Source organism: Suricata suricatta, chromosome 2 (genome assembly GCF_006229205.1).
Source record: "Suricata suricatta isolate VVHF042 chromosome 2, meerkat_22Aug2017_6uvM2_HiC, whole genome shotgun sequence".
Classification (NCBI taxonomy): Eukaryota; Metazoa; Chordata; class Mammalia; order Carnivora; family Herpestidae; genus Suricata; species Suricata suricatta.
In genome coordinates this window covers 150,209,424-150,274,898 of record NC_043701.1, presented here as the reverse complement: position 1 = coordinate 150,274,898, position 65,475 = coordinate 150,209,424, and the positions used below count along the sequence as shown (strand labels likewise).

General features: G+C 48.5%; 2 long non-coding RNA genes across 3 annotated transcripts; both read left to right on the top strand.

Annotated features, from left to right (window-relative positions):
• Positions 1-17,350: 17,350 nt before the first annotated feature.
• On the top strand, positions 17,351-51,265 carry LOC115285674. 2 transcript variants are annotated; one of them, XR_003905643.1, is made up of 5 exons: positions 17,353-17,553; positions 17,967-18,061; positions 44,273-44,339; positions 49,093-49,363; positions 50,983-51,265. It is a non-coding gene; the product is annotated as an uncharacterized LOC115285674 (long non-coding RNA). The 2 variants fall into 2 exon arrangements; XR_003905644.1 differs by lacking the exon at positions 44,273-44,339 and having other exon boundaries at positions 17,351-17,553.
• Positions 19,284-19,940, top strand: LOC115285675. The gene is made up of 2 exons (XR_003905645.1): positions 19,284-19,409; positions 19,510-19,940. It is a non-coding gene; the product is annotated as an uncharacterized LOC115285675 (long non-coding RNA).
• Positions 51,266-65,475: the final 14,210 nt, after the last annotated feature.

The following is a 65,475-nucleotide window of genomic DNA, read 5'->3' as shown; positions in this document are numbered from 1 at the left end:
GAATACTGAAAATGAACCATGAACTGAAGGGGGAGGGAGAGTGAGGGAGGGGGTGATAGTCATGGTGGGGGGCACTTGAGGGGAGAAGCACTGGGTGTTATATGGAAACCAATTTGACAATAAAGTATTAAAAATTTTTTATTATAAAAAAAGAATAAAGGGATAGATAAGATTTAAAAAAATAGAATAAGGGGGATCCACATAATTATCTCAATAGATGTAGAATAAGCATTGAATAAAATACAATATATTTTCATGTGACAAACAATAGACTAGGAATAGAAGGGAACTTCTTCAGTCTTCTGAAGGACATTCATGAAAAGCCCATATCATACTTAATGAATGGTAAAAGACTAGTGTTTTCCCACTAAGATAAGGCACAAAAGAAGGATGTTTGCTTTCATTACTTCTATTCAATATTGTACTGGAGGTTTGAGTCAGAATAATTAGATGAGAGGGAAAAAAGCCATATAGATTGGAAAGCCTGAAGTAAATGATTTCTATTTGTAGGTAATATAATCTATAAAAAAAATCTTAAAGAATTCTTAAGAAAGCTATTTAAACTGATACATGAGTTCAGCAACTTTTCAGGATAGAAAATCAGTAGACAAAAATCCATTGTATTCTATATACTTGCAATGAACAATTTGAAAATGAAGTTAAGAAAAATTCCATTTGCAACAGCATTGGAAAGACTAAAATAGGGAAATTTTTAATAAAATATGTGTAAGACTTGTTCACTGAAAACTACAAATCATTGCTTCAAGACATTACAAAGGATCCAAATAAATGGAAAGGCATCCCATATTCATGGATTGGTGGACTCAATATTGCTAAGATGGCCACAGCCCACAAATCAATCTACAGATTTGATGCAATTCCTAACATTGTTTTGCTTTTGTTTTTTTTGCAGAATTAATCTTAAGTTTTATATAGAAATTCAAGGAAACCAGAATAGAAAAAAATGAAAACACAAAACTTGAGAAAAAAAGAGTAAAATTGGAAGACACACACACTTCCTGATTTTAGAACTTACTATAAAACTACAATAATCAAGAGAGTGTGGTACTGGCTAATGACAGATATATAGATCAATGGAATATAACTGAGAGGCCAGAAATAAACACAGACATTTAGAGCCAATTGATTTTCGACAAGGATACCAAGACCATTCAATGAAGAAAGAGTAATCTTTTCAACAAATATTAAAAACAGGAATAATGTATATCTACATACAAAAGAATGAATTTAGATCTCTATCTTACACCATGTACAAATTTAACTCAATTGGATTATAGACCTAAATGTAACGATAAAACTCTTAGGAAAAAAACCACAGAAGGAAATGTTCATGCCCTTGAACTGGGCAATGTTTTTTCAGAAATGACATCTAAAGCACAAGTGACAAAAAAAAACATAAATAGAATTTCCTCAAAATTATAATCTTTTGGGCTTCAAAAGACACTATCAAGAAAGTGAAAGACAAGGATGGAATAAATGTTTGTAAGTCATATATCTGATAAGGGACTGGGATCTGGACTATATAAGAACTCTGACAATAATAGAAAGACAAACCTAATTATTAAATGGGCAAAGATCTGAATAGACATTTCTCTAAAGAATCAATACAAATGAATAATAAACACATGAAAAGAAAGTTGACATCATTAATTATCAGGGAAATAATCAAATCAAAACCACACTGAGATACATCTTCACACCTGCTAGGATAGATAGAATCAAAAAGTCAAATAACAGCAGATGTTAACAGAAATGTGGAGAAATCTCAGCCCTTATACAGTGGTTCAGCTGCTTTGGGAAACAGTCTGGCAGTTTCTCAAAAAGTTAATAAACCCTACTATAGCACCTAGCAATTCCACTCCTTAGTATCTACCCAAAAGAACTGAAATATATTTCCACACAAAAAGGTACACAGATGTCAACTGGTAGTATTATTCATAATAACCAAAAAGTGGAAACTACCCCACTGATAAACAAATAAACAAATCTGGTGTATCTCTACAATGGAATATTATTTGGCCATAAAAAAGAATGAAGTACTTGGGCACCTGGATGGCTCAGTCAGTTAAGCATCCAACTTCAGCTCAGGTCATGATCTCATGGCTTGTGAGTTCAGGCCCCACATTGGGTTCTGTGCTGACAGCTTGGAGCCTGGAGCCTGCTTCAGATCCTGTGTCTCCCTCCCTACCCCTCCTCTGCTCGCGCGCGCTCTCTCTCTCTCTCAAAAATAAGTAAATGTTAAAAAAAAATTTTTTTAAAGACTGAAGTATTGACATATGCTACAAAATATATATGGCTCTTGAAAACATGCGAAGTAAAAAAAGCCAGTCACAGAAGACTGCGTCTGTATGTTTCCTTTTATATGAATGTCCAGATAGACGATCTATAGAGACTGAAAGTAGATTAGTGCTTGGCAGGGGCAGGGGAGTGAGGAGGGAATGAGGTACACCACTAATTTAGTTTGGTACTTATTTTTGGGGTGACGAAAATATTCTGAAATTAGATAGTGTTGGTGGTTGTACAACTCTGTGAATAAACTAAAAACCACTAAGTCTGTAGACCCTTAAGAGGGTGAATTCTATGGTATGTGAATTATAGCTCAATAAAGGACATTTTATTTTTTTAAAGGACATTATTTTAAAATGCCATGTGTTTCAACAATTAGTTTAAAATTTCTCTGTGCTTTAAAAAAATTTTTTCTTCTTGGAATCTGGCTAGAGCCCAGTGGAAGTTGCTAGCCTCTGACTCATTGTTTCTCTTTTTTCCCCTTGCTTGTTTAGGCCAGGTCACTGGTGACTTTCCCCCAAAACTCTTCAAAAAACCTAGGAGTCTGGAGATGCTCAGCTGGGCCTCCCATTCGGCAGCCTTGGTAAGCCTCTGCCATGTCCTTGACTAATGCCTGTCCCTGAGAACCATCACACCCACGGTCCACTGAGCTAGCCTGAGCAGCACGGGGCAAAGGAGTGAGGGGCCTGGCCCTGCCCTGGCTCTGCCTTTGAGCCCCAAGTGCCTCCTTGTCCTGAGAGCTGGGGACCACAGCACCTACTTCCCAGCTCTGACACACGCATCCGTGGGCTTGTCACACCACAGACATCCTGGACTCCCGGCACTCGTTTTTTAAGGCATTTGAGTAACCACATTTCTCAGAAATCATTCTCAAAAATCCCCATTTCTCCCTAATGAATACTCCTGACATCTGGTGGTCATGAAATGGGCCAAGGCACTGAAAAACCCATTTGTCAACACTGTCCTGACAACGTCTCTGGGGCTGCAGGTAAGTGGATGCCCAGGCCTGGGGTCTGGGGTCTGGGGTCTGGCCCAGCTCTGCTGAGGACTCCAGAGGGGACCTTCTCTGTATATATCAGAAGGTATCTGAGTTCCAGTTTGCACAAAAGCAGATGTCTAGAGAAGGATTTGCTTCAAGATGTCCATCTGGGAGATGTTTTCGGGAGGCACAGCTAGTGAGGCAACAGAGGAGGATAGCTTGGGATTCCAGAGAACACCCAGGAACAGCAAGAAGTCCGGCTCCAGAGCCCAAGTGCATGACATAACTGTCCCCTGTCCCTTGGTCAGTTAAACTCACATGAAGATCCGAGATGAAACAGTGAAAATCTCTGACAGAGAGTTAGCACACTGGAAACAGCAATTGCTATGATAATAGTTGTAAGAACCCAAGTGAGGATTAAATAATGCACTGAGAGAACCCAGTCCTGCATCGTCTCCCAGGAAGGCTGATTTCTTTTCATTCACACCTTCCTAACCATGTGCCCAGCCCAGTCCTGCCCAGCCCGTTTGCTGATCTCCCAGAGGAGGGGTGTGTGTGTGTGTGTGTGTGTGTGTGTGTGTGTGTGTGTGTGTGTGTGTGACTGGTGCCTTCCCCCACACTCCAGCCTGCCCAGGACCCCTGTGGAGGACTTGAAGTGAGTGCACAGGGAGGCAGCCGTGTTCCACTTGGCCCCAGAGCTAATGGAGCCGTTTCCATCACCACCGGCCTAGGCTTTAATCATCCACGCTTTCAAGTGGAAGGCGGCACTCCCCTGATACCAGACAGGCCATCATCCTCCAACTGGGGGTGCAGAGCACGGCTGATGAGGAGACACGCTGGACCTTCCTTGCAGGCAGACCCCCTGAGGGGCCAAGATCACCTCTAGCCTGGGGGTGGGGCATGCCGGTGAACAACAGCCAGAGGCAGTGAAATCAATCGCTCCCCATGACCACAGCTCCCACAGACCCAGGTGGGGAGGGGGTGTCCCCCACCTCTAGATGGCTCTGGGATGTAAGGCTGGCAAGGCACAAAGCCAACACTGAACTGGGATTGCCTACTCCATGGTTCCCCAAATACACCTCAGAGCCTTGTTCAAGTGAAATGGTACATGGAAACCCAATGCATAAAATTGTCTAGTTGACGTCAGCCAAGTGGCTGCTGCCTTGCTACCCTGCACCCCTACTCGCAGGCTGTCCGTAAGAGGACACTGAATAGCACGCTTGAGTGGCCCCCTGTCACCCTGCCCTACCTCCCTACAGTGACCACCGCCTGGTGGACGGCCACCATCCCCCCAGACCACACCAGCACTTCTCACAGCCTCCTCTCCAACCGTTCCCTTCTCCCCCACATCCTCCCACCTGCCCTTTCCACCTGCCATGCCCCCCACCCAGCCCAGTGCAGAATGAGGCAGGGAAACATGCAGTTTAAGGTTGTGAAGCTTCTTCCTTTCTTTGCCTTCCTTTTTCCTCTGTGTTTTAATTTCATATTTAATTGTTGTTCTAAGTAAAGAAAAATTAAAACGTTTGTTAGTATGAATTTTACCCTTCATCTTTCTATTGTCCAATGCCAGTTTCCAATGCAAATATAAGAGCATTTCATTCATGTGCAGAATCAGCAAAATTTCTGTAACTTGCATGTGCATTTTAATGGTGTGAACATGTCACACAACGGACCCAACTGCTTCGCTCTCCCTCCTTGACACCAGGGCACATTTACCAACACTCTCCACCCCAGCTTACTGGTAAGACAAGGAGGAAAGTCACTCTCTTTTCCTCTCCTGTGTCATCATGGCCTAGCAATTCTGGTTCTAACAGAAAGGAGGGCCTCTGTGACTGAGCACCCCCCCCCCCCACATACACACATACCTTATCCTGCATCCATGTGACAAGCTCTTTGTCCTCACTAGTCCCACACAGTCCACCAGCACCCTGTGCTTGGGATACTTCCTGAAGGCATATGCTATCTCCCCAATTACCCATGCTCCCTCGGCCCAGGACGTCACTTAGAGACCACAAGTCCAAAGATAAAATTATTAAGACTTTCAGGATTGCTGCAGCCGAGCATTGAATCCAGCACAGGCCCTCCTGAGCCCGAGACCCCGTACCGCTGTGAGGCCACGCCTGCTCCCTGCTTGCTTTCTCCCGTGGCTGACTGATTCCAATTCCACATCACTGGGACCTTATGGGGCAGAGGCCCTCCCAGTGACCCAGGGCCTCCTCTCTCAGGGGCTCCTACTGTCACCCAGGCTGCTGTTTGTTTATGTGTCTGGCTCTCTCACTGGAACACAAGCTCCCAGGGGCAAGGCCGTGTTGGTCCTGCTGGCCACTGGCCCCAGTCAGTCCAGAGTCCGACACCGTCACTGAATAACTATTTGCTAAGTGAACATATCAGCTATTTGTTGAGCACCTACGAGGGGCCAGGTGTCTCCAGGACACCAGGGTCCAGAGATACAGATAGGCACAAAAGCTTTTGCCCTTGGGGCCTTCCAGCCTCATTCCCACTTGGATAACTTCTAACTTCAGCCTCTGTGAGGTGAGTGGGGTGTACAGGGTTGACCCATGTCGCTGGCATACAGGCTGAGGCCAAGCAGGTAAGACTTGTCTGCAGCAGCCTGGGAGCCAGGAGCCGAGCCTGGAAATGTGACAGCTGCTCTGGATCCAGGCCCACGGCAACCTGGGAATGAGAAGGGCTGGGCAGGCCCTTGGCCCTAGGACACTCTCCCAGCCCTCCGCCGCCCTGGGGCTCCTGTGGTGGGGAGGGGCAGCCTGTCCCCAGGAGGAGGCCTCCCTGACTTGGAGCTGACCTGCTTGTCCCACATAATCGATTTTCAATTGACCTCCACCTTCCACTTTACACTTCAGAGCCTCTGCAGCCTGAAACCTCTCTGAACAAACCTTCACACCCTGGGAAGACCAGCTGGGCACCCGAGTCGGGTCAGGGCGGGTCAGGTCACAGGGTACCCTCGCCTCCCCAGGGGTGTCCTCAGGCCTTCAGCCACCAACACTCAGGCTATAACTTCTTTCCTTTTGCAACTTTTTATTTTGAAAATCTCAAATCTACAGAGAAGTTGCGAGAGTAGCATGAATTTGCACATACCCTTAAATTCAACATTTGTTAACAAGGTAAAGGACATCCTTTTGCAGGAACACCACACAATTATCAAAGCCAGGAAATTTAACAGTGATGCAATTCTGCTTTCTAATATTCAGTCCATATTCAAACTTAACCTGTTGTCCCAACACTGCCCTTTATGGCATATAGTTTTTCTTAATAGAGGATCCAGCTCCAGATCCTGCATTTCATTTACTTCTCAAGTCTTCTCATTAAGGACCTTTTCAGAGGAAGGAGAGAACCACAGCGCTGCCATCCTGCCAGGCGCCTTTCTCTGTTCTCATCCCCATGCCCCTTCCATACACACACATACACACACACACACACACACACACACACACACACACACACTGGTCCAGGGTGGGGTCTTGCCGTCTGCACACCAGGCCCTGTGTCTGCCACCTTCTCACACACGTTACCCCATCAGGCAGCTAAGTCCCCACTCATGTCTGCATTACAGTCCTTGTGGTAGATGTGCTGTGCTTTGTTTATAGATTCTTCCAGAGAAGGAAGGATATCTCTGCTTTCTATGATTCCTTGAAATCACAAGGCCTACTGAGTCTGAGTCAAGGGATTCTCTGAGCGGCTTCCCTCTGGGTCACAGCCCAGTCATCCTTGCCATGGGTGTTCTCGGCCAGGCCAGCCTTGTTCAGGGCCAGCCACTTGTGGTACAGGAGTCGACCCTCCTTCCAGAGACACTGCCAGAACTGAAGGAATGAGTCCAGGGCATGTAGCAGTAGCCCTGACTTAGAAGGAGGTTCCAGCCGTGGGTAAGGCATTTGAACCCAGTAATTCTGTGATTCTCAGCTCCACGAGACCCTGGGCAGTTTCCCAGCCTCTGGAAGCCTCAACTGTCCCCATCTAGAAAATGGAAAGAATAATATCTATTATATGAAGATTAAATGGGATCCATGCTCAAAAAAGCCTTTCCTGTCATTCTGGAAATGTATTAGTTAGGTGCTCAGTAAAACTTGGCTACTGCCATTGTTGTTTTCCCTTCCTTCCCTTCTAAGGGCACAGAACCCAGAATGGGCATGCTGTCGGCAGGGCACTCAGGTGCTTTGTGCATCTGCACTGTTTTCTCCTTTATGTCAAATGAGGCCAGGAGCCAACTCCTGTACCAGCAGAAGGGTTTCTTGTGAGGTTCCCAGGACCTGCACTATACCCTCCTCTGCAGAATTCCCCTACTATCCATGTGCACCCACACATGAAAGAACCAGAAGAGGGCTAGAGCCCCGGCCCCAAGTCCTCAGTAGCCCCAGGGCACTGAGTCTAGCCTGGTAAACAGCAGCATGAAGCCCAGGCCCCTGCTTTTGGCATCCAGGAAAGACTTCTTCTAGATGCCACCTTCCTTGGCAGTGGACAGGACAGGGGAGGTGCCTGTTAGGGGCATGGTCCAACCCAGTGACACTGCCCAGTTCAAGTCTCAAGCCCTATGGGCTGCACACAGCCTCTGCAGAGATAATAAGGGGCAACAGTCCATTCACAGTGATGTGCTCAAGGTGACCTGTTGGGTCAACTGGTGAGGCCTCGCCTCGATGCCTCCAGAGAAATCAGATGTGCACACTTGGATTTTCATACCAAGACCAAGCCCAGATCCCATCGCTCTGGCCCCTGGGGCAGCCCTTCTGTGCTGCCTTCCCTGTGTGACAAGCCTGTGCTCCACCCAGGGTCAGGCACATCACTGACACTTGGAGACACTGGGGCCACCTTGCTTTGCTCTTCCCAGGCCTTTCTTGGTCACAACCGAGACAGTTCCCAGGTTACTTCCAAGCCTACAGAAGACTAGAATGTGGCTCTTCATTGGGATTATGCAAACAATCGGCTGCCCCGGTTTTCCCTGCCTGTATACTTTTTCTTTGTAGAGCAACCTTGTTTTCCCAAAGAAGATGATGACTGTGTCTAACATATTTGCACTGATCAGATTTACTTCTCACGACTTGTTTTGAGACACCAGGCATAGATGAAATGTCGTCTGAGATCAGAGAGCCTGTTTCTTACAGTGGCAACCAGACAAGCAGACATCTTGGAGAATGTGGCCTTTGAGCGGGACCCTCTGGCTCAGGGACAGGCATACTGGGACGGGTGGCAGGCATACTGGGACGGGTGGCCTGTATACCTGTATGGGAATAAGCACAGGTGATCCAAGCAATGGTTGCTGGCAAGGGAGTGGGACACTGCAGGAGCCAAGGCTGGACAGATGGATGGAGTCAGCCCCAGCAGGGCCTCAGCCACTACAGGGCCTCCCGGCCCAGCCCCGTGCTGGGGTCATAAGGCGTGAACATGATACTGTGGCAAAAGCTCTCTGCACACCGTCTCTCAGCAGTGATTGTATTACTGTCCTTTCAGGCTCTCCCAGCAGACGCAGTGGTTCGGAGCCTCCCTCCCTGGGGTCCACTGTGAGCAGACACCATGACCAGCTTCTTGGTGTGGGGGTGGGGAATGCAGGCCCCAGAATGAACGACCCCTGCTCAATTACTCCTGCACTGTGACATGCAAACATGGACTGGCTCTAGCAGGAAAAATCAGACCTGACCACGGAGAGCACGGCATGGTGCTAGGTCCCCAGAACTTATTTCTATCCATACAGAGTATGCTTGTTAGAAGCTCCTACCTGCTGTTGTCGCAGCACACCTCTACCCCTGCCCCCTGACACGTGAGTAGGCCAACTGGGGGCCAAGGTCAAGTGGAGCCTCTGGGTGCCCATGCCATGGGCTATGAAGAGAGCGCAGAGCTGGAGGGCAAAGGGACCAGCAGGTGACATCCTAGAACACGCACAGGGCTTGAATTTCTCATCCAGGGGCGCCCCTCACAGCCCTGGCCTGGACCCTGCCCCTCCTGACCCTAGAGCAACTCTTCCCCCACACACCCCCACCAGCCTTTTCCCCCCCAAAGGAGCAAAGAGGAAGAAGGAAGGCTCTCAACCCTGGGAGGGGGGGCCCCCTGGGGACCCAACTGACAGCTTTCACTCATTCTGACAACCACTCAGATATGAGGTCATCTTATTGTCTGTGTGGCAGAAACAAAACCATAAGAATGTCAAAATAATAGTACTCCTAGATCCCCACCCCCCCTTCTGTCTGTTCGGGGCTCTTTGCTCCTGGGCTGAAAGGAACACGGATTTCCCTTGTGAGGCGTCCTGGCCTCCTGGGGTTTGCTCCCACAGAAGGTGGTTGGTTGTGAGGGGCAAACCAGATGATGACAGAAAGCAGCCAGTGCCTGCCGGGTGAATTCTAAGCACAGCTCTGGTGCAAACCTACCTCCTCATCCAGCCGAAAACAGGAGGCTGTGTGGAGGGTTGCACGCAGCTCCGAGCTGGCCTGGGTTCTACAGTCAGTCGCGGGTGGGAGTAGACAGGGGTGACCTCCGGCTGGGGCTGGAACCACCAGATCTTTGAGCAGCTTCCTGGTTGAGGGCCAGGCTGGAGACCCAGGGGCTGCCCAGAGGCCAGAGCTGGACCTGAAGTGAGGGCTGGCATGGCCTGAGCAAGCAGTGACCAGGACTGTGACCCAAGGTACCTGTGGGAGCCGCCCTCAAGGCCGGTGGGGAACCTTTGTGGGCTCAGGGTCAGTCATGGACTGAGCAGGCTGGAGATTGTGAACTTCTGAGACTGGGCCCTGCCAGGGGCTTGCCCTGCTCTAGGGGTAGCAGCACATGCCACCTTCTCCACCATGTCTTTATTTTTTAATGTTTATTTATTTTTGACAGAGAGAGAGAGAGAGCCCGTGCGACCTTGCTCGCGGGCATGAGCGGGGGAGGGGCAAACAGAGGGGGACAGAGGATCTAAAGCGGGACCCTGATATGGGGCTCGAACTCACAAACGGTGAGATCATGACCCGAGCCGAAGTTGGATGCTTGACTTGAGCCACCCAGGCGCCCCTCTACATTCCTTTTTTTTTTTTTTTTTTAAGAGTTTGGGATTCTTCCCCAGTTATTTCCATTGGTTGTCTTTTGTTGGGTTTTTTTTTTTTTCCTGCTTAAAATTTACTATAGGAAAGTACAAAAAATAACAGACACCAACATAGAAATTTATAAATGTTGAGACCTGGTCATATTTAGTTCCGAAGTTTTTGATTCATGTAAAAGCAATAAAACATTGCACATGGTTCTCCCTTCTGACTCAAGAGACTCTGTCCCCATCCACAAATGCTAGCATGGCCTTGGAGGCCTCTAAAGTCTACTTTTTCATATTTGTGAGACTTTTAGACTCACACATGCACACATGCATGTGCACAAACATGCAGAAACATGTACATGGGCACACATGTGGAAACTGCTATTTTTGAGCATACCCAGACTGATGCAGGTCCGCTTCATTTACTTGAACTTCTCCATAAGGATTCTAGCGCACACAAATCTCACACTTTGTTTATCCACTTCCCTAATGATTTACGTTATTTCCAATTTTGTGCCATAACAAGCGATACCATAATGAACATTCTTTTTCAGCCTCCCAGTGGTACCCAAGGGCATGTACCCAGAGTGGGGATTTCAGCATCTTTCCAAAATGCGGTTTCAAATTCACACGTTTTTGCTCTCCGCTCCTTCAGGTGGTTGGATTCATTTACACCCGTCCCCGTGGGCGTGAAATTTCCCACTGCTCATCGTTTTATCTACCCTTGGGATTATCAGACACAATTTTTTCGTAAACTGATGGATATAAAATGATATTTCACTTTTACTAATTTGTGTTTTCTCGATAATGAGTTGAATATCTGATTCTATATTTTCATTGGCCATTCACATTCCCTCTTCCATGAATTGTTCATTTTATTATTTCGCCCACTTTTCCTATAGGTTTTTTTGTATTTTTTTCTTATTGATTTTTATGTTGCTAATCCTCCAGATGGTGTGTGTACACCAAACATCTTCTCCCTGTTGGTTGCTTTTCTTCTTAAATTGGTTTTGAACACCACAGTGACTGCATAGCTCCTGACTGTGCAGCAACACGAATTCTTCAAAGTATGTGCATCCACGCCCCCACCTCCCGCCCCAGATCAGAAGGTTGCTAGGCCCTGAAGCCCCTTCATGCCCATCCAATCACCATCCACCATCTGATCCATTAATGAGTGGATTCTGTTAATACCTTTCCTAACACTGTACACCCTCACTCACCAGAGGGACGTCCTCCTGGTTATGGAGTAATTATCCTCTTAATGTACTGTGGCTTCTCTTTACTAAGAGTTTCCTTGAGCTTTTTGTATCTGTCTTCAAAAAGGAGAGTGGTCAGTGGTCTGGGGTTCTCCATTTTTTGCTGCCCATCAAGTTAAAGTGTTCATGATGGACTGACTCTTTTTCGAATATGAGTTTATTACTAATCTTGGAAGCTGTGTTAGGGATAACAGAAAGCAGCAAAGGAATGAGGTTTGAGTGAGGGTTTCTCAGTGGTCCCTGAGGCTACAGCTGGGCATCAGAACCACGATGGGCCTCACTGGTCACCTGGGCTCTCTTCAGGCAGGGCATAGACTCTCCTCCACTCACAACACCCTAACACCCTCTGCCTGGTGCTGCCTGAGGGGAATGTCCAGGACCATTGGCTTTATCAATAGGTATGGTGTCACACTCCCCTATATGAGTCAGGATTTTCTAGAGCAACAAAGCTGAAAGGATATATATTATATACATAGGAAAATATTTATTATAAGGAATTGGCTTATGTAAATTTAGAGGCTGAGAAATCCCATGACCCACCTTCTGCCAGCTGGAGATCCCAAAGGGCTAGTGGTATAATTCTGTCTCTTCCAAAGGCCTGAGAACCAGGAGCCCCAAGAGCAAGACAAGACGTGAAATTTCAGCTCAGTCAGGCAGACAAGAAGAAGGGCTAATTCCTTTTTCCTCTGCATTTTGTTCCACTGAGGCCCTGACAGATTGCCCCCGCCCCCACATACTCATACTGGGGAGAGCAATCTCCTAAGTCCACCAATTTCAGACCCTAATCTCATCTGGGAACATCCTAACAGACACACTCAGAGATGATGTGTAGTCTAGGCACCCCCTAGCCTAGTTAGCTTGACACGTAAAATTAACCATCACACCCACCAAAAAGTCACAGGGATCCCAAGTGTTGGGAACATGCTGGGTTCTAGTAAGCTACATGGGCTTTTACTCTTGTGTGTGGGCTTCATCTTGGGGCTTCTCAGAACTTATGAGTCTCCAAGAACAGAACAGGCAATGACACACCTAGACATCTTGAACCCAGGCTGGAGGATGCTCTGGACTGGCCTGGACACCTTCTCCAAACCCATCCCTCCCCTGTCTCCAAGCTCCCTCGTCCCCATTGGAGGCCACTCACTGCCCTACCCCGGTCTCTCGGAGGACACAGTCCTGGCCCATCTAACATGGGGCACAGAATGATGAATCCATCACATCCCATCAACAGTAGACTTCAGTCAGCTGAACCCCACAGCAAGTTGGGCTGGGTGCTCAGGACCCTGGGACTGTCCAAGAGCAGAGAGCACCACATGCATCCTGCCCATGGGCTCCTGAGCTCATCTGTCCACATGATCCCTTAAGCAGAGAACAGGATCTTAGCCCAGCAGATGGAGTCTGTGATTCTGACCTCATCACCAGGTCTGTGTGGCCCCCCAGTCCAGTCTAGACACCTGACCACTGGGCCTTCTTTCATTCAGCCTGCCAACATGGAAGCCTGGGAATGGGAAAGGTGACCTGCAGCCCCTCCCTGGAGAACAGCTGGGAGACCCAGAGAGGCATGGTCCCCTCCCTGTAGGCAGTCATGGAAAGTCTCACAGAGGAGGGACAGTTGAGGAGGGCACAGAAGGGACAGCAGAGGGCACAGCAAAGACAAGGCACAAAGCCTGGACTGATGCAATCTTGAGAGAATGGAGTGACCCATGATGGCAGGGGGAGGGGCCTGGGGGTGGGCTGGCCAGGAGATGGAAGCTTTGTGTGGCCTGATGGGGCACTGACCCCATCTCTGAGGGGTGGCCTATGTATCCATGGCCTGCCTGTGTTGGCTCAGCCTCTCTGTGCAGGAGCTCTGGAGCTCTGAGCTAAAATGGGAGCATCTGTCCCTGCCCAGAGTGCAGCGGTGTTGGGTGAAGTGGGTGTCAGAGACTCGTGCCCTGTCTGCAGTCCAGGCCTGTGCTGAAGGAATCCCACCAAGCAGGTGGCATATCCAGGTAACACTCAGGTTGGCAGCTGGGTTGTCGCATGCTCTGGGGAATGTGGCCAGGTCATAGGAAACGTGGGGTTCAGGTTACAGCCTTTTCCAGCTCCCTCCCCCTGAGACAACATGTGTACCTAGAAAGCTAGAACAATCCATGCCATGCCTCGGGGAAGACACCAGGGAATGTAGGAAAAACACCACCCAATTCAGAACAGAAGAGAGCTCTGATGCAGCCAACACTTCATTTCATAGAAGGGAAAACCAAGGAAATGAGGGCAAGGCTTGTCCACAGTTGCACAGACAGGGGCTGGGGCCCGCCTGCCAGGTGAGGACTGTGGAGCCCCGGGCTGGGTTTCTGGTCAGCCACACACGGGGAATAAACTGTGCCAACATCTTATTACACGGAAGGCATTCAGCTCAGCCCAGAGCCAGCAGAATCAGAGCAAGGACATGGAGGGCAAAATAATCATGTGAACTGGCTTGTTTTTATCGTTTTTATTACTTTGATCCTTTCCCACAACACTGCAGTTTGGACCTCAGGTGGCCCCAGGAGCAGGCAGGGCAGACGATGTCACCATGAGACATTTGAGGCCTTGGGGGGTGCCGGGGGCTGCCCTGACCCAGGGGTCCACACTCTGGGTGGCTTGAGAGCCTTGCTGGCTGGCTGCTCTGGTTTTTCCTTCTCACATGCCAGGCCGGCTGCTGGGGGTACAGTGGGAACACCTGGAGACTGCATGGGCCCTGAGCGCCCTTGGGTGGCAGTGGGGAAGGTGGGGCCTACCCAGAGGGTACCAAGGGGCTGGCATGTGATAGTAGCTACACCGCGGACAACCCTAGAGACCACCCCCACACACACCCCAGGCTGGATGCAAGGCTCGGTGCACACTCTCCCTGCAGATGGGCAACTTTCAGAGTTTCCTTCTCCTCTCCAGCTCCCAGAGAACCCACAGGATTCCTGAGGGCTGGTGCGATCCATCTTCCCAGGATGGAAAATTTCTGGAGACTCCAGGAAAAAGGCAGATCCCTCGGATCTGCTCACAACCAACAGTCAAGGCCAGAACAGGCTCAGATTTCAGCCGTGATAGTACCTGTTTCTCTAACTCCTGGCACCAGGGTGGGCTTCTCAGGCCCACGTCATATCACGGGAAACTCACAGCTGCTCCCTGAAATAGTTGGGAAAGACAGGTTCACCTCCTAGTTAACCAGCTGGCCTGAGATCCCCCCACTAAGTGGCTGGACTCCAAGGGTCCCCACTTAAGCCCCCCTCCACCCCAGCCCCCTCCACTCAGCACCAGCTACTCGCTGTTCAGCAGCAACATTTTCTAGCACTTTCTTTGGGCAGATTCAGCCCTCAGCACTCGACTAGCATTTAAGTCCTCACAGTGAGCTTGAGAATGAGGCAGTTGTTCTCCCCATTTTACAGGTGAATATACTAAGAGCCTATAGAGGTCGAGCCATTGTTAGAGATGTGCACCAGAAGTGGGACCTCTGAGTTTCCACAGTGCTTAGGCTGTCCATGACACTGTCTCTTTAAAACACAGAGCGAACTGTGCCGCTTCTCTGCACCAGACCCCTCAGTCCCCGAGGAACAGCTGCACACCGCACGCGCACACGCGCATACTCGCACGCAGGCACATGTGCATGCGCACACGGGCACACGCGCACCTGCAGGGGAGCCCCGCCCAGAGCCCGCCCACAGCCGTGGGCTCCCCAGGCTCCGGGAGCTAATTACATCACAGGAAATCTCAGTGTGAGTCTCACATCATCGGAGATGTCCCCCACGGATGGTTCGAGACAGAACACATGTGGCAGAGTTCCTGGCCAGGCCCAGCTGCAGCAGCTGTCCGCCACAGCTGGAGGGCAGCCAGGCCTCAGGCCACGTGCAGCTCGTCCAGGGCAGGCCCGCGGCCCCAGGGTTTGCAAAGCAGTCGGAACACAGGCCTAAAAGCTTCTCCATTACCGGGCTCCGGCTTGCGGCTCAAGGCTTCACTCTTTGAGGCAGTTTCCTGCCTACTCCACGGGGTCACTGTGACTCTTAGTGAACTAAGCATGTGCCCAGCACGGAGGGACAGGGAATGGTGTCTGTCCCGGACAGCAGGAAACATGATCTCCACCTCAATGAGCTGACAGCCTGCTGAGGGGAAGGACACAGTCGGCCAAGCAAGGACCACTCAGTGCATGTGCCAGACAGGTGAGTCTCTGCCTCTCTTAGGGGAGAGGCAGCAGCGACCAAGTCAATAAAGAAGATGCTAGCCCACTGTGACAAGCAGGCCAGGTGGAGGGGACAGGTAGGGCAAAGATGGTGGAGTGCTTAGGGAGTGCCCCCTCTGGAGAGAGACTCTGAGCTGAGCAGAAAAGTGCAGGGGCCCCAGGTGGCAAAGGGCTAAAAGGATGAGCCAGTAGTGCAGTCCCAAGGAAGGAAGCAGCTGAAGGAGGAGCAGGGGATCCTGGAGGGCATGAAGCACCCTGCGGACCATCAGAAGGAAACGGGGATTCGACTACCAATAGGAAGCCTCTGGGAGTGGTTCACGGAAGAGTGGCAGGATCTGTCATTTTGGAAAGCTCGCTGTGGTCAATGTGTGTGTGAATAGGGGAGGTGTGCTCTGGAGCCCGCAGGGGAGCAGGGAGACCAGTGAGAGGCTTCTGCTCCAGTCCAGCACTGAGATGGTGGGCACCAGGACAAGGGTGGGGGTGAGAGTGGAGAGGAGGGAGGGGTCCAAAGGAGTGGGCTGGGGGCTTGCCTCCAGGTGACAGGAGCCAACAGGAGCTACTGGGCTGGCCTGGGAGAGGAGCGCCGAGGCAGAAGTGGGCAGTGCAATCCTGGCAAAACTAGGGAGGAAGCGGCATAGGGCAGGGAGTCAAGAATGGAGAAGGAAAGGAGAGGAGGTTCAGGATAGGATCAGAGTCAGAGAATCTCAGAAAGGTCACTGGAAAAGAATTCTGTGGTTTTCAATCTCCTGCAGTGAAATGAGAGGCCAGAACTGGCCCCCAACTTCCCATCCACTATAACCCATCTCTCCAGAACCCAAAGCACCTCCTAAGTAACTACAGGGTCCACGGAACACACTTTGAGAATGCCAGAGGAGGCCAGCTGTATTGGTTTAGAATTCACCTGTTAGCAGTATCCAGAGAGGGGAAGGGAGTGGCCCAGAACACACAGTGAGTTTGAGGTGGAGCAAGGGCAATCCTAGGACAAAAGAGACCAGCCCAGGGCTCCTTGTTTACCTGCCGGAGTTGACTTCCACTGCTGGGGCCTCCTTCACCTGATACCTCCAGCTCAAGTCTCTCCTTCGCTCTCGGTAGTCCCTGGTTTTATCACCAGCTCCAGCAGCTTCTCCTCCCTCCTCCTGGGTGTACGAGGTCAGAGCTATGGAAGATGGGAGGTGGGGAGCATATTGATGGTGCAGGAGAGGCCTATGCCTTAAGAGACTCCAACCAAGTGGCCTCTCATTCCTGGATGAGGCCCCCTGACCTGTTCACCTCCAGCACTGAAAGCCCCTCAGCATCTCAGCCACGAGGCCCCAGGGGCAACTGCCCCAAGTTCAAGGCAGGCAGGGATAATGCCAGGCTTCGTCACCGCCACAGAACCCCAGGAGGCGCCACGCTGGCTGGCTCCCCGCAGCTGGCTGCCGTGTCTGGGAGGCCCACAGCGAGCTGTGCTCCCAATGGGAATCCCTACGGGAGCAGTTTTGAGCCCAGTGCAGGCCGGCCTGGAGATCATGCCACCTGAGGAATTCTCAAAAGTTGACGAGCTCTGCCTTCCTCCCCCTGGTCCTGCACCTGCCCCCACTATGACATCACTAACATCTACTCCTGGTCTCCTGAGCGACCCACATCTACTTGTCTGACCAGCCTCGGCCCCTGAGCGTTTGAGGCCCCAGTCCCTGCCACCTACTGTCATCTGCTCGTGTGCATGGAGGGGAGAGGCCCAGCCGCCCCTCACTCTGGGCTTCACTCGAGCTGGGGCAGAGCAGAAGTGGGGCAACTCCTATTGGCCCCCCAACCTCTTCCCCTTGACCCAGGCATGGAGGTGCCTCTCAGGATGGGGGCCACACTGTGGGAGCTGGCATTGCCACAACAGCCAGCTCTCAGGGACCTGACCCTTCTCCCTCCAGCCCACCCTACACCTAGGGGTGTGTTGGCTTGCTGATCTGGGTGTCCGTGAGGGCGCTGGCACTGTCCCAAGGGATACCTCAGCCCCACTCTGGCCACCCCTAACTGTAAACGCACCCTGGAGGGGAAGTCGAGGCCCAGAAACAAAAGCTCTATCCAATCAGGGCTTATCTCCTAGACTCTAGGATCCTTGCCAGGACCTCATGAGTCCTATTCCCTGGCCAGGAGCCTGATGGGGCCTCAGTCTCTCACCCACAGGGCCTCTGGAGGCCCAGGTTATGCAGAGTCTTCTGACCCCCACTTAGATGTGTCTTTTCTCTTCTGCTCCAGGTCCTGGTTCCACTCCTGGGTGTACCAGAGCCTCCACACCTCTCTCGTCAGAAGTCCAGGACCTGCCATGTAGCATTGGAAGGCTCAACGCCATGGTACGTGCCTTCCCACTGTCCTTCCTAGCCTTTGACCTTCCTACTATAGCCACATCCCAGACCTTACCCAGGGGCCTGAGAGACACAGGCAAGAGACTTTTAACTCCCTGCGCTGAGAGAGGCTCATATTGCCTCCTCCTCCTCCCACTGGCCTCTTTCTCTGTCTCAGAGACTTCAATGGTTCTTCTGCTTCTGTATGAAAAGAGAACCCAAGAAGGGACAGGCAGGGTGGGCACTGGGACTATGAGATCCTCATTCTGCTGCTCCGCTAAGAAATGCTCCACCCACTAATCCAGGCAGGTGCCTATGCCCCTCCCTCTCCCTCCTTCTGTGTCCCCTTCTCTACCTTTCCTGTGAGGCTGCTCCAAGTGTCAGGCCTGGCCCCCAGGCAGGCTCACAGCAGCTGGGAGCTCCCATTCTGTATGACAAAAACTTTGAGTGCCCACAGAGGGGATTCCTGGCAGGAGGGATCAGCCCCACCTCTGGCAGGTGGAGTCTGGGCTGGGGGCCCACAGCATCCACGCCCCACCCCACCTGCCCAGCCAGGCCTGGTGGTGGCCCACTGGACAGCCCAAGGTCCAGCTCCATCCCAGGAAGAAGGTGGCTGTGCTCTCCTGATCCACAAAGGCACACAGCCCTTTCGAGGTGATTGAGGATGACGATGACTAATTGTGTCAGCAGTTGGTCTCAACTGGAGCCTTGTCCCAGTTAAAATGGAAATGCTTCCTGTGATTTGCGGGCAGGAGCTGGAGTGGAGGGTGTGGGGATGTTTACACAGATTTGCAGGGATACTGCCCGAAATGGATCCACAGAGTAAAAGCAATTTATCTCAGCGAGTCAGGGCCTGCGGGGTGATTTAATTAAGGCCAAATCAGCCACAGTCTTTGCCTCTCCCATGCCTGGCATCACTGGGTGGCAGTGCTGAGCGGGCCCTCCTTCCCTCTTCTCCAGGACCAGCGAGGTGGGAACACAGTCCTGGACTGAGTGGATGCTCGCTCAGCTTGTCAGGACTGTGTCCAGGACCTTGACCTGGACCACATCCCAGGCACAGTGGGGAAGAGCAGGACGCCTATAGTGTGGCCCTGGGGAGGGTCAAATTCATACAGTCACCTCCCTAGGGCTTCCCACAAGGGCGCTCATCACGCCTCACAGCACAGCCAGGTCAGCAGCTGCACAGAGGGTTTGTGAGGTCACACAGCCAGTAAATGGCAGAGTCGGGACCCACACCCCAGTGTGACCTGTGACACCATGATCCAGGGCTGAGAAGGAGGCAATACTCAGAGTGTAGTCTACCTTCTCAGGAATGCGTGGGTGAGCACCGAGGGAGAGAATATTCTCTGGGCCTCAGGTAGGCCTGGCTGTGGATGCTTTTAGGAGTAGTCCTAAACAATAATGATGATTATTAGTAACAGCATCCATCAGTTGCCACCACACCCCTGCCTTGGCAGATGCAAACACAAAGGAGAGGGAAGGCCACACCAAAGCCCAGGAGAGACTAATGCAGGGCACAGCCATGGAGCCGGTCAGGAGACCTACGCGGGTCAGCAGGCATCTGCTGCATGAACTGTAGTCCCGCCCATGACAAGGGGAGTGGCCTCATGTGGCCCCCTCCATCCATCCTGCCTCTCAGAGCCCAGCGCATGACCAGGCAGAGCCTGGAGGACCCCCGCATCTGCCAGGAGGGCTGCCTGCCATCCTTCCTTCTCTGCAAAAAAGGAGAAGGGAGAGGCTGGCACCCCTGCGGCCTTGCCTGCCCTTGGTGTGCAGACCCAGCCACTCTGGGGCGCCGGGGGGCCGGAGGCAGAGGGCATAAGCTCTGTGCAAACATCCTGCCTTCTCCCCAGGATATTGTCTTTAATAAAAGACCATGGAAATGTCAGCTAGTCTAAACAAATAGCCAAGTTTTATGGAGGATGAGCAGCCTGCATACATGCGCCTCCAGGGCCTGCTTTCCAAGGTGGCTTTGGAAAATTGTGTGCAGGCAAGGAAATGTGGCATCTTTCCTGTCGGGGTGAGCATTTGGGATGGTGATAACTGAGCCCAGAAAGGCAGGGCTTGTAAAGTCCCTGGGGAGGAAGGGGCAGGTAGACCCTGGGCCTGGTGTGGGGCCTGATGTGGCCTTTAGGGGCTAGGTTTCCATCAGATGGGGGCTCCCTCTTTGAGGACCCCCAAGCAGGGCTGACCAAGACCCTGGGGGCAATGGGGTTGGGGGTAGCTCTGACCACAGACACCTCATGGGCCTCTCATCCCTCCCCTTCCTCCCTCCTCAGCCCTCCTTCCCGCCTCTCCCCTCCCATGCAGAGGTCTACTTCCTGGAGCCTCATCTTCCTTCTTACTCATTATGCAGATCTGTGTGTTAGGGGAGGCACACTAAAGTGGGGGAGGGGGAGAAGGAGACCCAGAATAAAGAGGGAACTTCTAACCAGCGCCGGACAAGCTGGGGCCTGGGCCCGGCTGGGAGGTGCAGGAGCAGCTGCTGGCTCAGCCCCCAACAGTAATCAGGAGGCTGAGTCCACTCAGGGTTGGAGGTGCCCCCAAGGACCTGCTGCAAACAGCAGGCTGTGAGCACCCACACGCTCTGAAGAGCAGCCAAAGTCACGTGCAGAGCAGGCGTGCAGGCTGATGTCACAGACTAGAAAGGTTTCCAGGGCGCTGGGCCCTGTGTGGGCCTCCATGGATTGGGGCCACTTGAAAGGAAAGCCACCAAGTCAGCCCTGGCTCAGGACAGTGAGGCTCTGTGAGCCTCAGAAGGCTAGTGGGTCACTTTTAGGGCAGCCGTGAAGGTGAGTTGCATGGCCTCGGGGCCTCATTGCAGGCATCCCCTTCTCCCCCTCACTGATGAGGTTGATCAGGCCCACCACAGGCAAGGCTACCAGGCTGTGCAGGTGGACAGGGAGCCAGCACCAAAGCCAGTGGAGAGCTCTCCGGCCAAGGCAGGGCCCTGGGGGGTGGCCGTACAGGGAGAGGGGCACGGGCTTTACAGTCCTGTGGGCTAAGCTTGAATCTCAGCTGTGCCCCTGCAGCACCAGCAGGGAGACCTTGGGCAGTAAGTCAGGGAGCCACCCAGCTTCCCCATTTTTCATCTGTGAAGCTGGGGAATGACTTCCACCTCACGCGCTGTGAGGAGCAGAGTGGGATGATGAGCTGGGTGCCAGGTGCAGAGCAGAGCACTTTGTCAGCAAGAGGTCCATCCCCATCCTCAGGATCCCGCTGAAGCAGGTGCCGAGGCAGGCCCTTCTCCCTGTGCAGGACTCCAGCCTCGGGCCTCTGGGAGAGGGATCCAATGTCGCAGGTGGTAGTTTCCTCAAAAGGCCACAAAAACAATTCTGGTCCCTCATGTTCTCTTGGAACCTGCCACTCCTCCACCAGGAGAGGATCTATTTCCTCTCCCGTTGAACTCAGGGGGAGGTGGGGATTTGGTGGACAGTGGGGCCTTTGTGGCTTCCTGGATAAACAGAATTTTGCAGAAATGATACCAAGTGAAATCAGAGACGAAGTCAGACAAGGCAATTTGTTCTCTCTTTCCCTCTCTCCTTCTCTCTCTCTCTCTCTCTCTCTCTCTCTCTCTCTCTCTCTCTCTCTCTTGAGTCTCACCCTTGGTGGCCACCATGTTGTGAGAAAATCCAGGACTCCCAAGGGGCCACATGGAGGTGGTCTGCCTGGCAGCCCCTGCAGGTCCCAGCGACAGCCTCCATGGCCAATCTGGGAGCCACGAGTTTTCAGATGACTCTAGCTGCCCCAGCTGACTTGAGTAGGACAAACTGTCCCCACCAAGCTCTGGCCAGTTTGCAGTTTTGTGAATGAAATCAACATTGCATTGAAGCTGCTAATCCGTGGGGTGATTGGGTATGTACCAAGAATAACTCAGCATTCTGAGGCTGGGCCTTTTCTCCTGAACTCGTGGAATCAGGGCCTGAGCATGAGAGGCTGAGTGCCAACATCAACCACTCCGCCTCTCGTCAGATGAACCTGGAAGCCCCTGACCGGTGAGACCTGTCTCAGAGGACAAGGCCCCAGCAACCAATCTGTCCCTCCTGGCCCAAGGCTTCGGGACAAGGCTCAACTTGTAGTCTAGTTGCCTTGTGCAAGAGAACCTTGTACAAGTCAGGACTGTTATTTTTCACATGAGAAAACTGAGGCTCCAGGATCGACCGCGTCCCTTGTCTAATGTGTCCCCACTTGACCTTGGATGAGGCACACCGGGGAATGATTTAAAAGCCTCTGCTCTAGATCACCCCTGTGCCAGCCATGGCCCCACAACTGCTGGGGCAAAGCAGCAGCTCTCAGACTCAGGAGCCCCCATCAATCAATATTTTTAATTACTTACATGATTGACTAATAAAATTCTCCACTGACTAATTGATTTTTTGATTAAGCAAGAGCCTCTGTTTTTATTAAAAGGCTACTTAGATGGGTTTTTTCTCACTAAAATGGGAGGTTGTATGTCTTTTGGTCATTTTGGAAGAAGAAAAATGGGAGGAGGCAAGACCAAGGGAGACCTGGAGGCCAAGAGTACAGGCCCAAACCGAGAGGCCCTGTGATAAATTACTTGACAACTGTGCTAGCCATCTGCCTGGCCAAACACCCAGAGTCTCCAACAGTGGGGTAAGTGCCAGCCAGAGGGACTCTCAGAATTGGGCGGGCAGTGCTGGAAAACACACTTTACCAAGGCAGGCTCAGCCAGACCTGCCTCCAGTGTTTTCTAAAGTGAACTGTAAACTTTCCTTTGCATTTTAATAAAAGTATTGGTTTTCATTTTTATTTGTTTAAAAAAATATTTTAATGTTTATTTATTTTTGAGAGAGCGAAAGATAGAACATCAGAGCATGAGCAGGGGAGGGGCAGAGAGAGGGAGACACAGAATCCAAAGCAGGATCCAGGCTCTGAGCTGTCAGCACAGAGCTGGATGCGGGACCCAAATCTACAAGCCGTGAGATCATGACTTGAGCTGAAATCGGATGCTTAACCGGCTGAGCCACCCAGGCGTCCCCAAAGTATTGGTTTTTAAATGATAAAAGTAACTCATTCTTCCTGCACAATTTGGAGAAGACAGAGAAATCTAACAAAACAACAAAGCAATAAGATAAACTCAGCCTTGGACTGTGGCCTGAGTGGCAGCTGATGAGGGCGTTATGAGAATGTGCTTTCTCAGGGGTCCAAGGCCCCAGAGAACTGTCACCATAGAAACCACCAGGGTCCCTGGGCCAAGAGAAAGTTGCTAAAAGCTACCATGTCAGTGGGCCTCAGTTTTTATTTTTTGCTTTACCACACCTTTAAAACTGTGATGTGGTTTTTTAAATATTTTTTAAAATGTATTTTTTTAATTTATATCCAAGTTAGTTAGCATATAGTATAACAATGATTTTAGGAGTAGATTTCTTAATACCCCTTATCCATTTAGCTCATCCCCCTCCTACCACCCCTCTTGCAACCCTTGGTTTGTTCTCTATATTTAAGAGCCTCATGTTTTGTCCCCCTCCTTATTTTTATATTAGTTTTGCTTCCTTTCCCTTATGTTCATCTGTTTTGTATCTTAAAGTCCTCATATGAGTGAAGTCATATATTTGATTGACTTTCTCTGACCGACTAATTTTGCCTAGCATAATACTCTCTAGTTCCATCCACATAGTTGCAGAAGGCAAGATTTTATTCTTTTTGATTGCCAAGTAATACTCATGTGTGTGTGTGTGTGTGTGTGTGTGTGTGTATACATGCCACATCTTCTTTGCCACATCTTCTTTATCTGTTAATCCATTGATGGACATTTGGGCTCTTTCCATATTTTGGCTATTGTTGGTGCTGCTATAAACGTTGGTGTGCATGTGCCCCTTCGAAATAGCACACCTGTATCCCTTAAATAAATACCTCGTACCACAATTGCTGGGTCATAGGGTAGTTCTATTTTTAATTTTTTGAGGAATATCCAGACTGTTTTCCAGAGTGGCTGCACCAGTTTGCATTCCCACCAGCAGTGCAAAAGGGCTCCTCTTTCTCCACATCCTCGCCAACATCTGTTGTTGCCTGAGTTGTTAATGTTAGCCATCCTGATGGGTGTGAGGTGGTGTCTCATTGTGGTTTTGATTTGTATTTCCCTGATGATGAGTGATGATGAGCATTTTTTAATGTGTCAGTTGGCCATCTGGATGTCTTCTTTGGAGAAGTGTCTATTCATGTCTTTTGCCCATTTCTTCACTGGATTATTTGTTTTTTTGGGTGTTGAGTTTGATAAGTTATTTATAGATTTTGGATATTAAACCTTTATCTGATATGTTGTTTGTAAATATCTTCTCCCATTCCATTGGTTGCTTTTTATTTTTGCTGTTTTCTTCACTGTGCACAAGTTTTTTATTTTGATGAGGTCCCAGTAGTCCATTTTTGCTTTTGTTTCCCTTGCTTCTGGAGATTTGTTGAGTGAGAAGTTGCTGCAGCCAAGGTCAAAGAGGTTTTTGCCTGATTTCTCCTCAAGGATTTTGATGGCTTCCATTCTTATGTTTAAGTCTTTCATCCATTTTGAGTTAATTTTTGTGTGTGGTATAGGAAAGTGGTTCAGGTTCATTCTTCTGTGTGTTGCTGACCAGTTTTCCCAGCACCACTTCCTGAAGAGACTATCTTTATTCCATTGGACATTCTTTCCTGCTTTGTCAAAGATTAGTTGGCCATACGTTCATGGGTCCATTTCTGGGTTTTCTATTCTTTTCCATTGATCTGAGTCTCTGTTTTATTTTTTAGAGAGGGGGAGGAGCAGAGAGAGAGGGAGACAGAGGATCTGAAGCAGGTTCCACACTATCAGCAGTGAGCCTGATGTGGGGCTCAAACTCACAAACTGTGAGATCATGACCTGAGCCGAAGTCCAACCAACTGAGCCTCCCAGGCACCCCAAAACTGTGTTTTTAAATGGCTCCAGAGGAGCCTGTCCTGCCGAGGAGACATTTCTTATGGTTGCTTGTCACTGACTGGGGAAGACAAGGACAGATCATGGTTAGAAAGAGGAAAAGTGGTTGTTTGGTGAGGGAGGGACAGGGAGTAAAGAGCAGGCCTGGGCTTTAGGGAAGGGCATCCACCATTTCCATGAGCTGTCCCTTCCCTCCCCAAGTCCCCAGGTTCTTCACCTGGAGCTCAGTGCTTCTGCAGGGGTTCTCCAGGGCCTGGCCTTTCCCAGGTCTCAGCTGTGGGGTGGCACTTCTGATGGGGAAGGTGCTGCACTAGCTCAACTCTGGGCCCCAGGCCCCTGCTCTGCACCTCACATCCATAGTTACTGCCATGCCACTCTCCCCATCCCACTCTGGGGATCTTTTATTAACTTTTATTAACTGCTACATACCCAGCAACAAGAACAGTAGGCAGCACATGCAGGCTCAGTGACGATGTGACAAGCGAATGCTGAGTAAATTCACTTTACCCATAAGCACTCCTTCCGAGCCAACCATGCAGCTGTGAGATGATGACCTAGGCACTTGCCCCCTTCGGAAGCTCATGGCAGATATACAGTATGATGGGTGATGGCGCCCCATCTGCCTCAGGCCAGCCCTGTGCACAGAGGCCATTGTTATGTCCTCAAGGGCAGAGGTGGGGCCTACCACCCAGAGGTCTTGTCCCACCTAGCCAGTGACCAGTGACCTGCCCTCAGCTGGATGTGAGGCCCCTAGACCCATGCAGGGCCCAGAGACTCTCTCAAGCCAACCACCGTGCCTGTGGGAACCAGAATATCTCTGGTACCGAACTCTACTTTTAAATAAAATAAAATTCACTGGTTTTTTTTCCTTATACAAAAATAACATCTGCTCCAAGGGAAAAAAACCATGAAGAGGTCACTTGTCCTTCTCCCCCAAGTACTAATGACATGGAAAGGAAAAGTGGGGACATTTCAGGGATGCAACGGCCGAGAAGAGTGCCAGCCACTCCTCTCTGAATCTCAGTGTGTCCAGGGGACACATTCACCGAGGTGCACTGTGACCTCCCAGTGGCTGGCCCCCCTCAATGCCGTGAGTCACTGCCTCCTGGAAGTGCTTCTTTTGTTGGCCAGGGCCAGGGAAGCTGGAGCAGCTGGCCACAGAGGGATCCTAGCCCATGCAAGGAGGCCCTGGACTCCCACCTCACCTGCCGTCCACCCCCAGGGCCTGGTCCCCTGGCTGGCCCCACCCTCTCAAGCTGATGGGTGGACTTTGGAATGTCCCCGCATCCTCAGTTCTTGGTCTGTTTCTCTGTCACACTCCTTCCTCAGTGATGTCATCTGAGCTGTGGTCGGAGTGCATCTGTGTGCTGATGCCACCCACAAGGATCACTCTGACTCTCTCAAAGGCATCTCAACGGTAACTTGAACCAGCTCCTGACTCATCCCAAACACTCACATCGATCTCCCCAGATCTCCTCCTCATTCTGGCAGGTGGCTACTCATCCAATTCAAAGCCCTGGCAGCTAAATGACTATGACTCTGCCATTGGCCCCCAGCCTCCTTCAGCAAACCCTCTGAACCCACCCAGGGGCCCCAGGCATGCCAGCCTGCCTAGATCACTGTAATTGCTCCTAACTGCTGCCCCGCCCACTTGGCGCCTGTGGCCTATGACTGTTAACACAGTGATCCTGAGAAAGCAGAGGCTGCTCTTCATCTCCTGGCTCACTAGCCTCCGTGCTTCTCACACTCCAGCCTCTAAAGGAAACACATCATGTTCACCATAGCCTTCAATGCCCATAGAACCTGGCCCTTGCCTCCTTGCCAACCATGTCTCCCAAAGCCCCCCTCTTCTCCCTGTGTTCCAGGCACAGTGACTTCCAGGGACTCCCGGGGCCCCCCAGGCATGTTGCTTCAGACCCTCAAAGCAGGGCCTAAGACAGGACCTGGGGCAGGTTGTTGATTTGGAAGGTGATGCCAAGAGGCAGAATTGAGAGAGAAGAAAAAAACTAATGGGGGGGGGGGGCATGTCATCAGTGATGGCTGGGGGCTGCTGGGACTCCCTGAGGAGCTTCCAGAGTCATCTACCTGGAGGATATGCAGCTGAGGCATTGTCCATGCTCCTGCCCTACTGCATAAAGGCTATTACAGCTTTACCTCCCCACATTCTGAGTCTGCCTTAGGAAGACCCCAAGGCAGAAAAGGGAGAGACCCAGGGCACAGCTTGAGGGGGACACCATACTGGGGGGTGAGTCTGAGCACACAGAACTGTCTCCCACAGCTGTGAATGAAGACAGGCAAACCGAGGGCTGTACCAGGGACACCTGAAATCTTTGCTGTTTGAGTGCTATCTTAGGGTCTGGGCCAGAATGTCCCTACTCTCTGGCATCATGCTCCTCACTCCTTTCAGATCCCTGCTTGAAGTCACCCTAGAGCCGTCCCTGAGCCCTGATCGATGGAGAAGCCCTGTTGCCACCGCTCCCCATCCTCCTGACTCTGCACTAATAGGGATATGAGAGCGGCTCTCATCACCTCCTCACATGGCTTATATTTATCAGTTTAATTACCAGCCTCTCGCCAGAGCACGAGCTCCCCAGAGCAAGAGCCACTCTGTTTTGTTTACTATCCCCAGTGCCTAGAGCAGATCTACACACAAGAGACACTCAATACATCCCTTTTTATTGGACAAGTGAATGGGTTTTAGCAAAATGAAAAATAGATCCAGAGGAAAGATGTAGAATAAGGGAAATAGCAGTGGTCACATTTAAATAATTTGTAGGCATTTATTATGAAAAAAATTCAAACATACAAAGTTGGCAGAATAGTACAATGAACTCGTGTACCATCATCGAGTTTCAACAACTATCAGAAACCTTTTAGCATTCTTGTATCATCTATAACTCCATCAACTCCCCACTCCACTCAGTTACTATTTTTATAGGTAAACTTTGCATACATTTTATAGAAATAAACAAAGAGAACACAAATGAGAAAAGCAACTGTTACTTATTCTGAACTTGCTATAGCAAGGAAGTCAGCCATGATCACCTGCATATTGGCAGAGACTCAAAGGCGGTGGAAAAAAGAGAAGGCTTCAGGTATATTGTGCTTGGAGGCTGTTGGCCAAGGAAGCTGGGCTAATGGTAAGCAGGGCATCCTCTGTGATTGCTTAGGGGGAACACGTTTGGCTTTCTCTTGTTGGTCCTAAGTTGTAAGTGGGAACCAAATTGGGGAAGGTGTTAGTTATTAATCAGTCTTGCCATTTGGGGCCAGTTGTCATCAAAGTTATTGTTTAGCTTCTTGGATTGTCACTAGAGATAGCAATCTGGCTTCCTGCAGGACTGACTGATAGCAGGTTATTGCAGATACGGAGTTGCTGTCCTGGGCAGGTTGTTGCAGATTGTGGGTCAGAGTTCTATTTTTTAATATTTTTAAATGTTTATTTATTTTTGAGAGAGAGAACGCACGCATGAATGGGGGAGGGGAGAGAGAGGGAGGGAGACAGAAAATCTGAAGCAGGCTCTGCTCTATCAGTGCAAAGCTTGGCATAGGGCTTGAACCAATGAGCCATGAGGTCATGACCTGAACCAAAATCAGATGCTCAACCAACTGGTGCCCCCAGAGTTCTACTTTTGTATACAGTCTGGCCGTTGTCTATTTGTCTCAAGTTCCTCAACTGAGATATACAAATATTAGTTGTATAATTTTGATAAATGGGTACACCCATGGCATACATTTTCTTGATATATAAAACAAGGTTTAAGTTGTTTTTAATTGCTGAAATCTATGAAACTTAGTAGATGTTCAGTTAATTTTCAGTAAATGAAAGGAGGATGAATGAATGAAACTTAAATCCTAGATCTTTGCAATATGGGAGGTTGCCAAGAGGGAGAAGAGGAGAGTAAATGTGCACTACAATCCTGATTTTCTTTTAGTTTGTTTTCATTTTTGTTTTTGTTGTAGTTTTAAGCAAGAGAGCAATCACAAGCAGAGGAGGGGCAGGGGAGAGGGAGATAGAGAATCTTAAGCAGGCTCCATGCTCTGTGCAGAGCCTCTGGGCAGAGCTCAGTCTCACAACTGGGAGATCATGACCTGAGCCAAAATCAAAAGTTGGACACTTAACTGACTGAGCCACCCAGGCACCCTATCATCCTTATTTCTTGATAGAGGAAATACAGTGCTGATTAAATTTAGATTTGATGGGAAAATATAAATTTAATTATTTGTATGAAAATTTAAGAGTAACTTACTAGAAAAATAATAGAATGGGTAGCTTTTAGTAAACACTAAAACAACAATAAGTTAATTCTATCATTTCTTTGAATAGTTTTTGAGGTCTTACTATGTCCTAGGCACTGTTCTAGGTGTTGAAGATACAACAATGTAAAAACAGATAAAATCTCCTACCCTCCTGGAACTTACATCCTGATGAGAAAAATGAAAATAATCAAAATAAACAAGTCAGCCTACAGCATATTAGCTAGTGATGAATGCTATGGAAACAAAGCAGGAAAAGGGATGAGGAACTGCCAGAGGTAGTTTGCAGTTTTAAACAGAGTGGCTAGGAGTCTGGGCAAAAACATATTCCAAATATATACTGTTTACAAGACACACACATACACATTATATTACACAAAAGATTTAAAATATAGAAATAGAAAAAAGTATACTAGACAAATGCTACCAAAAATGTAGCTATTCCCATGTGAATTTTAGATAAAATAAAAATCAAGATGAAAAGCATTAAAAGGGACTAAGAGTGATAATTCATATTCATGAAAATTATAATCTATCAGGAAAGAGTAATAGTCATAAGTATTTATTACATAATAATTTAGCTTCACAGTCAGCTTCCTTGACTGAAAGATAGAAATTGTGAAATTCACAATCATAATGAGAAATTTTAGGACATATTTTTCAGAAGTCAGTACATAAAAGACACTGAAGGGAAAAAAATACAAAAATTTTGAATTACTATAAACTTAACCACAAATATGAAAAAACTTTACCAAAAAAACAGAAAATTCCCTTTTGCTTCAACCACAAGTATCACATATTAATCCTCAAAGGTTTCCATTGAATTCCAAAATCAATATTCCTAAGACTACTATTTGTAGCAATAAAATCGAAGTTGAAATTTAATAATGAAGGAATTAAGCTCCAAAGTCTGTCAACTTCAAAATGTTTTTAAAAACTTTCTAAGTAACCCTTGAATTATGTTCTGATAGATACAATTACAGAACAATATCATTTATATTTAAACTGACTCAAAACAATGCCACATATGTCTTATGAGTATATATGCATGTACTAACTAAGCAGACAAAAGGCTGAAAATGTGCCATTATTCCTCCCACTAAGCATAAGTCAAAGCCCTGGATATTAAATATACAACAAATAGAAGAAGACTCAAAAAAGTGGAGTGAGGAAGGCAGACTGGCTAAGGACCTTAGGACCCAAAAATCGATAGTGGTGGTTTCCCTGGATTTTCTTTTTGCCTCATATAACCCAGACTTGGAGCAAAGAGTCGGCAACTCAGAAAGCCCAAAGAGCACAGACCAAAAAAGCTCCAACAAGGAGCCCAAGGACAGGAAAGGAATAACCTACTAAGACAGAAAAGTTTAGACAATCACTGGTCTACTCCAAGCAAACATCACAGAAAAAATTATACCCACACCAGCAAATGCCTAGACCTCCATCATCTCAGAGAAGGCCAAGTGTGCTGCTGCGAACTTCCATTCCAACTAGTGTCAGTGAGGACCACGTAGAAGCCAGAACCCCCCCACCACCACCACCCAGCTCTAACGAGGATCACCCATCCTCACTTCAGCAGTCAACAGAGGCTGAGTGAGGAACCTGAACTTCTAATTCTACGTGATTGCATGGAGGAACTGCTCCCACTTTTCTTGCTAGAGCACTCACAGGAAGACCCAGCTAAAACAGAATGTTTAAATAAGATCCAGAGTCTCACAACATAATATGAAAATGTTCCAGTTTCTGCAGAGAATTACTAGTCATACCAAGAACCAAGGAAATGAAATGAAAGCAGACATTCAACAGATGCTGACAGCTAGATGACAGAGATGTTAGGATGATCTGGCAAAGATTTTAGTCATCATAAAATGACTTAGCAAGCAATTTTGAATATGCTTGAAACAAATGGAAGAACAGAAAGTCTCAACAAAGAAATAAAAGATATAATGAAGAACCAAAATAAAATTTAGGACAGAAAAATACAGTGAGTGAAATAAGTGGATAGGCTTAACAAAATGAAGAGGACAGAAGAAAGAATCAGTGAACTGAAAGGTAAAATATAAGTTACCCAACCTGAACAACAGAGAGAAAATAGAACAGAGCTTCAGGGACCAGAAAGAATGTAACAAAAGATCTAACATTCATGTCATTCAAGTCCCAAAAGGAAAGGAGAAAGAGGGTAGGCTGCAAAAGTACTCAAAAAAAAAAAAAAAAATTGAAGAAAGGAAGGAAGAAAAAAGGAAAACATAGGGGCTAGAAACTTAACAATTTGGCAAAATAGATAAACCTGCAGATTTAAGAAGGTGAGTAATCTCAAACAGAATAAAAACAGAGAAATCCATGTCAAGACACATGATAATTTGTGAGATATTAAGACACAGAAAAAAATCTTGAAAGCAGTAAGAGAAATGACTCTTTCAAATGACAGTGCATTTTTCATCAGAACCATAGAAGCAAGCATGAAGTGAGCATCGTATTTTTCAGATGCTAAAAGAAAAGAGCTGCCAACCCAGAATCCTCCGGTGAAAATGTCATTTTCACTTTTGCTCTCAATCTCAGATGAAGGAAAACTAAGGGAATTCATAACTAGCAGAACTACCCTGAAAGAATGACTAAGGGAAATTTTCTAAACAGAAAATAAGCAATTAAAAGAAGTAGCCTCTTGGAACATCAGGATAAAAGGAAGAAGGTGGCAAGCAAAAATATGGGTAAACACAACAGATTTTCTTTCTCATCTTGAATTTTCTTTTTTTTTTAATGTTTCTTTTTGAGAGGGGAGGGGCAGAGAGAAAGAGAGAGACACAGAATGCTAAGCAGGCTCCAGACTTCAAGCACTGAGCTGTCAGCATATAGCCAATGCAGGGCTCAAACTAACAAGCTGGGAGATCATGACCTGAACCAAAAGAAAATGATCTTAGCTGAAGTTGGGCACTTAACCAACTGAGCTACTCAGGCACCACTCTCATCTTGAGTTTTCTTTCTCTTTTTTTAAAATTTTTAAATTTATTTTTGAGAGAGAGAGAGTGTGTGAGCAGAGGAGAGTCAGAGAGAGAAGGAGACACAGAATCTGACAGGCTCCAGGCTCTGAGCTAGCAGCCAACACAGAGCCCAGCACAGGGCTCGATCCCATGAACCATGAGATCATGACCTGAGCCAAAGTTGGGCACTTAACCGATTGAGCCACCCAGACACCCCTCATCTTGAGTTTTCTAAATGATGCTTAATAGATGAAGCAAAAAAATTAGCATGCAGATCTAGTTCTAAATTTGTGAGGAGGAAATATTAAAGGCAATTATATGACAAAGGGTAAAGGATATAAACAAAGGTAGATTTCTATACCTCATTCAAACCTGCAAAACAATAATGCCAGGAGAATATGATATGTTATGTATATGTATGCTTTCACTCATATGTGGAACAGGAGAAACATAACAGAGGACCATGGGGGAGGGGAAGGGGAAAAAATAGTTGAGGAGAAGGAGGTAGGAAAACCACAAGGGACTCTTAAATACTGAGAACTGAGGGTTGATGGTGAGTGGTGGAGAGAGGAAAATGGGTGATAGGCGTGGAGGAGGGCACTTGTTGGGTTGAGCACTGGGTGTTATATGGAAACCAACTTGACAATAAAACTATATTTTAAAAAAGTTATGTATATGTAATATAATACCTAGAGCAACCACCAAAAATGTTATACAAAGACAAGTCCTCAAAAATGCTAGACATACATCAAAAGAATTCTAAAAACTGGTCAAGTAGCCTAAGAAAATCAGGAAAAATAAAACAAAAAAATTAAAGCAGAACACAAAAAATAAAATGGAAGACTTAAGCTCTACCATGTCAATAATTGCATTAGATGTAAATAGTAAGGATATACCAACCAAATGACAGAGACTGCCAGAGTGGATTTGAAAATATGACCCAAAAATATGTAGTTTGCAAGAAATCCCTCAAATATGATACAAGAAGAATGAAGATAAAAGAATAGAAAAAGACATACCATGCAAGAATTCATCAAAGAAGGAAGGAATTAATCAAGGAAGCAATAATGGCTGTATTAATATAAACTAAAGTATTCCTCAGAGCCAAGAAAATTAGCAAAGGCAGAGAGAGACATTATGGAATAATAGAATCAATCCACCAGGAAGACATAGCAACCCTAAATGTATACACACCAAATGACAGAGCTAACAAAATATTTGAATCAAAATCTAAAGAACTGAAAAGAGAAATAGACAAATCCACAATTATAGTCAGAGACTTCAACACTCCTCTTTCAAGAAGTCATAGAACTACAAGACAGAATTACAAGGATATAAAACTCAACACTATCAACCAACAAGATCATATCAACATTTATAGAACACTCCAACCAACAACAGCAGAATTCATATTTTTTTCAAGTTTCTATGGAACATATACCAAATTCATCATACCCTAGATCATAAAACAAATCTCAACAAATTATAAGAATTAAAATCATACAGTACTTTCTATGACCACAATGGAATGAAATTAGAAATCAATAACAAAAAGACAACAGAAAAATCTTGAAACATTAGAAAACCAAACAACTCAGTTCTAACTAATCCATAGGTTAAGGAGGAAGTCTCAGGGAAATTAAAAACACACACACTGAAGTGAGTGAAAATAAAAATACAGCCTATCAAAATTTGTGGGACACAGCTACAGCAGTGATGAGAGAGAAATATATAACACCAAATGCATATAATAGTATCAGTTTACTAGGGCTGCCATAACATATACCACAGACTGAGTGGCTTAAACAACAGAAATTTATTATCTCAAATTCTGGAGGCTTGAAATCCAAGATCAAGATGGCAACAGGTTTGCTTTCTTCTGGAGCCTCTCTCTTTAGCTTGCAGATGGCTGCCTCCTCCCTCCCCCCCTCCCTCCCTCTCTCTCTCTCTCTCTCTCTCTCTCTCTCTCTCTCTCTCTCTGTGTGTGTGTGTGTGTGTGTGTGTGTAGGTGTGTATCTGTGTCCTAACCTTCTCTTCTTACATGCCACCAATCATATTGAACTAGAGTGCCATCCATACAACTTCATTTTACCTTGATTACTTCTTCAAAGGCCCTATTTCCAAATACAGTCACATTCTGAGGTACTCAGGTGTAGGACTTCAACATATGAATTGTTGGGGTGGGGGACATAATTAGCCCATAGCACTTTTCAAAAACCTAGAAAAAAGTGAAATGACTTCAAAGAAAGTAGAATGAAGGAAACAATAAAGATTAGAACAAAAGTCAATGAAATTGCAAACAAACAATAGAGAAAATCAATGAAACAAAGAGTTGGTCCTCTAGATTGATGAACTTCCTAGCAAGATTGACAAAGAGAGAAGTCACAAAGTACTAATTAGGATTGAAACAGGTGATATCACTACAGACCCTGTAGGCATCAAAAGGATAATAATTGTAAACAGCTCTACACACATAAATTTGAAAATTTAGATAAAATGGACCAACTCCTTGAAAAACACAACTACAATAACTCATCCAGATAAAATGGAATTTGAATAGGTCTATACCTATTAAGGAAATTAAATTTGTAATTTTAAAAACTCCCCCCCAAAAATTTCCAGGCTCTTATGGTTTCATTGGAGAATTCTACCAAATGCTTAGAGTTAACACCAATTCTAAAAAATCTCTTCCAGAAAATACAAGAGGAGGAAATTTCATTTTATGAAGCTAGTATTACCCTGATGCCAAGACTAGATGAACAGTACAAAAACTATATAGGCCAATATCCTTCATGAGTATAGATGTAAAACTCCTTAACGAAGTGATAGCAAAGAGAATTCAGCAATATAAAAAAGCTTTAATTTATTTTTTAAAAAGTTTACTTATTTATTTTGAGAGAGAGAGAGAGCGAGCATGTACAAACAGGGAAGGGGCAGAGAGGAGGAGAGAGAGAATCCCAAGCAGACTCCACATGCCAACATGGGGCTCAAACTCACGAACCGTGAGATCATGACCTGAGCTGAAATCAATTTTAGGGGTACTTGGGTAGCTCAGTCAGTTAAACATCCACTTTGTCTCAGGTCATGATCTCACGGTTTGTGAGTTTGAGCCCTGCATGGAGCTCTCTGCTGTCAGCACAGAATTGGCTTCAGATCATTTGTTTCCCCTCTCTCTCTGCGCCTCCACCCGCCCCCATCAAAAATAAATAAATAAATAAATAAATAAATAAATAAATAAATAAATAAAACATTAAAAAAGAATTTTAGGAGTGCTTGGCTGGTTCAGTCAGTAGAGCATATGACTCTTGACCTTGGGGTTGTGAGGTTTGAGCCCCATGTTGGGTGTAGAGTTTATTAAAATAGATGAATGATAGATAGATAGATGATAGATAGGTATAGATATAGATATTTTTAATTAAAAATTTAAAAAATAATAAAAGAATTTTATACTATGACCAAGCAAGTTATATTTTAGAAATGTAAGGCTGGTTCAACATTTGAAAATCAATCAGTGTAATCAACCATATTAATAGGTTAAAGAAAAGAAATCACATGGTCATCTCAGTTGATGAAGAAAATACACTTGACAAAATTCAACACTCATTCCTGAAAAGAAAGTTTCAGAAAAAAAAACTGATACAGAGCATGTACAAAAAAAAAATTCTACAGCTAATGTTATACTTAATGTTGAAAGACTGTATGCTTTCCCCCTAAGATTAGAACAAAGCAAGGTTGTCCACTCTCAGCATTCTTTTTTTTTTTAATGTTTTATTTATTTTTAATACAGAGAGAGACAGAGCATGAGAGGGGAAGGGGCAGAGAGAGAAGGAGACACAGAACTGGAAGCAGGCTCTAGGCTCTGAGCTAGCTGTCAGCACAGAGCCTGACGCAGGGCTCGAACCCACGAATGTGAGATCTGACCTGAGCCGAAGTCGGACGCTCAACAGACTGAGCCACCCAGGTGCCCCCTCAGCATTCTTATTCAACACAGTACTGGAAGTTATAACCAGGCAATAAGAAGGTTAGACAGGGGGAAGGAAATAAATGCAGATTGAAAGGGTTTGCAGATAACAAAAGGTAGAAAAGCCTAAGAAATCAACATAAAACAATCTCTTAAAACTATTGAGTCCAGCTAGTTTTCAGGATACAAGATAAACATACAAAAAAATCCATACAAAGTGTTATTTCTGTACACTAGCAACAAATACATGGACACTGAAATTTAAAAGAAACCATTAACAGTAACTAAAAAAAAAGATATTTCGATGTAGACCTAACAAAACTTGTTAACCTGAAAACCATACAATATTGTTGAAACAGATCAAAGAAGATCTAAATAAATAGAGAGACATGGAACAGGAGACAACACCCTAAAGATATAGATTTCCTCCAAATCTGCATATATGCCTAACACAATGCCTATAAATCTCTCAGCATAATTTTTTGTAGATATATATGAGATTATTTTACAATTTATATAGAAAGACAAAAGGCCTAGAGTAGTTTAAACAATCTTGAAAAAGAAGAATAAAGTGGAAGGAATTAGTCTACCCAATGTTAAGATTTTTATGTTGCTACAATAATTAAGACTGTGTGGTCCTGGCAAAGGGAGAGACACGTAGATACATGGAACAGAACAGAGGACACAGAAATAGACCCACAAAAATACGCCCAACTGATTTTTGACAAAGGTACAAAAGCAATTCAATGAAGGAAAGATAGCCTTTTCAACAAATGGTACGGGAATAATTGGACATCCTTAGTCATAGATCTGAACCTTGACCTAAGTTTCATATCTTATACAAAAGAGAATTCAAAATGGATCACAGAGATAAATGTAAACTTAAAACCAAAAGAGAGAGAGAGAGAGAGAGAGAGAAACTTTGAGATCTAGGTCTAGGCAAAGAGTTCATAGACCTGACATCAGAAGCCTGACCCTTTAAAGGTAAAATTAGTAACCTGAGTTTCATCAACATTTAAAACTTTTGCTTTGCAAAAGACCCTGCTTTGAGGATAAAAGATAAGCTACAGAGTGAGAGAAAGTATTTTGTAAACCACATTCCAACCAAGAAACTGATATCTAGAATATATCATTTTATGCCACTTTTTAGGACATTTTCCTATTTAAAGAACTCCCAAAACTCAACAAGTAAAAAAAATTTTTCAATTAGAAAATGGGCAAAAGACATGAACAGACATTTCACTGAGGATGATATATAGTTGGCAAATAAGCATTTGAAGAGATCTTCAACATCATAAGCTGTTAGGGAAGTGCAAACTGAAACCACAATAACATCTCATCAGAAGAGCTAAAAAAAAAAAATAGTGACAACACTAAATCCTGATGAAGATGTGGAAAAACTGGATTACTCATATATTGGTGGTGGTGATGTCAAATGGTAGAGCCACTTTCAAAGACAGTTTGACATTTCTTAAACCAAAACAAAACACTAAACAGGCACCTACCACACAACCCAACAATTGCACTCCTGGGTGTTTATCCCAGAAAAATTAAGACTGATGTTACTTTTTTTAATTTTTTAATTTAATTTTGAGAGAGAGAGACATCGTGAGCAGGGAAGGGTCAGAGAGAGAAGGAGTTACAGGATCTGAAGACAGGCTCCAGGCTCCGAGCTAGCTGTCAGCACATAGCCTGACGCGGGGCTCAAACCCACAAACTGTGAGATCATAACCTGAACCGAAGTCGGATGCTTAACCAACTGAACCACCCAGGCACCCCTAAGACTGATGTTAACACAAACACCAGTACACAAAAATCTATAACAGCTTTATTTGTAGCAGCCAAAATCTAGAAAGAACCCAGATGTCCTCCAATGGGTAAATGGTTTAAGCAAAGTTCAGGACAGCTACACCATGGAATACTACACAGTAATAAAAAGAAACAAGCTATTGATATAGGCAACAACCTGAATGAATCGCCAGAGAATTATGCTGAGTGGTAAAAAACCAATCCCAAAGGTTATATACTACACGATTTTATTTCTGTAACATTCTTAAAGTGACAAAATTGTAGAAATGGAGGACAGATTAGTAGTTGCCAGGGGTTAAGGAAGGATGGGGTGAGAAGAAAGTGGGCGTGGTTATGAAGGACAACATGAGGGATCCCTGTGGGGATGGAAATGTAGTGTATCTTGACTGTATCAATGTCAATATCCTGGTTATGATGTTGTACTGGAGTTTTGCAAAGTTGTACCAGTGGGGAAAACTGGGTAAAGAGGATATGAGATCTTTTGGGCACCTGGGTAGCTTATTCGTAAAGCATCTGACTTTGGCTTAGGTCATGATCTCATGGTTCATGAGTTCGAGTCCCACATTGGATGAGCTAGAGCTCTACTTTGGATGAGCTGGAGTCCCATATCAGGCGACCTCATGCCCTGCTTTAGTTGAACACAAGCCCCCTTCAGAGGAGCCCCACTTCTCTCTCTCTCTCTCTCTTTCCCTCCCTCCCTCTCTCCCTTTCTCTCTCTTTGCCCCTCCTGGGATTCTCTGTCTCTGCCCCTCGCTCACTTGTGCCCTCTGTCTCTCTCCAAAAAAAAAAATAATAATAATATATGGGATCTTTCTGTATTATTTCTTAACAACTGTATGTGAATCTGTAATGTCCAAATAAAAATTTTAATTTTAAAAATTAGAGGCAGACTTGAGCTCTAGCTATATTATTTAATTACTAGAGATTATACATGTTTCATATTCTTGCAGGGGGAAGGAAAGGTGATAGATTTTATTTGTAAAAATGTAAAACATCTACACAGCTAAAGACACCATAAAAATCAAAAGACAAATGATAAAATTGGAGAGATATTCACCATGTACAAAATAGAAAGGAACTTTAATACAGTTCAGAAAACATTCCACTTAGTGAAACAGAAACAATCTAACAGAGAAGTGATTCACAAAATAACTAGAAATGACTAACGTGTGAAAATATGATCAACATTGCCTGTGATGAAGTGAATGCAGATTAAAATGCCTATGAGATGTAATTTTGTACCTAACACATTGGAAAAAATCATTTTTCTCTTAAACCTTTTATTTGAAAACAGTTCTAAACTCAGTGCAAAGAACTCCCTTACACTGCTGATCCATTTTTTTTTAATTTTTTAATGTTTATTTATTTTTTAAAGAGAAAGAGAGAGACAGAGCATGAGCAGGGAAGAGGCAGAGAAGGGGACACAGAATCTGAAGCAGGCTCCAGGCTCCGAGTTACCAGCACAGAGCCCGATGTGGGGCTTGAACCCACGAGCTGTGAGATCATGACCTGAGCTGAAGTCGGGCATTGAACTGACTGAGCCACCCAGGCATCCCATCCACTAACCCATATTCACTGGACTGTTTGTATTTTCTGCATTTGTTTTCTCTACCTCTCTCTTTCTCTGTGTGTATTTCTCATATGCATACATACACGCATATATATGTACATGTATATATATGTGTATAATATATGTATGTGTGTGTGTGTGTGTATATATATATATATATATGTATGGTTTTTTTTCTGAATGATTTGACAATAAGTTGCATACCTCCCTGCCTCCTTACTCCTATATATTTAAATCTTTGTCTTCTATAAACAAGGACATTTTCCTACTTGACCATGATACATTTATCAAGTGCAGGAAAGCTAGCATGGATACAGCTGTTATCTCTTAGTCATACTTTCATATATTATCTGAAGTCATACTTTAATTATGTCATCGGTCCTGATATTGCCCTTAATAACATTTTTTCCCAGTCTAGGATCACTAATTGTCATGGCCCAGGAGTCCCCTGTAATCTGGAGAAGGCTCTGCTTTTCTTTGCTTGCATAACATTGACATTTATGAAGGACACTGTCCCTTTCTGTTGTTCAATGCCCCTCTGTTTGAGTTTATGATGTTTCCCCAAGGATTAGACTCAGATCATCCATTTTTGGCAAGAATGCCACAGAAGTGCTGCTGTGGCCTCTCAGTGGGTCACCAACATGGACATGGCGGTTTGTTTCATCACTGGTGATATGAACTTTGATTATTTGGTTAAGCAGATAGTCACTGGGTTTCTCAATTGTAAAGTGGCTTTTTTTCCGTTCTGTGATAAAGAAGTCTTTTTGTAGGAAGATACGTTGAGTTTACAGTTCCTGTTCAAACTTTCACCCACAAATTTAGCATCTACTGATGATTCTTGTCTGATCAATTATCATAACTTTTGCCAAATGATGCTTTCTCTAAATTCTGTCTCCACGTGTTAGCCGAAATTCTACTGCAAGTACAGGCTTTTCCTCTTTACTTAATATCATTACAGACTCATGGAGTTTTCATTCCAATCGCTGTAATTCATTGCTATCATTTATTCTGTTGCTCAAAATGTCCCATTTGGGTCAACGGGAGCTCCTTCGAGTTAGCTTGTATCCCCTTGACATGCCCCTATCATTCTTTGAATACTTTCTTTCTGTCACATCAAACTGTTCTAAGCTGGTTTTTCTCCCCCAGCCCCAGCCCTGGAATCAGTCATTTCTCCAAAGAGCCATGATTCCTGGTTCCTTTTAGGGGAGACAGTATTTAGAAACCAAGATTTGGGTTCCTGGGGTGTTGGCAAAATTTGTAAAGATTAAGCGTATCCAGGCTTAGTAAAGGCATGGGGAAAGAGCACTCTTGTTCTCAGCCAGGGAGAGAGTAGTTGGTGCAGGAGTTTAGGAATGACATTTGGCCATACCTGTCACCTGCAGGTTTGGACACAGCCAAACCACGTGTAGGAATCTCTACAACCCAAACTAGCATACAAGTACATAACAGCAACACATGGGAAACAGCCACAGTGTCCATGGACACAAGGTTGGCTAAAGAAATCATAGTACTTCCTTCCTAAGGAAAGATCAGCATATGTTGGAAACAATGAGCCAGATTTATTTAGGTCCATGAATTATTATTGGATAAGAAGTAACTTACAGACTGCCCTGTGGAGTCTTTTTTCTCTTTAGAATAAGATGTGTGCATCTTACATAGTGAGGCTCTGAAAGGACACACTCGAATCGCCTAGGCAATGTTATCCCTCTGAGCTACAGGAGAGAGGTGTGGGGGTTGAAAATACGGGAGCAGAAAATTATAGTTTTTATTTCATAAACTCCTGAACTATTTGAAGATTTTATAGCAGCCTTGTATTTCTTTCATAACAATAACAACCAAAAAAAAAAAGAACATTAAGAGCTAATAGGTAAAGAAGAGACAAGTCAGCTCCCAGCCTACGAGACTCACCAATATTGCTGAACAGAAAAGTAGCTTTAAAAATAAAGAAAAAGATGTTCATCAGAAGTGGGATCAATCTGCTTTGGAAACAGAGGAAGAAAAAAAGAAAGAAAATCTTGGCAGTGTTTGCCCGTACGTGCCCTGGAGCAGAGGAGGGGCCTTGGCCCGAGGTCTTGGCTCTCTGTGGAGTGGCCCACAGGCTCTCCCAGACTCTTGAGGATTCCGGGTGTCCAGTCCCCACCTCTGATCCTGGCCCCCACCCTCCTTCGGAAGGTAACTAGTTTTCCCAGAGCAGTGCACAGAGGGACAGCAGGCAATGGCCAGGAGGCTGAGGACAAAAGACCTGAGACCTGAGACCTGGGTAGTTCCATTCTCCCCTACCTCCTGATCTTATAGAGAGACAATACCACCACACGTGATTATGAGCACATAGAACCACACTTTCCAGAGTCACATCCTGGGTTGCTCTTTACCAACTTGGACAATCACTCAATCACTCAATGCCTTAGTTTTGATACCTAAGATATTCCCCACGGGTTTGCAGGAAGATAAAATGAGTAAATATGCCAAGTGCTTAGGAGAGTAGCTGGCATGTAGTAAACATTCAAAAAAAATGTTATTTGTATTAGCATCAATCCTAGCTGTTACAGTGGGCACGCCCTTGTCTCACAATGTAATGGAAATGCAGCTAGAGTTTCAGTGTTTCTTGTGATGCTGGCTGATAGTTTGCCATAGCGGTGTGCATTAGCAAGGAATGCTTTCTGTTGCAAGAATTCCAGGCACAGCAGCTTAAACAAACAAGGCTTTGTTTTGCCTCAGTTTACAAGAAGCCTGTAAGTAGAAAGATGCTGGCTGGTGTTCAGCACCTCAGCCGCGTCAGGGCCTTGTCTCAGCAAGTGCTTAGCCTCTCTTTCGTGTGTCTGCCTCAGCGCTGCAACATGGCTGCCCCAACCCCTGGCCTCGCAGCCACCTTCAAGGTAGGAAGACGAGAAATGGAGTGAAAACTGGAAGCACCAACCACATTTGGCTCTTCTGCTAAGAAAACAAGCCTTCTCAGAATCCCCCAGCTGACTGCCAGTTATGTCTCATTTTCCAGAACTGTGTCATTTGACCACACTTAGTTCAAGACAGGCCAGAAATATAGTTAGCTGTTCAGCCTCAGGAGTGCAGATTATAATGGAAGGAGGTCGGGAATGACCTCCACAGAGCCTACCACAATTTCTTTATCCTATTCAAGAAAATTCCGTGTGACCATGTTTTAGTGAATCAAGAGCAGGTGGTGGCATCCAGCAAAGGTTTCCTCAGCAGTGAGACCTTTGTGGTATTTCTGTCCCTCTCCTGCTCTCAGGGTCCATCTAAAGAGAGGCCCACCTGTTGTGAAACAGAAGGGGAACATCTAGCTACGCGGGCCAGCTGGGAGCTCGCATTCTCTAGGGAACTCAACTGAGCTGAGAGTCCTGCAGAGCAGGACCCAGGGCACCCAGAGTCTCCAGATCCAACTACCCAACCCAGTCAACCATCTGCCAGAAACTGCCCTCGCTGCCGGCTCCGGGCCGGCGGAGGGAGCCAGAAGCAGTCAGGCTGCTGGCCCCAGCCCTTGGCTGCAAGGGCGCCTCTGCTCATTTCCTTCTGGACTGGAACCTGTTTTCCATCTTCCGGGCTCCCAGGAGTGCGGGCAGGCGGCTGGAATTAGGCGGCTCCCATGTGTGACAGCCACATTCTCCCTCCACATCCGCTGGGCAGGCCAGGCTGATGGTATCTAGTTCCTGAGACCCCACAGTGAACTCAGACCCCAGATACTCTCTCCTGATAACAGCTTCACCTTCTTCATCTCTTTTAACGAATACGAACCACTGGCTGAAACCCAAACTCCTGGCTGAATACCAACTCCTGGCTGAAAACTCCTTGCTGCTTCCCAGAAACAAGCCTGGTCAGAGACGGATGGTGGAGGAGGAGAAGCCGGCTGGGTGCCCAGGGCTGCCTGCCTGCCACCCCCCAGGGAACTTAGCGCCTTCTCTGGGGCCCTGTTCCTCATCAGTAAAGTGAAGGAAGCAGACCAGAAGCCTCCTGGGGTTGCCGTCCTCTGCGCACACTTGGCAGTTCCCCCAGCTCACCCATCACGGCGTGATGGCTCTGAGGCCAGCCACGGGCCCCCTTTGGCAGGAAAGCCACAGCCACTGTCCCAGGCCGTGAGGAAAGGCAGTTTGTTACTTCTGAGTTTGTGGGAAGTGCTCCATGAACACATTTGCACCAATGGAGGAAATAATATCTCTCTCAGAGTCCAGAAAAAAAGGAAAATTCAGTTTGCCCCGACATGCAGACCTCCGTTTCTGCTCCTTCTGCCTGCATTCTTGGCCGTCAAGAGGCAGCAAATCCTCGGGCGCACAGATGAGGAGGAAGGAGAACAGAAGCTGTTTCAAACAAGGGATTTTTTTCCTCAATTCAGTAGCAAGTTTAAGCTTTCTTTCCCCCGACGAAACAATACTTCGACTGTTCGGGGCACCTCAAGTCCTATTTGCAGCACCTTGATCCGGCTTTCAGCGGATGACTAATCCCTTTCCTCCACAAAGTCATTGCCCCTCGCAGGTCTTCCTTGCACACCCCTCACACGGCCTGTGAGAGTATGCTCTCACTCACTCCATTCTCCAGATGAACAAACTGAGGCTTAGGGAAGGTCGTCCTTAATCTCACAGCCAGGATGGTCAGCTGCCCACTGCTCCCTCAGAGGTGACCAGCCGCTGGGCCCCCAGAGTCCCTGTCCTGCCCCCAGCACCTCCGAGGGTCAGTCAAGGGCATCTAGGGTTGGCCTCCACTCTCCTCTGTAAAGCTTATCAATCTTTGTTTCTTTCAGCTTCTTAAACACCACATGAAACAAGGCTGTAGATGCAACATGAGATTAAAGGCTGAACCTCGTCCAGGTCAGGAAATTCCAAGGGCAGTCTCCCAGCTCGGCTCCAGCTCTCTTGGTCACCCCCAGGGTGACTTGTCCGCCAGCCAGTGTGGTGGGATGTCAGGGGACCCGTGCGTGCTGCAGGGGCACCCACATCCTCCGGAACTTCCTGGATCTGATGCTCTGATTTCCCAACCGGATCCTAAAGACATTTCTAGCTCCCTCTCTTGGGACAACTGCCAGCCAACCTCCCTCTCTGCTGTGTCCTGGTGTTTCTCTCTCTAGCCAAACCATTCCTGTTGGGTTTATACACTGCTATTTAAGACACCCCTTTGTTGAACTCACTCTGTCCCTTCACCTGCTGCCCTATTTCTTTCTCCTCTTGGCAGTAAAACCGGTTCAAATTGCCTTCCTATGTGTGGTTTGCCTCTTGAATGCTCTCTTGAGCCCTCTGCAAAAATTCTAGACACGCTGACAGCCAGTGACCCTCAAGCTGCTAAACCCAAGTCAGCTCTTGGCCTCACCTTACAGACATCAGGATGACTGAGCTCCCCAGCCCCAGCTCCTCCACACTGTCTCACCTTCCTTCCAGGCTCCCTACCCTGGCTCTGCCACCCCAGGTCCTCACCTCCACTCCCTCCTGCCTCCCGCCTCATGGCTCAGAAAGTCTCTACATGCTGCCTTGCCCAACCACCTGAAGTTCGGACAGGCATCCAGAGCTTGAACCCCAACCTCCAGGCCTCATCAGATCTACTTGCCTCTACCTTCCTTCTGATGCAAAACCAGCTCTCTTTCCTTATACACACCTCTCATCTGATCGCCTGTAAAGGAAACCTAGGACCTGACACCTCTGTTCATCTCCCTGCCACCACCCACCTGCCCAAACACTCTTATCGCCACCTGAATCATGTTAAAATGTGCAACTCTGCAAAGGTTGTAAGGCCCCCTTTTGCAGAGCCCAGAGCAAGAGCCCAAATGCTAGCATGACACCCTCAGCTGCTATCTGCCCTCCCTCTGCCTCTTGTCCTTCTTGCTCTGTTCCTACAAACCTGTCCCTCAGCTCCCACAAAAGATATGTCCCCAGTTCTAGCTCTGCCCCTGGAGTACCATGGCTCTCCCTTCTTCAAGTCTTATCTCAAATAACTCCTTCACTGGTACCCCATTTTAAACTGGACCCCTTACCCTGGCACTCTCTATTCTTCTCTGTGTTAGTTAGCTATTGATGAGTAACAAGCAAGCCCAAAACTTAGTGGCTTAAGAAAACAACTTTTGTACATTTGTTATCTCACAGTTTCTATGGGTTAGGGATTGGGTGTGGCTTAGGTGTCCGTCTGGCTCAGGTGCTCTTGTAGGTTTCAGTCAAGGTGTTTGCTGGGCTATGGTTACCTCAGGGCTGGATCTGCTTCAGGCTGTCTCATGAAGCTGTGGGCAGGAATTGGCTCCTTGTGGGCTGCCCTCAGTCTCTTACACAGTGGCCCACCAGAGCACTGTTCAAACATCAAGGTGAGCAAGGGAGAGAGAGGGAGTGCCAGTAAAACAGACTCCCAGGGATTTGCAACCTAATCTTGGAACATCACTTCTGCTCTTTCAGTTCATTAGAAGCAAGTCATAGAGCACCTGGGTGGCTCAGTCAGTTAAGCATCTGACTCTTGATTTTGGCTCAGGCCATGATCCCAGGGTCACAGGATCGAGCCCCAATGTCGGGCTATAAGATAAGCATGGAACCTGCTGGAGATTCTCTCTCTTCCTCTGTCTACTCCCCCACCCCACCCCCGTTCACTTGTGCTCTCTCTCTCTCAAAAACAGAAGCAAGTCCTAGGTCCAGCCCACATTCAAAGGGAGGTAGAGGGGAATAGCACAAGTATGTGAACACTTAGAGGTGTGATTATCTGAAGCCACTCCTGACACTGGCTACCACACTACTGCTGCTGTTCTTCTCATAGCATTTCATCTCATCTTACATTCTATACAGTTTGCTCCTGTATTCTCTTCATGGTCTGTCTCCCCAAGTAGAATGCAAGCTCCCTGTGGGCAGGGCTTTCTTGTGTTGTTGCAGGCGGTATCCCTATCACCTCCAATAGCACCATCACAGCACAGAGCACCCTCAGAGCAGGTGCTGAGTAAATGCTCGTTGGGTAGGTGCTGGTGAACTTCAGGAGGCTCTTCACAATGCAGCATGGGTAACAGCCATCCATCACAGTTAGGGTGCTTTCCCTGGGTTATAAAGTAACCTGGCAACAGGCACTGAAGATTGGTTCTGGAAGAGTAGGAAAGGCTGGGGCCATCCTGATAACCATGGCCACGGCAGCCAAGAGATCACAGTCCCACATGCTCTCTGGGCCTGGGCCTTGGCCCTAGGAAGTGAAACTCAGTCCCAGGGCTTGAATTTAGTCTCAAGGACTGTGTGATGGAGTGATGCTAATTTCATTCTTTTAAAATATGTGTTTTTTAATATTTTTAAAAATCATAATTTGTTAAAAAACATACTTAGGAGACATTTTGGCACTATCTGCCAAAGCTTTAAATGCACCCAGCAAGTCCAAAGCCTAGAATATTGATTTTTCACTATATTCACACATGATTGCAAAGACAGGTGTACAAAGATGTGCAATGCACCTTTGTTGACAGTAGCAAAATAATGAAAATGCTAAATGTCTTCAAGCAGGGCAGCAGTTAAGTCAACTGCGGCACAGCCACACAGTGGAATTGCACACAGCTATCAGGAAGGCCAAGGTAAACCAGATGTCCTGATGTGGGTGTATCGCCATCTTGTTCATTCATTCAACCAATCAATATTTGTTGAGCACCTACTGTGTTCCAAGTATTGTTCTAGGCTCTAGAGACACCAAAGAATGAGCTCCCTGCCCTCAGAAGCTTACATCATAGTATAAAACCATATACATTTGCAAATATACATGCAAACAAATACAACAATGAAATATAACAGGGATATATATATGTATATATATATATAAAACAGGAAAGCAAAGCAGGCCAGGGATAGTGTGGGAGCACAGGGCTAGGAAAGGCCTGCTGAGGAGCAACATCTGAGCAGATGCCTGGTCAAGTGAGGGAAGGGCCAGGGCGTGCAGGACCAGTGCCCTCCAGATAGAGGGAACAGCCAGTGCAAAGTTCCCAAGCATAGCCTTGCTCTATTCAGGGAAGAGCATAGCAGGCCAGAGGGACCTAAGTGAAGTGAGGAGGACGGTGAGGCCAGAGAAGTTGGGTAAGCTGGGGTGGGGGTGGGGGCAACCATCCATCATTGAATGCTCCACTCACCCCAAGGCTGCAGCCTTGTGTCAGGCAATTTGATGCCTGTTGCTGAAATATCAGGCCAAGTGGGGGGCTCCTCTGTGTTAGAGGGCCTTGCTATTTTCCAGCATCACTCTGGGACTGTGGGGAGGATAGATTAGGAAGGGGCGAGGACAAGGACAGAAGCCCCAGAGGAAGCCACCAAATGGCCTAGAGAGGAGAGCAGCTTGGACCAAGGTGGCCATGACCAAAGTGAGTGAGATTTCGAATATGTTCTGAAGAAAGAACCAGCAGAATATGCTGTTGGATCAGATTTGGGGAATGAAAGAAAGAAAGGAGCCCTGGGTGACTCTTTGGTTTTTCTCCTGAGAAACTGGATAAATATGGGAAGGCTGAGGGAGAAGCAAGACTCGGGGGATGGGAAGAATGTAAATCAAGTTTCTTTTAGACGCATTAAACTTGAGATGCCTGTTTGGTGTCCATGTGGGAGAGGCAGTGGAGGGCAGGCAGCTCTGAAAGCGGACTTCACAGGGAGGGAAGGCCGAGGGAATGGCCGGGTAGCCATGTTGCCAGCCAGGCCTGAGTGAGGAGGCTGAGGAGTAGGTGTGGGGTAAGCAGAGGGCCCAGGGAGGAGAGCCAGAGGTGGCAGGAGGGAGTGGGTATCTGGGAAGCCAAGTGAGGGAGGCCCTGGGGGAGGATGGGTGGGTGCATGCCACACTTTCAGGGGCTGAGTGGGTGCAGAGGGTCCCTGCAGACCCAACTGGGTGGAGGCCTTTGGCCTTCGGGCTCCAATAGGGACAGAATCGGGGAAGAGTGGGGGCCACAAGGAGTGCAGGGGCCAGGAGAGGAGATAGTTAAAGAACATAACATTGTCAAGGCAACTTTCTGTCAAGGGAGCAGAGAAATAAGAGAGAGGCATGGGGTCCCTGGAGTTTGGATTTCCATATGAAGAGCATTCCAGGCTGTTTGCATTCTGAAGGGGAATGTTCCAGTAGGCTCAAGACAGGGTGTTGGTGGGATGGGAGTTCACCTGAGGTCCTGGAAAGGAGGACAGGGCAGGTTCAGGAGCTGTGGCTACAGGCATGGTGCTTCTCCTCCAGGGTTCAGGTTTTGCCAGGGTTCAGGTTTTACCATTGTTGGGGTCGGGATGGAGATATACATGGAGCATCCTTGTCACACTTCCCAGGGCCCTTCCACGGGCCCTGCTCAGTGGGCTTGCCACACCACCACCTGGGCGGGGGAGCACTACTTTGAACCGGTTTTACAGCCAAGGATATGAGGCTTGAGCTGAGTTATAGGAGCTGGGTGCTCTGCTCGTGAGATGCAGCTAAAGAAGGCCTCCGTAAATGGACAGATGCTCCAAAGAGGGCCCCCAGGGATTAGTGACCTGGAAAAGAACTTGGGGGGCTGGATCAGGGGAGAGGCTCCAAACGACCCAGGACCCCCACCTTTTGAGAAGCTCCACATATGGCAGGGGTCAGAAAATGCTTACTGGGTAAGCGAACAGTGGAATCCTTCTTGTTTTCTAGACCCTGGAGATTGCAGAGCCCCTTCCAAGTCTCAAACCCAATGGTTTCAATCCAGAACATGGACGTTCAGAGGGAACTCCAGCCAGATGAAGGAAGGTGGCAGCCCTGCCCACTCCCCCCCTTCTCAGAGACCCTGGGGTTCCAGTTCCTCCTCCAGTCCTGGCCAGCCCTAAGTTGTGGCCACAGGTCAGTAGTCCTTGTTCTGAGAATGAGCAGGAGTCCAGAGAGGCCAGTGGCTATCGACCTAGTATGACCAGCACTATGCTTCAAGGTGGGTGTTACCCGTGTGACAGGTAAGGAAGGAGGTCTCAAGTGGGCCTGTGAACATTGTCCCCCAAGAGGCAGCAGAAGAGCAGGATGTGGGTGCAGACTACTGTCCCAGCACCTCATTGGCTCCTCCCTCGTGATGGGTCCCAGAGGAGCTCGGCTTAGGACATGAGTCACTCGCATTTTCCCTTGCATGAGTGTCACAGGTAGAGAAGGGCAACCTTGAGGAGTGTGCAAACCCCACCTGAATCAAATGTCCTGGCTGAGAGGGGCAGACCACTGAGGGTCTCCTGCCTCCACCCCCCTGGGCAGATGAGTTCTGGGGGCCTCCGGAGAAGAGGCAGCCAAAGCACAGGTCCCATGTCCCTCTGCACTTGGCCTTGAGCAGAGTGTCTGCCCTGGCAACATCACATCATGCCGGCTGAGCTACTGTTACTAATGGAATCACAGCTTGCCAGGCTGAGTGACAAGATTTATAAAATGCCCCAGGCATGACAAATCCTCTCTTTGAGTGGGTCATTTGCTGAAGGAGATTCCACTGATGACTCATTTCAGACTGGAGAGTCCTGTCATCACAGATGGTCATTGCTGAGAGGCCTTGAGAAAGGTGCAAGGCTGGTCTCTTCATGCTGATGGACCCAAGGGGCCAGAGGGAACACAGATATGCCCCATGGATATTAACTCAGCCTCACTACAGTAGCAGTGGGGAGGCATTTTCAGGCTGTATCCCCAATGCCTAGAGGTAAATCATATTTGGGACCTGCCTCCTTGACCCAGAGTCCCCAGTGTGACCCCTGGCCCAAGGTGTGGCAGGCTGCATTTTCCAAAAATGACCACAGCAATATTTCTGCCCTACATGCTCTTCCAGAATCTCACCAGCCAGTAAGAGGATTCCATTTCTGCTCTCCTTGAAACAGGGCAGGCCTTTGTGACCTTTGCGATGAAAAGAATGTGGCAGAGGAGTGCAGGGTGATTTCTGAGGTTAGATCACCCTATGACTTTGACTGCCATGGTGTAAGGCCCCAGATCTCAGGGGACCACGTGTCTGTTTTCCAGCCAACAGCTCCAGCAAATGTTGAGGTTCTGGGCTGCCAACCAGCACAAGCCTCAGACTCGTGAGGGAGCCCTTGGATGATTCCAGCCCTGCCTGCAGCCACCCCAAGCTAAGCTGAGTAGAGCAGAGATAAACTACCCTAGCCAGCCAAGTGCTGCCCAAATTGCAGGCTCATGAGCAAAAGAAATGATGGTGTTGCTTTAAGACACTCCGTTTGGGGATGGTTTGCTGTTCAGCAATAGATAATGAGAACAGTGCCCTGGGTGATCTCTAGGACTTCCAGGGATCTCTCTGTCCCAGGGATGCGGCACTAGCTCTGTAGATGGTGAGAGAAGACTCTGGGTGAGCACAAGGCTCCTTGTCCTGAGGGAACTCCAACTGGAATGGATTTGTGGGAAATATGGAGAGCCACATTCAACTGGACCCACCATGCACTGCGGGGAGGGCAGGGTAGTGCTTCATGCCTGGAAACTCTGGCTAAGGTTTTCTATTCAATGGGATATGTTTTCATGGTAGCCAAATGCTAGGCATTAGCCTTCTGAATTAGATATTTGGTCATTTTCCCAAAGGTTGTGAAGCCTCTGAATCCCTTCTGTGAACCTGTAGCAAGCTGAGTTCTGGCCTGAAGAGAAATTGCTTATTTTAAGCCTCCACTGAAAAGCAACGGTAACAGGCCTGCTGTAAGAACAAAAACTGTCACTTAGCTGAGTGGGTCAGTGGGGCTTTCAACAACACATTGACATTCTCGGGAATAAGCTTCATCAACTGAAGGTCTGTGATTTTGTTTAAAATACGTGTTGTACAATGACGCCTACACCAGTAGTTCCCATGAAGTTCTTTTTGTTAAAATAACACTGATCTGTTTTTTTGTGAAAGGACAAGCAAGCACTCAGTAGCCCGTCCCTTCGGTCTCTTTGGCTGGATGGTGGTGCCCTAGTTGTGTTGCCATGGGGTTTCTGATCAATGTCACTGCCATCAGGGACACTGGGGGACAGAAAATGTCACCAAAACAGTGGGAGATGCGGGGCTGTGGCTCCCTATCTGCCTTGCACCTCAACAGCCCACACATCCAGCGATTCTCTGATGCCTATCCCAGCCACTGTGGACCCAACCTCCCGTATGGGCCTCCACCCCTATAATGCACCAGGCAGCCTTCCCATCAGCGTCTCCTTCTAAACTGCTGAGTGTTAATAAATACATTCTGATTTGTGATCCATAAAAACAAAACAAACTAAAAAGAATTAAAAGCACAAAAAATATCTGAAACCCCAACCTCCTCACTAAAATAAAAAACAAATAAAAGTAATAGTGCTCTGGGGTACCTAGGTGGCTCAGGAGGTTAAGCCTCCAACTTCAGCTCAGATCTTGATCTCCCAGTTTGTGGGTTCAAACCCTGCTTCAGGCTCTGTGCTGACAGCTCAGAGCCTAGAGCCTGCTCTGGATTCTTTGTTTCCCTCTCTCTCTGCCCTTCTTCTGCTTGCACTCTGTCTCTCTCTCTCAAAAAATAAACACACATTTTTTAAAAAAAATTTTTTTAAGTAATAGTGCTCTAAGTTCATTATTATGAACTTTATCATCTGTATCAGTTTCCTGGGGCTGCCACAACAAAATGGCCCAGATCACAATATAAATGTGTTCCCCCACAGTTCTAGAGGCTGGAGGTCTGAAATCAGAGTTGATTCCTTCCAAGGGCCAGGAGGGAAGAATCCATTTGAGGCTTCTCTCCTCAGTTTGTCCCTCTTCACATCATCCTGCTGTGTCTCAGTGTCCAAATATCCCTCCTTTTATAAGAACACTAGTCGTATTTGTTTAGGGTCTACCCTAATGACCTCATTTTAACCTCTGTAAGGACCCTACCTCCAAATAAGGTCACATTCTGAGGCACTGGGGGTTAGGAATCCAACATACGGATTTGGAGAAATACATTTCAACCCACGACATAATGCAAAGAATAATATGTGGATTCATGTTCACCTCCTTAGTATGATTCAGTACGACACTGTGGTAGCCCAGACTGGCCTCGTGGGCAACCTGCAGCCAGTCCAATAGGCAGAGGGCACTACCCTGGAGGCTGGGAGGCCTGCTTTGTTCTGTAGCCTTGGCCAGTCTCTCCAAGGCCTCAGTTTCTCCATCTGTATGATGAGCCTTAGATTGGGTACAGGGGCCTTTCCATCCCTGAGATTGTTCAGGGTCACTCGTCTCTTAACAGTAGGCTACAGCATGGGAGCTTGCCTTGGGTTGGCCCACTGTGAGCATGGGCAGCAGTGCGGGGGACACACAGGCTCTCTCCTGGACTTCTCAGTGTGGGGCACACAAAGGAGGCATCAATAGGCCTCCCTGGAAAGGACCAGGTCCTCATGACATCAAAACCAGGAAACCAGGCCTTCCCCCCTGAGTTCCCTTACCACTGGCCCTGCAGGAAGTTTCCCCGGGGAATGTGTGATCAAAGCCCAGCAGAAGCAGAGGACATGCCTGAAGGGTAATGACTACAGTTCAGTGTAAGAGCAGAGGGCTGAGCAGAACATGGTGAGGGGCTGGTGTGGTGGGGAGCTGATATCCCCGATCCCAGACACCTGCTAGGAGTCCAGATCTGGTAGAGTGTAGAGGGAAAGGGACCCCAAAGGGGAGGTGGGGCTTGGCAGAGAGGGGCTTGGAGATAAACCCTCTGTCCTCCTTGAACTGGTCTCCTCCAAGGCCTTGGTATCAAGAGACAGATGGCAATGTGCTCCTCTGTCCCTTGGGAGCAGGTGTGAGAAAGGTGGAGAGCAGGGATCCAGCTTGGGGGGCGGGGGGCAGACACCTCTGTGTGAGGCTGGAGCCCTGCTGGCCCTGACACTGCTTGCCCTCCCGGCTGCCCAGGTGCAGTGTAAGCACCCTGGGGTAAAATTGAGCTAGTATGGCCCTCACCACGGAGGAGTGAGTGTGCCGCAGGCTCAGCCGGCATGGCAGGCAGACCAGACCGGCAGCTACAGCGAGCTTCCCTGCCGGGAAGCACCCCAGGGACTGGCCAGAAGGGCTTGCACTTACATCTCCTGGAGGGAAAGAGTGGACCTCAGATTAGGGACAGTGGGAATGAATGGTTGCTTAGGCAAGTGTCACCTAAAATCAAGAGTTTGGAGCAGTCATTCTCACAGAGCAAAGATGGGTGTGTGACTGGTTACCATTAGGAGGCCCCTGGGGAGGGGAGGGTCCCTCCTCTGTGGTCTCAGGGAGCACCTGGCCCAGCCTGTCCCTGCCCTCTTCTCCTCTGGCCCCTCCTGTAGCCAGGAGGGGAGGGGGTGGGGTGAGTCCTAGTGAGAGGTCATAACTCAGACCTCCAGAAGCCTGTCAGCCACTGGCCTGGCGCTCACCCGAGAGGGAGAGGAAGGGGATGACAGGAGGTTGAGAGGACTTTGATGTGTGCCCTGCTCCCAGTAGCCTCCAGGGCAGCCATGTGCTCCCCTGGGCTCCCTTCCCCAGCCTGGAGGCAGGAACAGCTGAGTGGCCCCATTTCTCATCCCTATTGATTATGCCACAGAGCCCTACAGCACAAAACGTAAATCATCATCCCCAGGGTATTTAACCCAGGGAGGGTTAGTTGGAGGTGGCATCCCTTGTAAGTCCTGCATCTGATGTTTTTATATTAATTCCTATAGTGGCCAGATTAATTTTTATCCCACTGACTGTTATCTCTTCTTCATTGACTAGGAGACATTTCTAAGCAGTGCATATCATGTTGAGTATCAGTCATTTAGTGGGGTGCTTCTTCTCACTGCAAGGTTTTCATTAAAGAATGAAAGTTCCTTTGTTCCAAAGCCATAGTCTTTGGAAATAGCAATGCACAGGCCAGCCAGAATGCTGGTCGCTGCCACCGCCTATGCATGCTGTCCTGGAGGGACCTAGATGTCCCCAACTAAGAGGACAGGATCCCCTGTCCCCCTGTCATCCCTTGCTTCCCCAGGCCCCCACTGGCCATACACAGGTCCTGAGTCATCCTTTATCAAGTGACCATGGCTTGGCAAAGCCAGTTCTAGAGCTGAGTATTACGTCATCAGGATGATGGTAATAGCCATCTTGCTCTACAGACCAGAGAAGCATATTTGCTATAGGTTCCCTGAAGCCTAATACTGGGCACGGGCCAAGCCATGGATCCTGCATTGAATCCAGTCCAATCGTGGAAATGAACACCCTATTTGCCTGCCCAGTGAAGGTACTGGGCGCTCCCCATCCCAAGTGGTCTCTGAGGGGTCTGAACCTCACATAAGGGTCTCGCTGAAGAAATGGGTGTTAGGAAGAGACAGCTGGTGGGTTCTTGCAGAGAAGCACAGCATGTGTAATCTGGGTGGGCCCCCAGCAAAGCCAGGGCTATGGGCATAAGTCCTAGGTGGCTAGAGGCCAGAAACCAGGAGGTGATGCAGGGGAGGTGGAGAGGCCCATCAAGGACACAGTGCACTGGTCAAAGGTGATGTGTGTGGGTGCCTTCCACCCGGAGACTGTCACCCACCTCTCTGCCATCCCACTTGCTCTGGAGCAATGCGTCCCACACTGTGGGCCTGGAACCAGCAGGCCTGGCAGTTCCTGGGAGCTGGTTATGGGTAGTCTCTCGCTCCAGCCCATATCCAGAGTCAGACCTGGGGGGCAGGCCACATTGCATTTGACCAGCCTTCCACCAGAGTTCGGGAACCAGGAAAAATTTGGAGTGAGGGCTCCAGAGAAAGAACACCTGGGCTTGCACCTGCGTGACCGCACCTGTAAAGTGGGACACTGCTACCACTAGAGCAGGTGCTGTGACCCTGAGTGAGTTAGAGGTTCTAGGTCAGGGCTGCCTACAGGTAGTTTCTCAATAGCTACCTGGGAGCCATTCTTATTCAGGACCCTCTGGGGCTTGCTTCTTTCTCTAGGAGAGATGATTGAGCCATGCACCCCTCCCCCCAAAGATTTGCCTCCCAGAGCATCTCATTCAGCCTTCCCTCCAGGGGTCAGACATCATAATTAAACCCTAAACCTCTAGGATTTGGAAAATGCTGATAAGTTACAGATGTAAATAGGTAAGGAGCCAACACCCCTGATCTGAGCCTGGGTGTCAGCCTGGGAAATAAAACAGAGGTCATTGCCTTCTGCCCCACACAGGCAAGGTCACAAGAACCCTCAAAGATTATACATAGTTTATGGGCTGCTTTCAGTCTGTGGGCAGCTGCTTCCAAGACATAACTGTGAAAAAACAAAAAGGGTTGTAAATGGTGCTAAGAAATCAGCCGCATCCAAGTGCCTGGATCCTGCAAGGAAATAAATTATGAGGGAGGAGCAAAGCTTTCGAAGACTGTGGGTACTTTGTCTAAACTGTTCTCATCTACCCATTAGATGGACTCCTGATGATGGACTCTTGGAAGGTCTCAGGGGCTGAGGAGGTTAGTTCAGGGCCCTGGTCAGGGAAGGTAACCACTGGGGATGGAAGAGGCACCCAGGTCCCAGCCTCCCAACATCCACCTTCCCAACCATTCACAGCCCAAGACAGCAGGACAAAGCAACCGGGCCTGCTGACCCCATGCAATCCCATTTACACACAAACTCCCATCTTGGAAGATGGCGAGATCCTCACAAGCGGGGTCTGAGGCAGGTCCCTGAGGGACGGGGGTAGGAGGTGGAAGATGGAGGGGCGGGGTGGGAGGGCAGAATATCCTCAGAAATGGAAAAACCGAGGCCAGGCTTCTCCATTATAGAAGCCAAAATTGTTGAAAATGTGCTGAAAAAGTCACCTGGGCAATCAATGTTGTGTCTTGGTGTATTGATCGAATAGAACATTTCTGCTGTCCCTGGGAGGACAGCACAGACACAGCAGTCCCTTCTCTCTTGTTCCCTACCATCCCCAGTGCTCATCAGGCAGCTGTGCTAGGCAGCCTGCCTGTGCCCTCAGAGCCTGCACTGCTTTGAAGCCCCCATGGGCTTTTTCTCAATTCCATCCGAGTGTTGACTGGAGCCAGGTCGTGGGTCACAGTGGGCCCCTCCTGTTCCTACCTAGGCTCTGTGTGCCCCCAGCCCACCCACAACGATAGACAATCCCAAGGTCAGGCCAGCTTGGCCAGGGACACCCTTCCCCCACCCCCCATTCCCCAACCTAAAGCCACAGCACAGGTGATCTGGGGCATAGTTCTTTGGTGTGGGCCTCATTTCAAGGGTGGGTTGCAAGTCCAAGAGGGCATCCACCCCTCATAATGCAGCCCTTGTCCTGGGAGGGCAGCACATACACAGAGTAATGGAACCAGCCCCACGTGTGACCACTTGGTGTCCAGGCCAGAGCTGGGAAGAGGGCAGCTGCAGGACCCAGGGGTCCCGGAGGTCCTGGGGTAGAGCCTGGGATGGGCAGGTGGGGGCCTGTCTCTTAGCCGGAAGGGAGAAACTTCCAGACATGACTGCATTTGACCTTCTTCTCATGTCTCCTCTCTCTGGCACGGGGCCCGAGGTGAGCTCAGCCTCTTCATACTCCTGGGCTTCAGTGTGGGGAACTTCGTAAGGTTTCCAATCCATAGAAAATTGCCAATCTCTGGAGGTCTCAGGGGGACCCACATACGCCACACAGAGCCCTTCTCCCTCCTGAGGGCCAGCCATCCAGACTCCTCCGGGAAAGAGGGCTGGGTGACAGGGTGGGGAGGGAGCTGCTCTGAATGAAGGAGACACTTCTAAGCTTCTAAATCAGCTTCCCAAGAGACCTTTCCTAACCCCCACCCCTGCTGGCCTGGAGCACTGAGGTCGTATGAACCTTCCTGAACATTCCTCATTGAGCAATCCCAGCCCAGAGCAAATCCCTAGAGAACCTGAAAAGGAGAACAACCCTCTGGCTGAAGATCCCTGTATCCTTATGTTTAAAGGGCCAGAGGGAAAAGAAGGATTCTGAGCTTTTTAAGAGAAAGTCTCTCAACAAAACACTTCCTGATGCTTGTCTGACACTAAAAACCTATTAAAGTCATAAACTTCTCCTATGGAACACTTCTCAAAAATGTATTTATCTAAAGGGCATCTGTGTTTGGTCTCAAACTCAAACACTCCAAATGTCAGGCCCCAAATGATTTATTTGGGGCGTCTTTTTCTCTCCCTGCAAGTTGTTCTGCAGCTCAAGCCCATGGTCATGTAACTCCTTCTGGTGATTTTTACAGATGGCTTCTATTCACATGGAAGGAGGCAGCCCAGAGGAAGAAGGAGCACAGGGGTGTGGATGTGCACATGGGGAGGTGGGTAGCAGGCCTGATGCTGTCTCAGCCCAGGGCCTCGTGCTCCCCACCTACCTTCCTGAGCATACCTCCTTGCCTTGCCCAGGCTGTTCCCACTGCCTGGAGGACCATTTCCTACAGCTGGACATTTAGCCAGGGCTCTGAACCCTCAATGGGTCCCTAGCCAAGCGCTCAGAGATAAATCCAGCACGGTTAGACCAGAAGGCACACCGGGTCCCCTTTGGAGGATCTTTATGGGTTGGGAAGAAGATGCCTTGGAGCCAAGACTTCTGAGTAACAGATAGGAGTTGAACAAGAGAAGGGGCCAGGAGGAGGTGGGAAGAATGTTCCAGGCAGGAGGAAAAGCCAGCAGAGGCCAGTGGCCAGGCCACACGTGGGGAGTCTGAGACCATAGTGGGGGTGGGGGAGAGCTCACTAGCAGAGGGACAAGGGTCATGGAGAAGGGCCAGGTGCTGAGCTCCCAGCATCAGCAAGTAGGCCCTTGGGTCTCAGGCTGCTGCACAAAGTCCCCTGACAGCCCTTCATCACTGCATCTTAATATGCACGAGCTCATCAGCCCCTCTCTGAAGAGGCCCCTGAGAGCCGCTGCTCTCTGCCTGAGGAGGCCCAGCGCTTCAGGAGGGGTGGTCAGGCCTGGGACTGGACCTGGAGGGAAGCAGCAATGCCCCAGGGTGAGGGGTGCCCACAGTGTGCCCCAGCAATGCTGCCCTTCTCCTTGGGGCTGTGGCCTCTTCAAACCACAGGAAGAAGGCTGCTGGATCAGAGAGCCCATTGGTACCACACTGGGCACCCACATGGCCTCTGGCTAAGCAACTCAGCAGGCTCTCGTTTCTCTGCCTTCACTCCGGTGAGGGAGGTTTGTGCCAGGAGGTCTAGGGAGGGGCTGGGGAGCTGTTTCTTAAAGCTTCACTGCCCACTAAGTCTACTGGTCACATGTGACTAATTTTACATTGTTATAAGTACAGTACAATTACCAAGGCAGTTTTTCAGTCCCACTAAGCCAAATTTCAAGCACCCAATAAGCACACTTGGCCATCACATTGGACAGCACAGAGGAGAATGTTTCCATTGTCTCAGAATGTTCCACTGTATAGCACTATTCTAGGAGATGAAGGCCAGCCTGCCCAACTCAGCAAGCAGAGAGGGGACCCCACTGGCCTGTGTGAGGGGTTTGCAGCAAGGGTGGGAGCACTGGGCAGGCCTAGGCTCAGGGAGCAACCTGGAGTCAAAGCAGTCATCTACCTGAGACTGTCCTGGGGCTTCTGAAATAGCCTAGCAAGTTCTGCAGTAGGGCTCCAAGCTAGGGGGCAAAGAGGTGCTGTGCTCCTGGGCCTGTCTACAAACACAGGGCCTGTGGGAGCCACTCAGTCCTTACCTCCAAGCTCTGACAGCCCACCTTCCGCAGCCCATCCAGCTCACAGCACACTACTGCTTCAGCACCCACAGCCAGGCCTGAGATGGACCTAGAAGTTGCACACCATGCCTGGAGTGGCAACCCACGCCATCCTGGGCAAGGATCCTTCAGAAGCCATTACAGGGCATTAAGTCAATGGACTTCCTACTTGTCAGCGTTCCAACAATAGGCAGGTGTTTTTGGCTCCAAAAGACTGCCCAGGCCAGAGTACTCGCCCTGCAGTGACCAGAGCTGCAGCTCCCAGAAGGCAAGGGTGAGGCTACTGAGGAGACTCTCTCCTAAGAAGACCACCTATGGCATCTCACTTCTGCTGGTGCAGAACTCCAAGGCGCTGTCCCACCTCCAGGACCATCTCCAGGGAGAGAGCAGTGCTCTCCCCAGCAGCTTGCCCCAAGTCGGCTCCCTGGGGCAGCCAGCCCTGACAGATGTCCCCCATCCCATCTCGTGTACTTTCCCGTCTAGGGTCACTTTAAGATGTACTGCCTATGTGCTTTCTGTGTTGGTATCTGTCTGCAAGAAGCACCGTGAAGGGAGGGCCTTTGTTTTATTCACTGTGGGGCCTCTACTCGTGAAAATAGCACCTAGAATATGATGAAGAGCCCAGTAAAGATTTGTTAAATAAGTGAACTCTTTAAGAAGGAGGGTGAATGGGAAATGTACACATTGGGTATAGACTCATGCATGAGGCTTTGAGTGGAAACAAATCTTAACTTGATGATCCATTGATCATTTTAGGTTCTGTGACTGGGGAGGGAAAATAAGAACATTGGGGACAGTAGGGGCTCAGGGTCACCTCTCCCTGTGAACCCTCGCTGGGCTACTGGGTTGCTTCTTCCTCTGCCTCCGCATCCTCCCACAGAGCAGGCTTTCCCACTGGGCCCCTCTGGCTCAGACCCCCCCTGCCTGGTGATTCTGCCCTCCTGTAGCACACTGCTACCTTGTCATCAGTTTGGTTGTGGGTTTTTTTGTTTTTTTCTTTTTCCATTTGGGCCATAGACCAAATCGAGAAGCACCATCCATCTTACCTGAAGGTTTTGCCATTTTAGTCTTGAAACCAGAGGAGAAGTCGTAAATAAGTTTTGCTCTGGTAAAGATAACCTTAATTTTTCATTCGCCTTTAGCTAATAACTGATGGGGAGGTCCTCCTGCGCTTTCAGAAGCAAAAGGGAAAAGAAAAGGCTTCCTAGTGACAGGATAATTTGTCAGAAAGTTATGAGTGAGTACAAGCAGGCCTGTATAGGAAGTGTGTATTGAATAATATGACACACCGGCTTCTAATTGCTGATGCCTTTCTGATCAATAATACATGTTTTCAAAAAGCCCTTCTGTTTGCATTTACACAATGGGCTGTAACTACTGCAAAGGATCCATTAAGACCTATTTTAAAAAGTGCATTCGTAAAAACTTGTCTGAATCTGCATTACACGGCAGATTATGAAACTGCCTTGGGAGATGTTTTTTCTAAAAGGCATTCAGGCCACATTTGCTGGACTTGCCAATTTGAGCCCCCGAGTATCTCCACAACTTGCCTGTGAGCCAGGATGGGCCTTCTCCTTGGCGTCCACATGAGGAAAGAGGTGGGCACTGTCGGGCCTGAGGCCCCACCAGGATCCAGCAGCCTCAACCCAGCGGTGCCCTGGAGCCGGGGACTCCTTTGAGGTGGGGCACGGGCATTAATCAGCCCAGCACTTTCGAATGTGTAATTACATAGCCAGATAAGTGCTGCAGCGGCCAAAGGACTCTGGGGTTCCAGGGCTTGCTCTCTCTTTCCACTGAGAAAGCAGCTTGCCACGTGGGGTGAGTGAGAGCCAGGGGCCAGGATCACACGGCCAGGTTCATGATCAGCCAGCCCCATGTGCGGGTGAATTGTTCCTTATGCAGGTGGGAGCCAGAGCACAGAGAAGCAGACAGCTCAGGGTTAGGAACCACCTGCTTTCTGTGCTACCTTAGCGATGTCCACTGACTCCCTTTGGCCTCTTAGCCTCAGCTTCTCCCACTGATGGGAACCAATGATCACTGTGACAGCTCATATTGACTACATGGAGACTCACTTGTTCTTGGTCACCTGGGGGGAAGGAAATCTGCTTTCCCTCCCACCTAGGCCCAGAGACACTGGTAACATGCTGCTGGGAACACTCCCAGGTCATATAGACAAGAACATGATTCAGAGACCACCTGCAACTTTTGCAGCACGCCAGTGCCCCTCGCCTACTGCTCAGATGTCTCCCTACATTACAGAGGAGCCCCTGGAATAGCAGTAGAAAAATGTCCATTTCCTGCTCAGCCAGGAACTGTGCTGATCCTGTCAAAACCTCATTTGGGTTTAACTTTTCACAACCCTGAATTACTATGACTATTTTCATGTGGAGAACCTGAGCCCCACTGATGCAATGAACTGGTTCTTGTGCTGGTTGAAAGGAATGAAAGAGGGGCACCTGAGGGGCTCGATCAGTTGAGCATCTGACTCTTGATTTCTGCTCAGGTTGTGATCTCATGGTATGTGAGATGGAGCCCAGCGTCGGGCTCTGCGCTGACAGAGTGGAGCCTGCATGGCATTCTCTCTCTCCTTCTTTCTCTCTCTCTCCCCCTCCCACCTTCTTTCTATCAAAATAAATAAAATAAACTTAAAAAAAAAGAAAAGAATGAGAAGAGATTTCTTTGAGAGCAGGGGGAGGAGAGGACGCCAAGAAGGAGAGGAGAGAACAGAGGAGGGAAGGGAGTTGAGGGAGGAAATTCAGAGGGGAAAAACAAGTCTGTTGAGGGGGCCCATAGAAGGGGGGAGGGGGAGTCAGGGCAAAGAGCTGAGGTCAGGCCCTCTGGGTGGAGGTAAGCAACACAGGGTCTCTAACAGACATGCACAACCCAGCTGCTCGTGCTCGGGAGCCCTGGGCTGGGACCCCGCACCTGCTCCTTGTCAGGCCCACCAGCCAGATTGAGGCCCTGTCTGCAAACACCAGCTGCAGGTGGCAAGGAAGGCAGGCAGGGCCTGCTCAGAGTAAGGTGACCAGTGTCCCTGCACCATGCCCTGTGAGCCCAGTCCTGGGGTGTTGTGAGTGTGCTGCGGGGACAGCATTATTTACATACGTGGGTGGGGAGCCCCATATGGGACCCTCAGAGCCAGCTGGGGGGCACTGGCTCTTTTAGTAGCTGTGCCTAAAGGAGGGAAAACCAGGGAATGGCAATAGACCTGCCTCCATCTCAACACCCCATTGGGGTTGCAGAGTGTAGTGGTAGGTACTAGTATTACCCTAGGGGGAAACTGAGACACTGAGCAGTTAGCTAACAGCACCCACAGTCAGTCCCAAGGTCTGTGCTTCCAGCCACTGCATCACTGCATGCTGCCTGCAGGAGGGACTGAGACCCCCTGCCACGCTCACTCTGACCACATCTGGCCCCCAGACAGGAGCCTGAGAGGCCTCTGTCGGTAGTTCTAGAAACGGCTGCCTGGTCTTCCCGTGCCCCCTAGACTGGGCTGTGCTCCTGTCTTTGTGTCCCCTCCCCTGCAAGGCCCCCCAGGGCTAGGGGTTCCTGTCCCTGTACTCAGCCTCCATCCCTAACAGCTGGCCTTCTCAGCTCCCCTAGAGCTCTCTGAGTCCCCATAGCCACCTGGGTCATGGTCACAGAACATCCTGCCCGGCCTCCTACTCCCAGTAGCAGCTTCTCCCCACTTGGGCAAGCTCATGCTGGGTGGGATCTATTTCTGTGTCGGGCTTACCCTCCACCCTCCCTTCCTTATGCTGTATTTGGGGGCCAGACCCAAGGGACTCCAGGTAGGCCTCACCTGCTCAGAAGCAAAGATTGCCCTTGGGATCACATGTAAGCTGCCTGCCCATTGAGCACCTTACCCTGTGCTGGGGGCAGGGCCTTTGCAGACACTATTCATTCCTCACAGTCACGGGGGCAGGGGGCACTATTCCAGCCCTCATTTTATCCATGACAAAACCAAGGCTCAGAGAGGTCAAGTACTTGTGCAGTATTATTGAACCATAAGTGGCAAAATACAAACTTATGTCTGATTCACTTCAAAGCAGAATCCCATATCAGAATCTCTTGGGGAACTTTAAAAAAAAATTTAATGTTTATTTATTTTTGAGAGAGAGAGAGTGCGAACACAAGCAAGGGAGGGAGGGCAGAGAGAGAGAGGGCACAGAATCCAAAACAGGCTCCAGGTTCTGCACTGTCAACACAGAACCTGACACAGGGCTTGAACTCATGAACCATGAGATCATGACCTGAGCTGAGGTCAGAGGACTAACCAACTGAGCCACCAGGCACCCCAAACTTTTTTTTTAATGTGGATTTTTTCGTGAAGGTGGGGCCCAGAGATCTATGCATTGATTAAATTTTCCCTGGTGATACTCCAAAGGGGTCTGTGGGCAACAGTGGGGAGCGCTGACAGACAACACAGCAATGCGCCCCCTCCCCAGATCCCAGAGAGCCTCTCAGTGCCTGTGGGAACCCACGTCCCTCAACACTGTGGTCTATTGGGGCAAGGATGCTATAGCCAACTCCTTAACCTGGGCAAGACAATGGCCATGGCTTACTGGGCACTTACGGTGTGCCTGGCGCTGAGGTCTACCTTCATGTGTACTCCTTCTTTTTATCCTCACTCTTCCTTCTGAGAGGTGGATGTTTGTGGTTGGGGAAACTGAGGCTCAGAGAGAGATGACTAGGAGAAGCCAAGACAGGGAGCAGGAACCTACTGCAGACTCTCCCAGGAAAATGTCCCAGGGGACCCTGGGACAGAGAAGCTAGGAGTAGGACTTCCTGGGAAATCACAGCCTGGCATCTTTGGATTGTACCCCAGCTTGACCTCTGACCTCCACTTGTAGGTCCTCAGGGAGACCACATCTATTTCCTCTCTGCTGATTGAGGAAGCTCCATCCTGCTGCTCTGATGTTGGGGATTCTGAGCCAATGCCCAGGCCCCCCCGGGGCTGAGTCACTCCCTCCCTGTAGTTCTCAGGCTAGCAAGACCTCTGCCCTCTACTGGATACCACTCTGAACAGGTCCCTGGGCGTGCAGTGGGAGAGGGTAGGAATGTCCATGTATGTGAACACAGGCATATGCACATATGTATACGTGTGTGCATATGCACCTGTGTACAGGAGTTTACATATGAAGCCTCCCAGACCTTTTTCTAAGAAGAGGGCAATGCCCCACCATAGTGTCAGATGTCCACTCAAAACTCTCTGAGGGTGCCCAGGCAGGACCACAGCCTCAGCCTTTGAGACAGTCACACAGATCACAACCAAACATTCAGCCTGTCCAGTGTCAGCCACAGTCTGGCTAGAGTGGTCCCTGGGAGGTGTGGGGGTGAGGCTGGTAGGAAGAATGGACCAGGCCACCCCTCTCCTTCTGCCTTCTCCTGCCATGAGAGATTTGTAATGAAGAAGTTCCACTCAGCCCCTTCCTTCCTACTCAAGTCCCTTCCTTGGGAGTATACAGCCTTGGCAGCCTTATTAGCACCAGAAGTAGGGCCTGTCTGCACCCAAGGGAACCCTCCCATGACTAACTCCAGCCCCCATAAATCCAAGGGCCCCGGGCTCTGGGGGTATGTGGCCACAGGGTGGCTCTCCTGAGCTGGCAGCACTGTGCCCTGGCCTCTGGCCAGCAGGCTGGCTCTGGACATCTCAGCTGGCAGAGCCCCCAGCCAGTTTCTGTCTTGGCAGCTCCTCCTGCCTGCGAGGGTGACTTCACTTTGACTTCATATCTGCAGAGTGATGTGCTGATCTCTTATTCAGCCCCGAAGAGGGCGGGGCTTTGTGCACAGCCGGAAGAGACACTGAGGCAGGGGCGCCCCAGGGCTAGGGCCCTGGCCCCTCCCACCCCAAGGCTCCATGGGTTTCTATTCCTCTCCACCTAAGTGGAGGCCATTCCTCAAAAGACAGCTAGGAGTGGTAGGAGAGCAGTAGAGTCTTCCCTCAGAGACCTAGTATCCAACTCCAACCTCATCCCAGGACCCCCCCATGTTAGGGACCCAGAGCCTCCTCCTTTATGGAATTGGATGTGTTCATGGGTATCATTTGGGCAAAAATTAAATTATTTTGGGCTCCAGTTCCTTCCTGCTACGTGCTCTCCTACCCCGCCGTCCACATTCTAAGAGTTCTTCTGTTTGGGAAAGGACACCTGCCCTCCAAGCACTCCATCAGGCTGCCAGTGCCAGGCCTCTCTGAAAGGTGTGCCCAGAGTCAGGTTCCTGCTCCCACTGGTTGGGACCAGTCCTAAAGAGAGGGGGATCACAAACTAGCCCCAGGAGATGTTACCTTGTCCCTGAGCGCGACCGCGGACTTTGTAAGCCATGCGCCAGGCTCGCTCCAGGAGTGCGAATAAAGCGCTCAGGCTCCCCTCCCTTGCCCAGGCTCTTCCCCTCCTCCCGCCGGGCCCTAGGAGAGGCCGCGCTCCCACTGCGCCTCCTCCCTCTGAGAAATGGCGGAGGATGCG